The sequence below is a fragment of the Acanthopagrus latus genome, unplaced genomic scaffold (assembly GCF_904848185.1).
Source record: "Acanthopagrus latus isolate v.2019 unplaced genomic scaffold, fAcaLat1.1, whole genome shotgun sequence".
In the NCBI taxonomy this organism is placed as follows: Eukaryota; Metazoa; Chordata; class Actinopteri; order Spariformes; family Sparidae; genus Acanthopagrus; species Acanthopagrus latus.
In genome coordinates, this window is record NW_023504055.1 from 153,919 (window position 1) to 226,007 (window position 72,089).

Genomic DNA, 72,089 nt, shown 5'->3' on the forward strand with positions numbered 1-72,089 from the left:
TGTGCCAAGGAGAAAGTGTGATGTAACACTGACTGGGGACAAAGACTGGTCTGGACTAGTGTCTGTTGTATCTTTACAGAAAAACAGTTACACTGCCTGCGGAGATTCTGACATTGGAGAACAATATTTCCTTGTTAATTAAGGTCTTATGCCTGTATTGCAGCTGCCTTGTCGGATACAGATTGATTTTTCAGAGCTGCTTAGGAACTATCTTTTCATTTACAGGTTTTAAACTAAAATAAGTCTTTTCTGGAGGTTGATATTGGATGCTACTTTGACATGAAAAGAGGTCATTCTTGTACTCATTGCCCTAAATGACTTGGGGAGAATCCTTCCAAAGACCTTTGCTGTAAAATATATGTAGACTGAGGTCAACATGTACAGTGGTGGTGTAAATTAATACATCTGTAAATGTGTTGGTGTTCTTTAAAACAAAAATTGATGGCTGTTTTTAAATTTTGTTTTAGATCAATCCTTGAAAAAGAGGGACCAAGATCACTTTTCCGTGGCCTTGGGCCGAACCTCGTTGGCGTCGCCCCCTCAAGGTACAGTGAAAACAGTGCGCACATGTTTTAGTGGCTCAGTTGTGTCTATGTTGTCATTACCCAGAGCAGCTTTGCTTAATAAAGAGCTGGATCTATGTTGCAATCTCTGTGTTAATGATACCTTCCTGTTGGTGTACAGGTTATTGACAAAACACAAAGAAGTCTTTTTGTAGCCACAAACAACAGATGAACCAGTGGTCAGGAAGTAGGGAATGATAAGGTTGTTTTTTTTTTTTTTTTTAATGGCTGGTAAATGAGTCGGCATTATGAAATCAGTCAACCTTTATTTACACCTGAGTAATCCTACTATATAAATAAAATGTTTGGAAGTAGGATAAAAACAGTCATGGTAAAGCCGAAATAATGTGAATGGTAACACAGTACAGATATTTAGATAATAACAGCAACCAGCATTTGAATGTAACTAAATACATTTTTCATGTACTTGTACTGGAGTATTTTAATTTTCTGCTGCTTATATTTCCACTCCACTACATTTATTGGATACCTTTGGTTACTAGCTACTTTGCCATTTCAGATTACTGACTGTCGATAAGCAGGTAGATGGTGTTGTGGGCTGCTCTAAGAGATCGAAGGCAAAATATTTTCAAATGTATATTATTTGCAATCAGACAAAAAAATAAACCCTTCTGATTACCTTAGAAGATGCTAGATATTGATGCCTGTAATTGATCAGTCCATACTGAGACGGTCACAAAGTAAGGCAGACTGATGATTTCTCAGGCTACTAACCAAAGAGAACACAGGAGGAAGTTCTGTTTATATTTTTCATTGTAATGGTAGAAGGCATTTACTCACTGTATAAACAGGAAGCTGTTGTCATTGCAACAACTTCTGGGCAGACCTCCCTAGCTTTACAGAGTATTGTGTGTCTGCTTTTATGTTTGTGTAGACCACAACATCTGTCAGTGTTAGCAGGCCTCCATATTTGTATTTAATTGACTATTTTCATTACATGAGACAAATAAGGCACTGTGTTTTGGAGGAGGTTTGAGTTTCAACAGCTGGGAAATAATTGATCTGAACCTTAACACAAGTCATCATGAAAGGTCAGTTTTATTTGGATTTAATGTCGATGTCATCTTGTTCCATTCTTGGTGTCAATAAACGATCAGTACTTTGCCCTGTTCCCTCAGGCTTCATTGTGGTGGAAGTCAATGTAAGATGAACAATACTAATGGTTTTCCCACCAAATGTTGAGCAGATGTTGAGACTGAAAAAGGTCACCAATTGCGTATAATTCCCCATGGTTAATGAGTAGCTGCAGCATGATCCTCTGCTCAGTCATTCCATTGCCCCTCTGTTTCACTGGCCAACTTGGACCGGCTCACATTCAGAGCAGCTCTGTCGGCATCTGTGATGCTTATTCAGCCCATTCTGGTGCAGTGACAGTTTGTTCCAAAAGCCAAATGGAGAGAGCTGGCAGCGGGGAAACAGACCGCTGGATACACTGTCAAAGGGCAACACCAGTCCAGACGGAATGATTTACATAATTGCCCAGCTGCTATAAAACCGCAGCCAGATTTATGCACTTTGTGTCAAAATCTTTACACCTGCCTCTGTAGAGTCCTCACCAGTCTGTTCTATGTGTTTCAGAGCCATTTACTTCGCTGCATACTCGAAATCCAAAGAGACGTTCAATGAGATGTTTGTCCCCAACAGTGGTCTGGTGCACATGTCCTCTGCTGGTGTTGCAGGTGAGCAAAAACAATCGAGTGCCCTGAAAAAAGATGAATTCCTATAATGTTCTGTCTAACCTGTGGATGAAATAACACAATGCCAACATGATCCTCTGTATAGTCTAAAAAAATGAACATTAAATTTTTCAGATGCTGATCCTGCTGTAATTTCTTTCAGTGAATCTGAGTGGACAAGCACTTGAATCCAAATTCAGTATGCATTACATTGAGGGCATGAAATGGATCTTATGTCACTATAAAGTGTAAAACTGAATGTGCCTCCTCAGCTTTCATTACCAACTCTCTGATGAACCCCATCTGGATGGTGAAGACCAGGATGCAGCTGGAGAAAAAGTATGTGCACTCGTAATTTCACCTGCCCTCTGTGTACTTAGAGTTCGGTTGTAAAGGCAGACTTAATCAAAGTCAAAACTGGCCCCTCCTCCTTCCCTCAGCACTGATCCTTGCACCCTGTTATTGGCTCAGAGCTCCACACCCACTGCCAAAAGGTTGATGCTCAGACATGTCCAAAAAAACAGCGAATTATAACAAAGTTGTTATTTTTATAACGAAAAGGATTAGAAAATCCTACTCATTCTGCCTTTTAAGATCTGTATAAAACAAACTGACTTATTTTAGGGACTTGGCAGGTGAGAATGTCCACCACATACTGTGACCTTTTAGCTGATGCCCCCTTCACAGCACTGACCTTGGGTTATGCTGTCCGTGAGACTGAGCATGTAACCATGTAACCATAAATACACAGTGCTGACGCAGTGTCCTGTGTGCGGAGGAAGAGTCTATATTTACCTTAGCGAGTACAGGGCAGGAGTATCATGTGAGGTCACAGAAACAAGACTTTCCACCCCTGTGTTGGAAGAACACATCCTGCAGCAGCACAAAATGGTGGCTTTACAAATGAGCGCAACAAAAAGACTAGTTATTCATTCAAACCAATCAGGAAACTGCAGGATTTCATGTGGTTCTTTACAGGAATGACCGTTCACTATCGCTAGGACAATAAACAGAAAACAAACAGGTTCCAATTTTGGTCATTTAAAGAGGAAGCAGTGCTAGAAAAGTGCGGCTTTTCTCAAAAAATGTATATCAGATCAGGTGGGATTTTGTCACTAATGAGCCCAATTTGTTCGACCTTTCAGAGCCCGAGGAGAGAAGAAGATGAATGCACTGCAGTGTGCTCGCTATGTTTACAGAATGGAAGGGGTTCGAGGCTTCTATAGAGGCCTGACTGCAGCTTATGCTGGGATCTCGGAGACCATGATCTGCTTCCTCATGTACGAGACACTGAAGAAAAACCTCGCCAAGAACCAGTTCATCTCCCTGAATGGTGAAAGTGAGAAAAGACCTTCGGACTTCCTCATGATGTCTGATGTTGGCAGCTGCTGTTTCAAAGGGCTGTGCGTCCTGCATAGCCTACCCACACGGTGAACACTTGCCCATTTGTTAGTTTCTTGCAACAAAACAACCTTCTGTCAGGGAGAAGTATTTATTTAAATGAGTAATCCTTTCTTTCTCCTTTTCTTTTCTCCACAGAGGTCATTCGGACAAGGCTGCGTGAGGAGGGCAGCAAGTACAAGTATTTCTTCCAGACAGGGAAGTTAATAGCAGTGGAGGAAGGCTATGCAGCTTTTTATAGAGGACTCATTCCACAGCTAATTAGACAGATCCCTAACACAGCCATCGTCCTCTCCACGTATGAACTCATTGTCCACCTGCTGGGAGACTCCAAGTAGAGAAACGCTTCAAAGTCAGGATTTTCCTGACTAACGATGGACACCACAGAAAACCCATGACACACTGGGCAACAGACTTTTGAAAATGTAGCACATACATTGACTTAATGTGGTGCAACAGAGACTGCAGCATGGAACTGAAGCAGGTTTTACTGTCATCCAAAGAGCTAAACACATTATTTTATTCAAATCTTGTCGTTAGGAGTTTATCTCATTAATTTCATCTCATCTAATTTCATTTATCTTGTTTTTGTTATTTTATGACAGTGTTTGTTCTCTTTTATCAGTGGTAAATGTACCAACACACACAGATGACTGTGCAGGTTGCCTCATTTAGATAATGATGGGTTAGTGCTGTTCCTTGCAATGTAATGACCACACAGATCATTTTGAGATTTCTGTTTCACAATGTGCTGGTATTGAACATTTGAATTACAGAGAGGTTTATCATATTTTCATTAATACATATGATTACAGGCTTATCTGTTTGTTTCCTTTGTGAAAAAGAATGTCACCTTTTGCAATATAATGAGAACTCAGATGCTTATTTGACCAGTGGCTCAATAAAATGCATCAAGAAAAGACATCAGTGGGTGGTGGACATGAACACTAAAAGACGACTCTACTAAAAGAAGAATTAACCTTTACTGGTGTGTGAGCACCAGGTCATTGTGCTGGAAAGATGGCTCAGTAACTTAGAAATCAAAAGATATGAGGGATTTCTTGGCAAATATGTAATAATTTACTTTGTGATGACACCAAAATTTGGCTGAAAACACATTTGGAAACAACTCTTTTTCTTTTAAGAATTTTAAATCACTTTTACTTTTGTCTCTAATCTATATTTCTTCAGATGTAATTATCCAAATATTCCCTAGAATGTACTGTGAAGGTTATCCTTCTTCTTTGCAACTGAACACCAGGCTGTGTTTTCTTATTGTTTCCTTCTTGTAACCTGGTGCTGTAACTTTCTGAGAATGTCACTTTTTTCAGTAATACTTGCTTCACTTGGTCACACAAATCTAGAAATGGGTCTTCCACCTTTTTCTCCACAGATGCCTACAAAACACATTAAACACTTTTAGATGGAATCAGATAAGCACTCAGCCATGATCACCATAAAGTGAAAGGAGATGGGTACTTAAGACCACTCTTTTAGTCAGGGTTTAATTGTACAGGCACATTTGGTAGCAATACATTCTTGAGTCATTGTGTGTATAATAGGTTTGTAGCGTTTTCACATCTAGATGCTGAAATTGGTGCCTGTTCTTGTAAAACTGACCACAGTCGTGTGGACTGCGAGAGTCAACAGTTTTTTCAGTCTTATGACAAATTATGGATTGGACTGAGGTTTAAACTACAATTTGGCTATTTTCAAGCCCTCTAGCATGAATGGAAAATATAATCTTCTCAGTTTTTGAAGCAGGTCTTCAGGCTTTAGCTGTATTTTGCGGAATTAAGAAAAGGGATAAAATAAGTTCAGTTAGATAAATATAGAAACTTGGAGTGTACAAGTGTTAATAAAATAAGAGCAATTAGACACACAAGGCACAATTTCAGGCAACAGCAACACCCTTACTGCACTCTTCAACTAGAACTAACAGAACAGTATGGTCTCACACAAAATTCACAGACTACTTTTCGACTGCCCTGGCAGGTTTTAAAAGTTACTCATGTATGTCCATGATGACTCGTGGTTCATCAGATTTTTTTCATTTGAGTCAGTTGTTGCAATCTCTGTCAATCTCCAATTAAATTATCACAACAGATTTTTTTAGCAGTATTGTCACAAGTGTCAGATCCTATTATTACACATGATATTCATTCTGGAGTTGTACACATTTGATACAGATAGAGAGTTAGAATACATACAGTTTTGTGGCATAGTTATCAGATGTCAAAACAAATATGTTTTTGAGAAATTGTTTTATGTTGGATTATTCTTTAAGGTATTTCCTTTAGTTTTGGGATTGTTTGGAGCTTTTACCTCTTGTAAAGACTGCCACTGTGGTGGCAGTTAGAACATTGAACAAAGGCATTATTTCAGATGTCATGTCGTGTCATGTCATGTCATGTCATGTCATGTCATTGTCCATAACCGCTTATCCCTTTCCATGGGGTCACGGGGTGTTGCTGCTGGAGCCAATCCCAGCCTTGTCTCAGTGTGAGAGCAGGGTACTCCCTGGACAAGTTGCCAGCTCAGCTGCCACCCTCACTGATGAGCAATGTGGGGTTCAGTATCTGTTTGTTTTGTTTCAGTATCTCGCTCAAGGATACTTCAACATACAGCTCAGCGCTGCCCTGAGCCGGGATTTGAACCAGCGACCTTCCGATCACTAGTCAAACTGCAATGAGCTACAGCCGCCCCCTATTTCAGATGTGTTCATATAAAGTGTATTATTGCCACCTTCCACCTAATACCATTGTTTTGTATTGCTGGTGAATAAACAAAAACTTGTATACAAGTAGGGTAAGGGCTAATACAGTATAATACAATTATTGTAATTATCATTAACATTAACATTTTTTAAAACATTTGATTTGAACATGCTGACAGAGATGTAGAGAGAGGGAGAGAGAGATGTAGAGAGAGAGGGAGAGAGAGAGAGACAGAGAGAGAGAGAGAGACAGAGGGAGAGAGAGGAAGAGAGAGAGACAGGGAGAGAGAGAGAGGGAGAGAGAGAGAGAGAGGGAGAGAGAGAGATCTAGAGCGAGAGAGGGAGGGAGAGAGAAAGAGGGAGAGAGAGAGATGTAGAGAGGGAGAGAGAGAGGGAGAGGAAGAGAGAGAGAGATGTAGAGAGAGAGAGAGAGATGTAGAGAGAGAGAGAGGGAGAGAGAGAGAGATGTAGAGAGAGAGAGATGTAGAGAGAGAGAGAGAGATGTAGAGAGAGGGAGAGAGAGAGATGTAGAGAGAGAGAGAGAGGGAGAGAGAGAGATCTAGAGCGAGAGAGGGAGGGAGAGAGAAAGAGGGAGAGAGAGAGATGTAGAGAGGGAGAGAGAGAGGGAGAGGAAGAGAGAGAGATGTAGAGAGAGAGAGATGTAGAGAGAGAGAGAGAGATGTAGAGAGAGGGAGAGAGAGAGATGTAGAGAGAGAGAGAGAGATAACTCCAATTAACTCCATATTTGACAGCACAGCGTTTCTATCCAATCTGAAAAAATCTGAGTATCACAGTTCAAACTCAGCTAATGAAAAGTGGTTTGACTATGACTGCAGCTGTCTGAGAAAAACACAAAAATTATCCAATGAAAAACACTGACAACCTGACAATCATGAGCTCCGCCTCCAGTACTGGGAAACATTGAAATCATATAGAAAAACACTGAGAGCTAAAAAGGAGCAGCATGAACAGCATCAAGTTGAAGAGATTGAGGAGTCCACTGACTCAAACAATTTTTGGAAAAAATGGCATTCATTCAACAAATCAAACAAGGAAGAATTGGCTATTCAAAACGGGGAAATATGGAAGAAGCATTTTGAAAATCTATACAGTGCAATCACACTGGATTCAGACCAAAAGAATCTGCTCAACAAAATGTCAAAATTGGAAAAAAATTGGAACTGGGGAAACAGACTTCTTCCCCCAAAGTAGAGGAGTGAAGCAGGGCTGCAGTCTGAGCTCCACCCTGTTCAACATTTATATAGATGAACTGGCCAAATCCCTGGAAGAGTCAGAGATCCCTGGTCTCACCCTCTCTGACACAGAAGTCAAATGTTTACTGTTGGCAGATGATCTAATACTGCTCGCTCCGACAAAGGAGGCGCTACAAAAGCAACTAGATCACCTGTAAAAGTTCTGTCAGACCTGGGCCCTGACTGTAAACCTGGAAAAGACAAAAGTCGTGGTCTTCCAGAAACGACGAAAGAGTCAGAAAAATCCCCACAGGTTCCACCTGGACTCTACGGACTTAGAAAACACAGACAGCTACACATGTTTAGGACTAAATATCACATCGACGGGAAATTTCAATCTGGCCATTAAAGATCTCAGAGAAAAAGGCAGAAGAGCTTTCTGGACTATAAAGAAATCTTCAAACATAGACATACCTGTCAAAATTTGGATAAAAATATTTCAATCAATAATTGAACCAGTTGTATTGTATGGTAGCACTACAAAGCCCTACAGTGCCAAGAGGAGAGCAGAGAAGGGAGTCCAGCCAGCTGGTCCACAGGCTGAGCTCCAACAGCACCGGGCACCAAGACCGCCCTCACACCATCCAGCCCAACCAAATTATAGCAAAAGAAAAAGACAATTACATCAACTATTGGACATCAACAACCAAAACCCAAAGCAAACTCCAATGCTATTTGACCCTAAACAGACAATACTCCATGGCAGATCATCTGAGCTCTGCAACTGACCCGAGACTGAGGAAAACACTGACTCTGTACAGACTCAGCGACCACAGCCAGGCCTTAGAGAGCAGCAGACACAGATAGACCTGGCTGCCCAGAGAGGACCGGCTGTGTCGGTTCTGTCCACACAGACAGGTGGAGACAGAGCAGCACTTCCTGCTGCACTGTGACACAAACACAGACCTCAGAACCCACATATACACTAAAATCACATGTACAACCCCAGACTTCCCCAAACTATCAGACCAAGAAAAACTCCAGCATTTACTGGGAGAACAAACTGGCACTGCTGGAGATGCAGCGAGATACGTGAATGCTGCCACAGGAGAAGAGACGAGCTGCACAACACCTGACATGATCTGCTCCACATGAACCAGCTGATCCTGACTGGGTTCTTACCTGCACACTGATATACTGTTTATTATTGTTGTTTTTATTGCTTTTATTTTTATTATCATTATTATTATCATCATCATTATTATTGATATCATTATTATTGTCAAAATGTTTTGCTCTGTAATCCTGTCTGCCTTGGCAATATTGTGAACCACAGTCATGCCAATAAAGCTCGTAAGTATAATCTGATATCTGTCATGTGGAAAAAGGCAGTTATCTGATTATGAGAAATCTGATAAACAAACTTAGATGTTTGCCGTATAATTAGGTTATTCATTGCATGTGTACATGTTAATTTGATTTCAATCATTTTGTTTAAAATCTAGACTTGCAGGTGGACTCAGACAGTGCTAAGAAAGGTCTTCTGCCTGCCTGTTGGAGAGATAGACTAAAGCATCAAATTGCGGTAAAAGATGCTGTATAAAAGACAGGCTACAACTTTTATTCCTTGTCCCACCCTGGAATTATTCTCTAAAATGTTACTGTTTATTGTGTCCCCCAACTATGAAATGGGATTTTTGCACCTGGTCGCATCACTGCAGCACCTTGGTGTTGAACAGCTCCACTTACCGTTTCAAGGAGGGGGGAACTCCAGCTTTTGTTTGTGCATGGCACCAACCAGGCTATATAATACAACTACATAATAATTAAGTTACAAGTAAATTCACAAAGAAGCACAGCTGGAGACCATTAACAAAGTTAGATACAAGAGAGACAATTAAAGCAGCAAACCCCGCGAAATGATGCGCGGTCAATATGACCGCTTATGGCGAAACAGGTAAAACATATCTGATTTTGTGTAATTTATATAAAAACTATTCTAAGTTAAAACACAGACACTTTTAGGAAAAGTCATGTGACAGCAGTATTGCATTTTTTCATTCAGTGTTACAAGTGTTATCTTTTCTCTATAAGGGTTGATGTTTTTCTCCATTCTCAATATTGATTTCATATGCAGTTATAGTGCAACATTTGGATTTGGGGCATTGAGGTTAATGGGTCGTTGTTCTGTACTGTGAGGACTTGGTGTTCAATAGCTGAACAGTGTTAACTTCTCTCCTTACTTCAGGCAGGCTTTTCTATAAAATTTCCACTTCCTTTGTGTGGGTCCAGTGCAGTTGAACATATGAAATAAGTTGAAGTAGGCTTACTGTAAATTCCTGTGGTTGCAGGGAGATATTGATATAGATTTCTAACCACCTAACCTTCATTTTGAACCACTTTCTCTATTCAGACTTAGTTTCCTGTTATTTCTAGTAGATGTGGGGGGTTGGGTTGCAGCCTGATATAAGAGAAACTGTGGTAGTAAATGTATACAAAATGTATATCATGCAACCAAAACTCTAAGAAGAATTGACACAGAGACAGGGTTGCAAAAAGTGGGTTCCCCTTATTGCTGGGCTGACTGAGCATTTATACCTCAGCTGTTTACACAGTTTCTTAGTGGTGATCTGGACCACCACCAAAATGTCACGATGTTCTTTGTCTCATTGTTCCCTCTTTCCTCAAAATCATGTAACTTCCAATAATCGTTCCAATGTTCGTGTGTGTGTGTGTGTGTGTGTGTGTGTGTGTGTGTGTGTGTGTGTGTGTGCTTGTCTTATCCCTGCATGTATGTGTGTGTGCTGTTCTGTCTGCTGGGTGATTTGGTGTGTAGGTTTCCTGTTTTCTCATTGTTCTTAGAAAGTTCTGGCAACTATGTGGTTACGTGTGTGGGTGTTCATTGAGTATGATGTTATCGGTATTTTCCAGTCCCTGTTTGTCTCAGACTCCAGTACAGACTAACACATTATTATTTAAAGGTCAACCCCAGTCACATAGTCTGGTCAGATTTCTCAATAAAACATATATCAGAACCTCAGAGTAATGAGAAAGCCTAGAAATATTGTAAGTAAGACGCAGAGTGCATGAAATACACATGACAGATCTTTGTATTTGCCTCACCACACACACTACTAAAATAGACATATGAAAAAAGTACAGTGACAGTATTTATTGTCATTGTGCAGAGTATATGTACATAGGCAAAAATGCAGTTAGAATCTAACCAGAGGAGCAAAAAATGTGCAATGTGATGTATACAATATATACAGGTGGTGCAGTATAAACAAAATAAGACATATAGTGCAGTGTAGACAGTAGTATACAGTTAAGAATGTTGTATGGTTTACAATAAATACATTAAATATAAATGCAGTGTATTAGCAGTAAACGTATAAGAGCAATAAAATAGATATATGCAGTGTAATGATGGCAGGGTAGTGCAATTGTCCAAGAGGAAAGGGGTCCTAATATCCATGAGGCAGGGGGGAGCAGCTGCGGGTGCATTTCTTTGTCATAGTTGCAAATATTCAAACGAAAGCTTCTGGTTGGAGATGCAGATCAGACTGTGTGAAGGCAGCAGATCTTGTGGTAGAGACAAAACAAAAAAACACATGTAAGCAATGTGAGCAACCAATACAAATGACATTACTGTCTGGTAAAACTAACCCAAGTACTAAGTCTCTCAGAGACAAGAGTCCTGACATCAAGCATAATACACAGAACAATGGCATGTCAATATTCAAACTATATCATGACCTGCTCTGATTGGATGCTTGTTCCATATCGCTCAGCCATGAGAAACAGATGATTGGAGATTCAGATCAGAGAGGTTGTAGGCAGCAGGACATGTGGAACAGAGGGGGAAAAAAAACAACACATTTGAAACATCTGCAGCAGATGCAGAGAGTGAGGCAGGTAGAGAGAGCACCTGAGGCAGGTCGAGCAGCTCCTGGCCCAAGACATCATTGAGGACAGTTGCAGCCCCTGGTCTTCCTCTGTTGTTCTTGTGAGGAAAAAAGATGGCAGCTACAGATTTTGCATCGATTACCGAAACTGAATGCGGCCACCATCAAAGACTCATATCCCTTGCCACACCCTGCAGATACCCTTGATAGCCTATCAGGCTCATGCTGGTTCAGCACAATGGACTTACCGAGTGGGTACTGGCAGGTTGAACTTGAGCCACAGGACAGAGAGAAAACAGTGTTCAGCACCGGCAGTGCTCTCTACCAGTTCAAGGTAATGCCGATGCAATTGACCAATGCCCCACCAACATTTCAAAGATTTATGGAGCTGGTGCTCCATGGCCTGCACTGGAAAGAATGTTTGATTTACCTGGATGATGTCCTTGTGTTCAGCCGCTCTTTTTCAGACCACCTACAGAGCCTGGAACAAATCTTCAGCAGGTTTTGCTCAGCTGGTCTCAAGCTGAAAGCCAGAAAGTGCCAGCTAGCACGAACACAAGTAACCTTTATGGACATGTTGTCTCCAACCATGGACTCCAACCAGATGCAGGGAACCTTGAAAAGGTGCGTGGATGGCCTACACCCAGAACAACCACAGAGGTGAGAGCTTTCATTGGAATGTGCTCCTACTACCGTAGATTTGTCAAGAATTTTTTTGTTATAGCCACTCCACTACACGCTCTCAGACAAAAGGGAGCGACTTTCAAATGGACTGTTGAATGTGAAGATGCTTTTCAGTCACTGAAACACACTCTCACTCATCCACCGATCATGGCACACCCCATCTTCACACAGCCTTTCTTTGTTGTACACGGATGCTTTGGCTCTGTGCTAGCTCACCGCAAGGACAATAAAGAACATGTTATTGCCTATGCTAGCAACAAACTCAGACCCCCAGAGAGAAAATGGTCTACCTTTGACCGCAAACTTTGGGCAATTGTTTGGTCTGTGAGACATTTTAAGCACTTTCTCGCTGGCAGTTCATTCACTGTTATCACGTATCATAAGCCCCTCCTGAGTCTGAGGAAAGCTCCAGTGGATAATGACCCCACTGGCTGGATGTGTATGACTACAACCTGCTGCACTTTGAGGGTAAACGACATGCCAACGTGGATGCCATGTCCTGGCACCCCAACTATGAGACCCACAACAAAGCTGTTCAGTGTGTCTTCTCCACCTTCAGCTCCAGCCATGACGCCTTGACCTCAGGTATGCCTGACATCAGCCACGCACTGTCAGTGGACTTTGAGAGGTTGCAGGAAGAACAAAGGTGTAGGAACACAAACCCTTTGTCTCTGCATCTTAAAGTGGTCCTGTTCTGCCATGATTATCTTTGACCCAAATTGTCCCCTTCCTCCAGCATCATGATCCAGTCCCCCCTAAACTCCTAACCTGGCAGGTCTTCTCCTCTCCACAGAGAGGGAGGATGTTGTTTTTCTTGCTATAAACCGATCACCAGAGACCTTCTTTTAGTAATTTACAACAGCTAAGCACATCTGATTTTTCCACCCCATCCAAAGATGAACTTCTTTTTCTCAGGTCAAACGAGGTCAAGCTCGATAGGGTCTTCTCTCTCTACATCAGAAGAAAAGAGAACTGTTTTCTAACACAGATGTTGTGATTTAATGTGCCTTACCGGTCTAAAACTCTCTCCCTCTCAACATTCTCCAGTGGGGGAGGCTAGGTGGGGAAACCTAATCTGTGTGTTTGTCCACCTCACATGTCGAACTTTTATTTACGACTGTTTTTGTTCCTGGGTCTGACATTCCAATGCCACTGCAGTCTCTATCCTAATCCAAATTCCAGTACTTTCTGAATAACTTATAAACTACAATTTCCTGTTCTTGATTTTAACAGATTCCCAAATAGCCTAAGAAGGTCATACAATAGATCTTTCCCACGTTATTGTCAAGCCCAAATGAAGTTTATTACTTAATGAGTTTGAGGTTTGGGAGAAACCAGCCCCTCCCCTTGGTGTAATACTTGTGTTATTTACCAGTTAAATATCTGATATGTTTTGTTAAGATAGAACTAGAAGGAATATGTATAAGTCCTTGGTCCAACTGTGTATTGTATACTTGTTTGTTTTATTGTTGTATACGTCATTGTTTTATGTCTTAATCAGGTTATAATTCTTTTGAATGATAAGTGATCATAATCATGTGGCATCTTTTCGCAAAGACAAAAATTCAACTTGTAAGCATGGTGAAGTTTTGGAAAGGTTAAACATAATTTCAAAACATGAAAACAATAGTTTAGTTAGATTGAACTTTTATGAGCCTAAATTAAGGCACAGAAGGAGGGACCTCCGTTTTTTCAGTCTGCCTGCTGCAGGTCATAAAGGCAGAGAGAGATGCTCTGCTCCTCTCTCTTCTCGGACTCTCTCTCTTCTCTGACTTCTCTTCTGTCCACTTCTTCTGTCTACTTCTCTTCTCTTCTCTTTTCTTCTTTCTTTCTTTCCTTTTTATTTTTATTTTAAAGTAACTGTTACTTATTTTTGCAACAAGCTCTAAGAAAAGCCACCACTTCAAGTGCTTTACTTTTATCCGAGTTTAACAGAACAAGATTTTTTTTCTTTTTGATTCTTGATTTTAACATACTGCCTGATCCAGATCAGAATCAGAACTTACAAACCACCACCTGAAACAACACAGAAAAAGTCTTTTTCAAGACTATGATCATCTGATGAAGAACCCTGAAGTCATTATCTGCTTCAGAAGCCTTGCAAGGTGTCTCCAACAAAAGAGACTTTGTGTGCTCCCAGCCAAGACCGACTCTGCCCACAGTGCTCCCAAGGCAGAAACCCTGCTGGGCCTTCGGACCGAGAGTTCCTCAACAGAGTACAGGCCTTCCCTCCGGCCACCGTACCAACACGGCAAGTCCGCAGTTGAACCCAGAACACTTGAGGAAACCAAACTTCAGGACCTCCTGACTCCCAGAGAAAACAGGCTGAACGTCTTCATACAGCTGGATCCACACACGTGAGAATGAGTGATGTCTAAAGTTCTGATTTCTGTCTAAAGTTCTGGCTTTCTATCTTATGAACTTAAGAGAATTGAGATTATGGTCTTCATAATATTAAAAATGTGTCTCATTTTCTTTCCGCTTAATCCGTGAGGGTCGCGGGATGTTGCTGTTACTGGGGCCAAATCCAGTTCACACAATGGGCATAGGCCATATTAAAAATGACTCCCATAATATTTAAAGGGTGAAGTTAAAGGGTTGGGTTTTTATATATTAAATATATTAAAAATTACTCCCGTAATATTTAATATATAAAAACCCAACCCTTTAACTTCACCATCTGCCGACAGTCGCATAAATTCATTACTTGCCTAATTACAGTCTTTGCATTTTCTGTTATCTGTTGTTGTTCATCTAAAATTGTCATTTCATTTATTTTACACCGAATTATTTAGTCAATAAATATATATATATAATTGTTTGTCTGGAACTTAATTGTAACGTGGAGAACCGATGGATATGTGCAAAGAAGTCACTGCTTCAGAAAACTGAGACTGAATAAATTAATTTGAAATTAAACAAACTGCTCAAGTCAAACTCCGGACTATTCCAATAACTAAACAACGGAGGTGGTGCCCCATTCACGAGCGTATGATTAATTGCCGGTGATTAATTACCCTAACTATCAAGCAGCAGTGTCTCCTACAAAGGGAGGATGGATGTCTCAGTACAGTCAATGCATGGCTAGAGGACAGGGCTCCTAGACCACCAATAGGCCGACTCAAACATTCCTCCCCCATATTGAGAAAACTCTGGCATGAGTACCCCAAATTGATCATTCGACAGGGGATACTCTGTAGGAAAGTCAAACAAAGCTCTCACACACCTGCAAACTTTCAAGTTGTTCTGTCTGCAGCTCTCATTCCCACAGCTTTGTCAGGTTTGCATGGAAATCAGTTCAGTGGTCATTTGAGTGCAGAACGTGCGCTGCAAAGAGCAAGACGCATCTATTATTGGCCATACATGACTCGAGATATTCATAAATTTGGTGCTGAGTGCTTGCCATGTCAAACTTGGGGTTCCCCGACTCCACATGGCAGAGCACCACTACGGCCAATCCATGCAGAGAGGCTGTTCCAGAAGATTGCTGCAGCCATCACCGAACTACCTGTCACTACACAAGGTAACAGATATGTTCTGGTAGTGATGGACTATTTCACAGGTCATGTTAATCTGTTCTCAATGAAAGACCAGTGTGCTACTACTGTGGCAAAGTGCATTTTTGAAGACTATATCAGACAACACGGCGTGCCAGAACCCATTCACACCGATCAAGGCCGCCAATTTGAATCAGACCTCATCATCAGACCTTGTTCTCCTGGATGGCCACAGTACAAAGGATGAATAAACTCCCAGATGGAAGGGTCCATTTGTGGTCCAGAAAAGGATGAGAAGAGACGGACACCCTGGAGTCACCTACAAGATTACAGATCCTAGGAATGCATGCTCATGGATATGGATTGTTCACCAACAGATTAAAGACTTACAGAAGGACCCTGCCAGCCGCCTGAGTTGGCAGCCTATCACCCTCAGTGCCAGCTGAAAGGGGCACGTCAGTGACATCAGCTCCTCTCCCTCTTACTGCCCTTTCAGGGGCCCTGCCTTTTCACCCTCCCACACCCCCACATGTACCTGCCCCTGTCAATACTGCTCCTCTGCCCAGTGCTCCATCATCCCCTCATTCCCCTGGTCTGTCCCCCCCCCCCCCCCCCCCCACTCTTCAACCATGGGCCACACAGATGGACTTTGCCCACCTCCGCAGGAGCCCCTACTGATCACATCTCATTGTGGACGCCAGATTAGGCGAGCAAGTACAGAGACTTTGTTACGTAAAGTGTTTGGACTTTGACAGACCCTTATATGTTGTGTTTCATGTTATTTGGGAGCTGTGATTTTGTATTATCTGGTTGTTTACACCTGACTGTTATTTGAGTATGTATCAGGTTACTGCTTTATTTCTGCCTGCTCAATTGTAATTATTTTGTTTTGACTGAAGGTGAATTACTTGTGTTGAGTTTGCCGAGGCTAACAATGTGAGTGAGGGTATTAAGGTAATGGGATTGTTTGTGATTTTTGCCTTCATAATGTCATGTGTTTACATTACAAAGGTTGTTTGAAATGAGGACATTTCTACTTGGACCAAGGGAAGACTGTAACCGTAATTACAGTACACTTTATATTTTGGATCATTTTTATGTTATTATATTTTATATATGTTTATTATGTATATTATTTGTATTACTTAAGTTACTGCTAAATACATTATTATTATGTTACTGTTATATTATATATTTCATTGTCATTTTGTAGTGCTTTGGGTTAGGGTTAGGGTTAGGGTGGTGGTCAGCCTAGTGGATCGAGGTAGTTGTTGTATTGTGAACCCCGACATGTGAGCTCAGGGATATGGTACTGTTCTGCCGTTTTGGTGAGCATTAAAAGAAGACTGATGAAACGAGAACTGTAGCCCGCTATTTGTATCTGTAGCCAGCCAGAAATGACTGGAATACTCTACCAGACAAGAAAAGAGGGTTACATAACTTACACAGTCTAACTTGTGACAGTATGTTAGCCCAGAGTTGAAGGGCTGTGATTGTTGGTAGTTGTGGTTGATTTTGTTCACATATACCGAATTGTGGTATTATGGGTTTTTATTGTTCAGATGATTTAACTAAGCTAGCTCACAGATGCTAACGTCAGCGGTCTCTTGTTGCCATAGCAACAGTAAACATTCACGTGGACTGATGAGCTGTAAATAGAGAGATAGATAATAGATGCAAAATCAAGCTGAGAAACTTTGAGTTTTAGCACAAAATACAAGTAAACCTCTAGGAAATAATAAGTTTAATTATTATTTTTGTTTATTTTTTTACTGAGAATATAACTATTTAATATGTATAATTTGTGTGTAACTTTGATTTGAGTGTAAATGTGTTATTTTCACTGTAGTTCAAATGGCCGTGTACAGTGTTGTCTTGAGCATTTTCAGGTCACAAAGATCGGTGGAGCACGGAGCGAGTGGGGAGCGGAGCGTGCAAAATATAGTCAGAGCGCAGAGCAGGTTTTAATCCAAAGGCCAGAGCGATGGTTCCTTTTCGCTCCAGTTCCAAGACTGGCCACTAGATGGCAGTACAAGGCCATCCACTGGCTCAAACAGACAGAACACAGCAGCCCAAAACAATCTACTGTTCTTACAAACTGAAAAGGGTTTCAATCGACAGGCTCTCTCCAGCAACAGAGCCGCTGCATGTCAGTTTAGGCCACATCGGGCAGTGTGTCCCAGCCGTAATTCAGTGGAAAACGTCAGGAATTGCTCCCTCTTTTAAATTTGAGCGAGCGTGGAGTGATTTCACCGGAGCTGAATGAAATTTTAGGTGAGCAGAGAGCGCTCTTTGAGCGGAGCTGTCTGGTATAACTTTGAGCGATGGAGCGATGGAGCGATGGAGCGAAGCAGCGAACACCCACGAAAGCAGGGAGCAGAAATTCTCGCCGCTCAGCTCCGCTCACATGCTCTGGTGTGTGCCCGCTCATAGTGCAGCCTCCCCGGGCTTGGAAGACCAGAACCAGCTGGTCAAAATCATGGTTATCTGACATGTTCGGATTTCCAGCAGCAATCGTCTGGGTAAGGGTTAGTGGGTTGAGATCGTCCACTGATTGCTACAAGTAGAGATCTCTTGAAAGTAACTTGCTTTCTGTGCTAAAACTTATCCACAGACCTCGAAGGAGTGCAACCTAGTATAACACTGGTTACTGGTGGACTGGTGATCAGAAGGTTCAAATCCTGATTTACAGTTGGCACCTTGTGTTAATAATGAGCTTAATTGATGAATAACTTAACTGAATATTCACAAGACACCGAATTCTGCAGCAGACAGTACAACCTGGGGCCCGTTGCACAAAAGTAGGATTAAGACATTCAGGATAAGTGACTGAGCTGAGCTCAGTGAATCCAAAACAAGAGCGTCCAGGCTTAATTGGTTGCACAAAGATCGAGCCAGGATGAGCAGACACGGATTCATCAAGCCAGATGAAACCAATCCTGGATAAGTGCGCGTTCACAGCTCCCTCAAATAGACCTCGCCACCAATCACAGATTCACTGATTCACCATGGCAAGTAGAGTGGCTTACTTTTCCCCGCCAGAGTCAGAAATCCTTATGGAGGCAAACGAGGAGGTAAAATGCATAATTAAAAATAAGGCAACACCGCCACAGTGATAAAGCAAAGAGAGAAAGTGTGGCAAAGTATTGCAGACCGCCTGAATGCGTAAGTAGTGCACAATTACACACTCACCGCTCCACTGAAACATCACAATTACAGTCCACATAGTTAATTCACATCTCCAAAAACGCAGTTCTACTCTGATTATGAATCAGTTGAATTTTTAATTGAAATGGACTGCAGATATGAGTGAAGCTGACAGTGTGAATGTAATTCCATCAGACTATAACTCTTTGATAAATAGATGAGCTAATAATAATAACAACCACCTCCGGCACCAAATACAACTGGCAGATATAGACATGCAGTACCAGTTGCACTGGAGTCCGAAATAAAGAAGAGGACAATTAGAAAATTGGACCTTGAAATAGAAAAACTTGAGATTGAGGTGAAATTGATTTGGCCTCTTATGATGTTTGTGCTGTGTACTGCGTGTACATAAGCTTGCAGGGAGGATACTGCATCCATTCATTTGTCTGTTCATTTGATGTGTATGGATTTGTCCTGTATTTATTTTAGTGTGCAGACATGCAGGGTGTATTATATACAGACCTTTGAATGTGTATTTATCCTTGTGTTGTATAATATTCTTTGATTCTGTGCTTTCCATCTTAACTGAATATCCACAAGACACCAAATTCTGCAGCAGACAGTACACAGTGCAACCACATTAGAGCTGCTCCAGGCAAGTTTTCATATGGGGATTGTCAGCATCTGCGTTTACATTCGCAAAATGAGTGAATTGTGATGTATTTCATTAACCCTGTAGACTCTATGCTGGCCATTTGTGTCCACTTCTGCGCGCTTATCACCACTGACATCACCAAACTGGAAAAAGCGCTCCTTGACACCACCGTCAGTGGTGTAACGCAGGACACATGACATCTGAGTAGTGTTACTTATGTCAGTTGTCTCGTCTACCAAAACGGAGACAAAAGATGTGTTCCTCACCTCTTCCCTCATTGCTTCGGTCATTACATCTGCCACCGATTGATTCAGGTCATTCTGAATTTTGCTGGAGGTGCCAATGAAAACAGTGGCCGAATCCAGATGACAGCGCAGAGGGCTGTCATACCCTGCCAAAAAATCCAGAAACTCAAACTGCTCAACTAGCTGAAGATCAACTCTTGTGTCAAGTCGTCAAATTTTCAAACTGACCGTCATTTGCAGGTGTGCCGCACAATCTTGATATCGGTGGGCTGACTTTGTCAGATTTGTAAGGCTGACAAATCCACCGCTGACCCAGGTTGATGACTTGTCAGTTGTAAACGGTAAACAACTCCAGCGGTACAGCCTGTTTGTTTTCTTAAAGCCCATCATCCATGGATATCATTGATAATTTTTGGTCTTGAATTGCCTTTGCACTTTCTTAACCTTTTCTTTTAATTCCAGTTCTGGAGTTGGTCTTCCGTTTTCCTATTTAAAGTTTTTCTGTGAAAGGCCGCCTTGAAAAAGGCCATGCTATCAAACTAGCCACAACGTCACTCTCGTCTTCCCCCATTTAACTCTGTCTCTTAGCCGCTCTCACCACTCTGCAGAGATTCGATGTTCGGACATCATGAAGGCCTACGAACTTTTGTTTTATTCCCGCCCACTTGAAATCACGTGGCCAACGTCGCTGCCATCCAGGAGGTGGCAGCTCAGCCCCGTGAACTGATACAAGTGAATGTAGTGAACTTTATAAAGCTCCTTCTACAAAGCGTTATAAGTTAATGTCTCATTTACACATTCACACACGCACAGATATATTCAGGAAACTGAAAGGAACCAAAAACACTGTTAACTACTCCTTATATGTTCAGTATACAGGTCAGCACCAAACCACAGGGTGTGTTTTATAATGTTTTTATGTATTTACAGCTGCTAATTACTGTTATGTACAGTCCAGTGCTCAGTGAGGCGTCTGTGTGTATGTTTTTCATGAGGGCAACTCAAGTGTAACGGCACGCAGTGAACAGACACAAAAAACAATGGAGGGTGGAGAGAGATGCATGTTTTCTAGCTGGAAATACACTTATTAGTTTGAGTTTGTGTCAGCTAAAGTTAAGAATATTAAGGTTCGTTATACACTCTGTGCTGGTGACAAGGTACTAGCAAGCTTCAAAAAACACAGATTTGAAGAAACCTTTGGATGTTGTTTCTTCGCCTCCTTGGTGACACGTCTAGCCTTAGCATTGATCCTCTTACAGGGATTTTAACTCTTAGTCTATTATACCCAATAGCATAGCTCTTTATTTGATGTTTTCTTAATCTTCTATAGGCCCTGTTTCTAGTTTGGACTACAAAGTTACATTCTTCGGTCCACCGTGGAACTATTGATCCTTTTACAGGGATTTTAGCTCTTAGGAATATTCTGGACTGCAGCTGACCTCAATACCATGGTTAAAGAACTATTCCACTCATCTACCCCTTTCTCACTATCTATTATTGATAAACCCATATTCACATCATCCTCAAACTTGATCCAATTAGCTCTTTCATAATTAAGCCTCAAGCCCAGATTGACTGGTTCTTCAATTAAACATCTGCCAAATTTACAAATGATCGGGACATGATCACTTTCCACCAGAGCATGTGAGCGGAGCTGAGCGGCGAGAATTTCTGCTCCCTGCTTTCGTGGGTTATACCAGACAGCTCCGCTCAAAGAGCGCTCTCCGCTCACCTAAAATGTCATTCAGCTATGGTGAAATCGCTCCACGCTCGCTCAAATTTAAAAGAGGGAGCAATTGCTGACGTTTTCCACTGAATTACGGCTGGGACACACTGCCCGATGTGGCCTAAACTGACATGCAGCGGCTCTGTTGCTGGACAGAGCCTGTCGATTGAAACCCTTTTCAGTTTGTAAAGAACAGTAGATTGTTTTGGGCTGTCACCTCGTCCTCTTTCTGTGTTCTGTCTGTTTGAGCCAGTGGATGGCCTTGTACTGCCATCTAGTGGCCAGTCTTGGAACTGGCACGAAAAGGAACCATCGCTCTGGCCTTTGGATTAAAACCCGCTCTGCGCTCCGACTATATTTCACACACTCCGCTCATATGCCCTGCTTCCCACTGTATACAGATCTATTGTCTCCCACCTAGTAACTGATGCAACTCTGCTGATGCAGTTGTATCAATGGAGGAACAGACTGCCCGACTTGTTCTAAACCATGTGGAACAACCATCATTTAACACAACTAGCTGGTTTTTGTCAATAAAATCTTATACAATTTTCCCATTTCTATTTCTCTTCTTAATTCCCCACAGCTCATTGTAAGCATTAAAATCCCTAACCCACACCACTGGTATACTTATCTTATCCACAATTTCCTGAAAACAACTATCCTCTATACCAGGGGTACTTAAAGGGCCACAAAGATTTCAGAGGTCGGTCAGGCCAGCTATTGTGTTTATTTTCATGTTGGACTAATTGTACAAACAGATGAAATGTCATGACACACATCTTCTATGGCTTCAGTGTGATAAGAATAAGGATGGTAATATGAATTGAATAATAAATAAATAATCAATGAATTAATTCCTTAAATGCTCAATTAAGTAATTAACTAATCGTTTAAATAATTCATCAATCAATTAACAGACTGGCTGATTGATTGTATTTGTGTGAAATTGCAGACTGCCTTCATAAGTGTCTGCTTTTATTTTGAAATCTGTTCTGGCACGGCATTACCGTAATATCGCCTATATACAGGCACTGCAAATTAAGTGGCGGCTAGCTTGACCGGGGATTTCGGAGTGGTGGGTGGCTTGACCGCAGTGAACCCCGGCTGGCGGCCATCGGTCCCTTTCTTAGTGCCAGACTTCGCTCTGTGTCTTGAGTTATCGTTGAGCCACCAGCAGCATCTTTTTAACAATGCCAGGCGGGGGGGGATTGAGGAAGAGACGTCGCCTGCGTCTGCGCAGTGCGACCTGATGCAGCACCCGAAATGAGACTCAGGACTCAGAAATATTGCAAAATAATAATAAGGGACGAAATAACGTTAATACATTTCATCTCGTCTCGTTTTGGTCAACGAAAATAAAAAGATACTTTAGTAGAGGTTTTTTTTGTAAACCACATTTAGTCCCGTTTTTATTCATCAACAATATTGCATTATATATTTGATTATAGTTTTCGTCACATGACCACCATTTATGTTGCGTCTCGTCTCGTTTCCTTCGCGTGATAAAGGTTCGTTGACGACGATATTTAGTCATACTTTTCGCTGATAAAACAGCACTAGAAGGGAAACTGACCTCTTTGCTCGATGGATTAATACACGGTAATACAATATTATATTGTACTGCAGACTATGCAAATGTCAAATTCATTAGGTGTTTTATTTTGCTACTTAATGACCAAATCCCAGATATGCCATTCTATGTATTGATACCTATAAAATTGTCTTCCTACAGATTGCTTGGGGGAACTGGCCCTGAGCCAGCTACCAATGCTACTTCCACCAACAGTGTACAAAGCTGACACCATCAAGGAGTCCAAATTGGCATTTATCGACCATAAGCCTGTAAGTCCCTCTGCATATCTAATGGGAAATGTTATTCATCTAATCACTTGAACCCAGCATCCATATTATAAGACATTTTGTGTAGATGGAAAACAGTGATCCAAGTACACAGCCAACCCAGGTCTAGTTTAATTGGTTAAGACTGTGTTGTTTCTTTTTCCCACAACCAAACCCTACCCCTTTCCTCAGCCTCAACCACTCGGGGAATGGGCCTAAACCCAGCCATCTCACACTTTGGCAGCTGTCACCCAAAAGTTGGTTAGTTACTCAGGTATGTATAGACTCCAAATAACCTGAAACACGCTCCTAAAAACTTTCTGGAACAAGTTTTTTGGCTCTGACAGTGACATTTCACCAAATTTCACAAAAAATTCTACTTTTTTTTTTTATTTTTATAGGTACTAGTGCATTGCCCGTATGAAGCATGTATTCATATAGAAAAGTGGGAGGTTAAGTAGCTTTTTCATGGACGGCCGAATGAGGTTGTGTTTGAAGGTGGGACATCAGGGATATAATTGGCTGTTTTTGACTACTTTTGATTTTACCATTATATTTCACCTTAAAAACTATTTACCTTGCCTTGTTTGGTGTCAGTATTTTCAGCATAACCTCACATGTGTGACTGTACAGTTATTTTTTTCATTTTGACAAACTGTATTAACACTATGGACCTACAATCACAAAATAACATAAAATCAGAGTGGGAAAAACTTAGATTTTTTACTGTGAAAACCACAAATATGTTTAATGAACCAATTGCATTTGTTATAATGCAAATATAAATTGCTGTTTGCTAAATTTGTGCATAAGTTTTTGAAATTTACAAAGTTATATGTAACTATTTACATTTAAATGCAGGCAATGCCTCAGGCTCAGGGTTCCTCAGCTCATTCTCCACATTCAGCAGTCTCCTCCTTGTTTTGACTCACAACACAAAAAAACGACTACACTACACACTAAACAAACTACACTAAACACACGCTATATGTCACAAATCTCTCAGCTCTCAAAACTTGCTATCTCTGTCGACGTCTGTATCACCGCCGGCGTCCCTCAAACACTTCCCCTGTTCCTCAGCAACCAAACTTGCTGCTTTTACCATTTCTTCCTGCACCAGACACAAAGCAAACGTGACAGCAATGTTCGCAAAAAAGCGTGGCAGACATCATTTACCCTAAGTCTGGTTTTGGACATGCCGGTGCATCCAGTCCGTCGACTCGGGAGGTAGGCTGTGGGGTGGGGCTAGCTGCTAGCTACACACGAATATCCACAGATTCCAATTCCACGTTGTTGTCCTTGCATACCTGGATCTCCTCAGACCGGAACAGACTCGGTCCAGACTCGTTTGGTCTCATTAATCCACAACAGTCAGTTTAGATGCACAGAACGGGACCGAACCAGCGGCAAAATCACGGTCCAGCTCATGCTGCTGAAGGTCTAAATCCGCTTGTTTCTTAAGGTATGTCATGGAAGTGAGCTCTACAGTGATTGGCTCTGGCTCTGGTGCACACATGGATATGGTGGCTATGATTAGCAATGCTAGCAGAATTCTCAGGTCAGTCTGATCCTGATCCGCAGAGATGTTTGAGGCAAACGCAGACAGACAGAGATTCCTTGCTTTTTATAGGGAGCTGTATAGACTCCAAATGACCTGAAACATGCTCCTGAACACTTTCTGGAAGAAGTTTTTTAGCTATGACACTTTCACCAAATCCATCACCCATTCATTTCTTATAGAAAATGCGATTTCTCTGAAATCTCCGGAACTGTACGTTGTAGAGACTCAGGGGTGGTGGGCGTGTCTCCACACCAGTCTTGGTCCTGAGTCTCTACGGCCTTCTGTTCCCGAGATGCACACAATTCATGCACAGGAAGTGATGTAGCTCGGTAACGGAATGTCATAGAGACTCAGCAATGGCATTGTTGGAAAGCCCATACATGAAAACCTTCCTAAAAACTCCTAAAAAAAACTTTCTTCCCTCTAAGACATTCCGTTTCACGGCAATATCACAATAACTTTAAACAAGACAATTTATATCCACAAAGTTAAAAAACCCTTAGCATAGCTACCCGATCCTAACCGTAACACCCCCCCCCCCCCCCACACACCCCCGTCATTGCTGGGGTGGACTTTGGGGCTGGGATGGAGCTGGCTCTCTGGTCCTGCCTGCTAAACAACAGCTACATTGGGTGACTTTTAAGGTGTGCCACAGGACATTCTGGGTGAGTAACAATGAAACATTGCTGGTTGCCTTTGGGAGCCCCCCCAAATCAATGCTATAAAAATCTCAACGGTCTAAAAATGGGCACTATAAAATATCTCTACAAATTCACCTCTCTAAAAACAAAAGCCTTGTGTGGCCAGTGTAGAGCAGCATAGGAGGGACACACACCAAAGACCGTACATCTTTGGCTGGAGCTTCCTTGGGTGAGAGTGTCTTGTGGTAATGGGTCGAAACACTCAATGATCCTAAGGCACACAACTGAGGATGTGTCCCAGTGAGCACAGACTTTGCACGTCATCAGTCAAAAGACCCAACTGGTTTTTCGCATCTGGGGCATCGCGGGCCGACGTACTGGCCCACGTTCCCTTAAATCCAGACAACAGGTGCAGATGTCTGTCATGGTGTTATGGGAACATTCCTGCTCCCTCCAGCTTTCATCGAGCTCTTCCTTGCACCCCACCACATTCCCTCCTGGGGCTCTGCATGCCGGACGCACGCAGCCACATCCCCCGATGTGGCCATGTGTTCTCCCAGTGTCTTTGCCGATGGGGGGGAATTACGGTTTAACAGGGGTGCCTGGTTGACTCGTGGGAGCTTGTTGCGGATGACTTGCAATGGTCTCCTGCGCTGTTCTCTACTGAGTACTCTACTTGTGCCCTACAGGCTCCTCCAACTGCTTTCGCTCTCCACTGGTGCAGACCACATGGAGGGGACTGCTGTGGTGTTGGGACGATGACACCTCTGGCACTGTCCCAACTCACTTAGCAAGCAACAATTTTTAAATAGGCCTTAGTCTTATTCTACAAACTCTTAATATCTCCAATACTTTCCCAGTGAGCACAGACTTTGCGCGTCATCAATCGAAAGACCTAACTGTTTTTTTGCTCTTGGGGCATTGCGGGCCGACATATTGGCCCAGCTTCCCTTAAATTCAGACAGTGGGTGGACACAACTGCCATGATGTCTGAGGGCTATTCCTGTTCCCTTCAGGGTGACGGGCAGTGGTCCTCGGCATTGTTCAGAGTAATCCACTTGTGCCGTATCCTGACACGATGACACCTCCGGCACTGTCCCAACTCACTTAGCGAGCAACAATCTCTAATTACTTTTATTTAGCAAACTCAAAATGTCTCCAATGCTGTCTTTGTCTTTGACCTTTCTGTGATTTCTTTCTGTGTTTTGCCGGTCTTCTTGGTCTTAAATATGGCCACACCAGTCAGTTATCCTAACCTCAACCACTCCCCCCTTCACGTCTAACCCCAACCCCTCCTACCTATTCTGACCTGACGTTGGAACTATGGAACTATTTTTTTTTTTTAGCCACTGGACACGCTACTGTGTTTTGGATTTGTCCTGCCATTATGCATGGAGGTTCGCTTAAGGCGTTTCCCCTCTCAACATACTCTTCCTCCATCTATTCTCCTCTCCTCTGTCATGGTTCATGCTGGCAAGTGGGAGGTGAGATGGGGACTAACTTGCGGCAGCCAGCGCCCTGCCTCTGTCTCTCTACCCAAACTATGTTGTCGTTGGTCAGCATAGGGAGAGACACCTAACCCTACTGCACCCTACATTCATGTTTTTTTTTCCTACTGACAGCACTCTGTCACCTCGATCAACAGGGATATGAGTTAAACACGGCCAATGTCACTCCTTTAAGATGACATATTTTATATATTTGTAAATAGTTGAATTGTATATAGTTAGGTAGTTATATTTAGATGTAGTTAAGTTGTAAATAGTTCATTAGGGTTATTTTAGATGGGGTTATAGTTAGATAGGATTAGTTAGATGTCGTTATATTTAGATTTAGTTTGTTGTACAAATTTGTAGTTAGGTTCCTCCAAAGGACTCTGCCTTGCCACACAGGATTTAACTTTGCTTGGTACAGCCGTTCTGGAGAATCCCTGGGATGACGGGGGCCAGACTAAAGAGTCCTACATTTTGCAGTTTGAAAAGCACTTAACAGTTTCACTAACTGTTGACACTTGGACATGACAGCCAGAATGGTAATTTGTCAGCGTTGGCTTCCTTTTCGAGACAACTCTTAAGGCAAACTTCAGAGTTTCCATTTGTAGCTTGCCAAATGGAAGGGGCATTTATGTATGTTAGTGCAGTCACCAAGATGAAGTTTGAGGTTTTTACATTAACCTGATCCCTCACCGTCATCTTCCCTATCACCAAAAAACTGCACCCATCATGCACATCACTTGTTTCGTTAAAGTGCCACACACTTATACCCCTTCCCTTCCTTTACCTTTCCCTAACCCTACCTCCTTCCCCTGGGGCATCCCACCTCAGGTAGTTTAATGAATAATCAGCCAAGCAGGGGGAGTCTTTTGTGTATTTCTAAATATACTTCTTGCTGCCATTACTTTATTCAGACAGGCAGCGTAGAGGTGGAGGTGAACGAGGTGAAGCAGGCACAAAATTTCAATGAAGTAGTGATTGGTTGATGGAGAACGTTGGCCGCTTTTTACTCCTTATCTCTCTCACCTCGATCAACAGGGATATGAGTTAAACACGGCTGACGTTCTCCTTTAAGGTGACATGTCATCATCTTTTGTATATTTGTAAATAGTCAAGTTGTATGTAGTTACATTTAGATGTAGTTATAGTTAGATACAGTTGGTTAGATGTAGTCATAGTTCCATTTAGTTAGTTGTATATAGTTGTAGTTAGGTTCCTCCACATGGACTCTGCCTTGACGTGGCGTGGAAGCTTGAGTGCAGCGGTGATGCTAGGTAATGTCCAGTTGCCTAGCATCACCGATGCCAGACTAAAGAGTCCAACAGATGTGTGACAAAAGGCTTTCTTGCCTTGCACGTGACTTGTATTGACATTGCACTTACAGCCTGACCTGGCCATGTTTACAAACGACACAGTTTTTTTTGTTTTGTTTTTTTCAGGTTGTACATGGTCAGGCTGTCCCATACAAGTGAAGTGAGAAAATGGCGGCCCCTTGTTCAGGTAGCTGGCATAAAATAGGAGGCAATAGCCAGCGTGAGGGTGGGAGTATTCAAATCACTCTAGAGACACTTTTCCTGACTTTTACAAAAAGTTGACTTAGTAGTTGAAAATCACTCTTAGGGGGTGGGGAGACACTCACTTATTAATGCTACCATGTTCATAATTATTGTATGAAAGGAAAGGTTTAGGGTAAGGTTCTGCTATGAGCTTCTGTTCCCTAGCTACGTATGAAAATTTGCTTTCTGTGAAATTGAAACTATCAATTCCAAAATTACTATACGTGCACCCAAGTGTGTGAAAATGTCAAAACTTCTGATGGGCGGTGCCTATCGATCTAACTTAACCCTAACCTACTCAACTTGATAGTGAGGTAACTAATTCACATATCTATTGATAAATTTATTTAGGTCAGTACTGTGAGTGATAAATAGTAGTTTGTGAGGAATATCTGAATTGTTTAATCAGTTTTATTTTGTTGCTGTTGACTATGAATGAGGTGTGTTGTGTGGTTTGAAAAAAATGATTTACCAGTGGAGTTTGCTTACTTTGAGGAGCGCGATTTAAAAGGGATAGTGTGTTTTTTGACGTGGGGTCATATAAAGTACATATCTATAGTCGATCTGTTCTCTACCGTAATCAGCGATCAGCACAGCCTCAGTTTGGAGAAGTAGAGAGCCGCTCCAGCCCAGACGCTCAGCTTTGTACTGCAGTGAACGAGGTCCAGAGAAAAAGAGAAATAAGCCACCTCAAACAAGGCTCAAAGGCTTAAAAAATCTATAGCAATTCAAGTGTACGCTGTATAGAGAAAATTCACACCGCTTTACATCACTGTCAAGACCACCCTTTCTTTTGGAACTACATTTTCTCAACCGTAGAACCTCCGTATCCCTGCGTATTCCTTTTATGGAAAACCACGTGTAGAGCCAGAATGTTTTCATATGTAATTGAATTGTTGAATCAGAGTTTTTTCCCCAACTCAACCAGAGTTGCTAATTGTTGGACCAGAAAAGACTAACATCATGGTTTTGGTGAGATTTGTTTGGTTTCATGTGTTTCATGATGATCTGCATGGTTAGAACTGTTTTTCCATGCAAGTTTGCTGCCTTTGAAGAGCACAATGTAGGCAGGAAAGCCGCATAGAGCCTGCTGCTTGGTGAAATCACTGTTTTCAGTGTACATGAACTAGTTCAAAGTTAAGTTCACAAATTTTAAAATGAACTTGCCACTGCCCACAGGGAACCACAGACAGCAATTATTTTATCAGACCCATATATTAAGTGCATTTGAATTTCAACAAGGTCCAAAATAGTCTATGTAAATATGACAAGAGAGAAAGAGAGAGAGAGAGAGCTCTTGAAAAAGACCATGCCTTTGATTCCTTCCCAAAACATGAAACCACAACAATTTTCATTTTTAAAACAAGAGCATTTATTTGATATTTTTGTTGTTGTTCTTGCAAAGTGTGCTTTAGATCTTGCAGTTTTGTCACTAGAAGCTAGTCTAGCCTTCAGTGATTAAGCTAGCTGCTAGGAGCTGTTTACAAAGTTTGGGTTTTTATAAGTTGGCACAGAGGCTGGAAGAATGCATCGGGTATTGAGTAGGGATCACACCCTAACGATGAGGTGCGAAATGTTGTCTTTCGTAGCCATTCACTGTATCTGTACGAATCATAGTCATTAAAAGATACAAATCCGTAAATCGTAGCAAGCTAGCTAATGCTTAGGTGCCTATGGTACTCGGTAGGTACTCAAGATGACGGCAGTAAGCTAGAAAAAGAGCTTCCTCCTGTAGGTGTCTTGACAGGCCCTCAGCATATCCCTGAGTTCATGCTGCACTCTCCTCACTTCTTCTCTGTCTCCAGACCTGAACATCCTCTTCTTCTTGTTAAGAAGAGCTTTCAGGTCACTGGTAATCCACAGCTTTTTGTTAGGGAAGCAGCGTACAGTCCGGGTTGGCATGGTGGTGTGTTCACAGAACCTGATGTATTCTGTGATGCAGTCAGTCATGCTGAAGCAGGAACATACACACCGATAATTATGGCAGACGTGAATTTCCAGGGCAAATAATAGGGTTGCATCCCCACAGTCAGCAGCTCAATGTCCGGGCTACAGAGACGTTCCTTCACATGTACACGTCCGGGATTACACCACCTCTCCCTTCTTCTTTCCGCTGCTTATCACGTCCCTGTCCACCCGAACAGTGCTGAAGCCAGATACCACCACCCTATGGTCCGGGATGTGTGAGTGGAGCCATGTCTCCGTGAAACACAACACACTGCACATATGATATTCAGTCTGAGTCTTTATCAGCGCAGCGAGCTCGTCAATCTTATTCCCCACCTCACGTTCCCCAGAATGATCGCTGGTACAACCGGTCTATATCTCCTTCTTCGCCATCTGTTTCGCTCCGGCTCTGCAGCCCTGGCGTCTCTTCCACAGCTCCTGCGGGACCTCAGGCCTCGCTCCGGGCAGCACTGCAGGTTTACATGGCACAATCAGCTGGTCGCGGGTGTAAACAGTGCCCTCGCTGCTGTGCTCCTGACCCTCCAATTGCCAGGAATAACAGGAACGGCATAAAAAAAGTGCTGCAAAAGTTTTAAAAAAGAAAGCGTCCATCTTCTCTTAGTCATGAGAAGAGTTGCTAAAATACACAATGAAAATAAGAATAGAAAAACAAAGAAAAAAACACGAAAAGCTTTGACACACCGAAGCTGCTGCAACAGGCTGCCACCTTGTACAGTGCCATTTTGCAGCTATATTTGTTTAGAATCAGAATCAGATTAATTACCAAGAAGAATTTTACACCAACAAGGAATTTGTCTTGGTGAATACGGTGCATGTATTGAAGTCTATGTATTTCTGTCTGTCTGACTGTCTGTCTGTCTTTTTGTCAGTTTGTCCAACTGTCTGGCTGTCTGTTGGTCTGTACTGGTCTTGCTGGAGAGTGTGGCTCCTCCTTGATTTTCTGCTGCAGGAGTCAGAAGAAGACATCCACAAAGAACATATTTCATCATGTCTGGGTTATTCTGGAAGAATTTATACTATTTGGAATTGGTTAGAAAGTGTTGGAGGAAAAGTGGAAGGGTTAGTTATTTAGTTTAAATATGCACAATCATAATTTGGACTCTGAAAGTTTTCTTTTGAAATTAACTTGTGAATTTTCTGGGCTCAACCAAAGGGTTCTTTCTTTCTTTCTTTCTTTCTTTCTTTCTTTCTTTCTTTCTTTCTTTCTTTCTTTCAATAACAGAATGACTGAAGGTCTTCAAGGTTAAGGAGTGATTTTCAGAGGGTCACATGTTCTCAATCAGAAGACAAATATTTGTCTCATGTGACCTTTATTTCTTAACAGGAAGAAGGAATGGAAGTTGATGCTCCTCCAGATCCACCTCCACCTCTGCCTGGACATGGTAAGAATTATGCATGAGACTGTGGTTTCCTCTGAGGCCCTGTCTATATGGGTCTTTTTTCCCTCCATTTTCCTCGGCATCGTTTCAAGAATATTTGCATACAGACCGATCCGCTGAAAACGACTGAAAACGCTGTAGTTCATATTCCAGGCCTATGGGTGGCAATTGAAATTCACCAAAAACTTGGAAGAAGCATGCGCAAAAAGCCTGCAGGCTGTATACAAACAACCGACAATGAGGTTAAACTGCTGCTCCAACTCACACACGACTACAAGGCGTGTTGAGCCACATTTTGTAATAACGGTGCATTTTGTAATAAACGTCCAAAATGTAATAACTTTTTCATTTCATTTTGTAATAAAGCCGCATTTTGTAATGAACTGCTGCGTTTTGTAATAAACTGCCCCAATGCATTTTGTAATAAATTTTGCCGCATTATGTAATAAGTTATTACATTTTGAGAAGATTATTACAAAATGCACTTGCAACTTTTTTATTTTCTAGGAAATGTAATAACATGGTGCATTATGTAATAATACCTATTATTGTTGTTTGTTAAACAATGAATTTATACAAGAGTGACTTTTGTTGTTTTTTATGCAATTTCCCTTAGAGCTATGTAGCCCAATAAATCTATGTATGACAGAATACTCCAAATATAACTTTAGTTGCCTATTTGAAGTGTACATAAACTTTGCAGATCTTAATTAATTTGGATAACAAATAACTTGCTGTTTTGCGCTAAAATGGTTTAAGATGAATGCCAAACTTTACAGTTCCAAGCTGTTTCAAAGCTTGCCTCTCTGTTCACCCCTCTCATGTGTTATTCCGTGGGTAGATCTTCATTGTGAACAACAGCTTTGATAGTTGTGCTTCACCCTTCACTGTAAGTCTAATTACGTAGTTTAACTTACTAATTCACTTCTTCCTAGTTTAGCCATATGGAGAATGTTGGATAAGAGAGCATTACCTTCCCTGTGTGAAGTCACTGAAAACCATTGGCTGAATGAGTGAAGCTGAATACCTAACATTCCATGCTATGAATTAACACAGTCATAAATAGTAAGCATCGAAATAGCTATTAAAAGGCTAAAAATGTTACAACAGGTGTGAAAACAATAAATTTGTTAAAACCTTGTTTTTCAGTATTCCTACAAAAGCAGTGACCTCTTTAATGATAGCACCCTTTATTGAGACAAATCTAGGGCTATAACATAAGATCAACATTCATAAAACAATTTGAATTATGGTACTGTGATGCTGCAGGTGGTGGTGGGTTATCAAAATTGTAATAATTAAAATGCCTTCTTAAATATTAATTCAAGATAAAATATTTTAGTACTTGAAATGAAATTCCACAAATAAAATAAAAGTGCAAAAAAAGGGCACAAAATGCAGTTTAGTTTTGGGAGTTTAGGTCTGCTAATTATAACCCTGACCTGCACCCTGCTGGGGCTCATTGTAGGCCATGGACAAAAGCAAGCAATGACCGAGGAAATGTACAATGTCATAGATCACAAGTTGAGAGGAGAGTTTCATGTTCCAGTTGCTGAACACACAAGAATTCAACAAAATGCCTTGGTGCGTCTCTGGAGAAATCAAGGGGTCTATTCTCTCAGTGAGGATGGGCAGACACTGCTGTGTGCCGGCAAGCCAGTCATGCTACAGTCTAATGTTGATTGTGTTGTTAAAAAGGGTCTAGATGATACTAAGGGTTCTGGAGCAAGAAAGTTGAGCAAACGACTGAAAATGCATCATAGTGGCATAAGTGAAAGAAAGGTGCAGGAAATCTTGAACAAAACTGAGTGGTACCAACTTCAAAATGCAAAGTTTCTGAATAAGCCCCCTTTGATGACCATTCAAGCCAAAGAAGTGCAAGATCGACACCAAATTGACCTATTGGACATGGGAAAAATGAAAATTAGTTATGGTCAGGCTTTATACCGTTACATTCTCACAGTGATGGATGTGTTCAGTCGTTACATGTGGCTGAAACCATTGAAAAGAAAAAGTAGTGTTGAAATTGCCAAACACCTTACCAAGATTTATCGTGAACATGGACCACCCAAAGTATTACAACATGACAAAGGGACTGAGTTTAAAGGGGCGGTGAAAATTCTAATGACATCTCTGCAAGTGAAAATAATTGAAAGTTCAGCATATCATCCACAAAGCCAAGGAAAGGTTGAGAGGACACATAGGAGGCTAAGAAAGAAGATCATGTATGATCTGGTGAAATTTCAAGGGAACGGAGTTAACTGGGTCAAGCACCTACCTGTATATTCAAGAGTGCTAAATGAGGATCTTAAAGAAGTTTTAGGCTGGAGGTCTCCATTTGAAGTATACTATGGAAGAAAAAGCAACAGCATAAGGCATCCTTTATGCGGTTCTCCATCTTCTGTTCGTAAGGAATCTGTGAGGAATCAACATTCAACTTTACCATCCTTGAGACATCGAGAAAAATTTGATACTAAACGAAAAAGGGTGAGAAGAATGGCACGGAAGGCCTCTGAGCACTGTGCTAAACTAATGATCAAGCGTGCATTCAAACAAAACCTATCACAACACTACAATGTTAAGGACGCTGTTTTGGTCAGTATGAGGGATGGTGCCCATCGAGTCTCCAAAAAGTATCACGTAAGGCGTGGTACAATTGTGAAAAAAAAATCGAAAGCTCTCAAAATACAAAGTGAGTTTTAGGGACCCAAAGACCCTCCGACAAACACAAAAATGGTTCTTCGTGTCGGATATAACTAGTGCGACCCAGCTGCGAAAAAGACACACTCTAAAAAACCCAAGACAGCACCATCAAAGAGAGGCCTAAACCCACTTTTGTTTCAGTACACACACACAGACAGACTAGAGGCATTTATGTCCATGGAGTTAAGCATTCGCTATGACCCTGACCCAGATGGAAATTGTCAGTTTGCAGCCATGGCTGACCAGCTATCCACCCTTGGAATATTTAGATCACCAGAAAGCTTAAGAGATGAAATTGTCCAAGACCTCAGGAATTATCCATACAATGGAAATGGAACACTCTTGTTCAACTTTGTCAAGGGCAATGACTGGGATGGATACTTGGAAAGAATGGCCCAAACTGGAACCTATGGTGACCACATTACATTGCAAAGAGCATCTGAAATTTTCCAGGTCCAGTTTCTTGTAATTTCCTCTCTTGGAATCAATGCCTCAACTATTGTTTCAGAGTCAAACATATATTGTCACAACAATCCAGTGCTAGTACTTGGTCATGTGGCAGAGGGGCATGGAGAACATTATCTGAGTTTGGAGGGACCAGTGACACCATTTACAGAGCATGTTTTGGATGCTCAAGCAGGACAGTTATATGACAACAACACACTTTCACCTCTGCAGCCTGCCTCACCAGATGAGTCTGACCCACCTATCCAGCCTGCCTCACCAGATGAGTCTGACCCACCTATCCAGCCTGCCTCACCAGATGAGTCTGACTCACCTATCCAGCCTGCCTCACCAGATGAGTCTGACCCACCTATCCAGCCTGCCTCACCAGATGAGTCTGACCCACCTATCCAGCCTGCCTCACCAGATGAGTCTGACCCACCTATCCAGCCTGCCTCACCAGATGAGTCTGACTCACCTATCCAGCCTGGTGGTGTGGCATTAAAACTCAAGGAGCTGTTTGGGAAACATTCCAAGTGGTTTATGGCTTGGCTGGTAATTAGACATATTAGACATGGACAATTTGAAATTACGCATATATTTTGGAAATAGAAATGTTGTTGTTTGTTTAGCCTTTTGAGGCAATTTCATATTTGTTTAAAATTGATCTTAGTGGAGAAATTTGCTGGTCACAGCAGCTCTCTAAACAAGCAGAAGACACTTACGTTGTTTAAGGTAGAACTTATATTCATTGGTTCATTATTATTTTAAATTGACCGCAAGCCTGCATGTGTTGGTTGCATTTATTGTTGTTGAAAGGCTCTATAAATGCATAAATGAAGCTGTTCTTTACCTATTCATCAGCGTTTCTATTTTGTATGTGCATATGTTAATGTTTACAAATGGATTAAATTTTGATACCCAGAGTTTTGTTCTGTATTACAAGAAGCATAATAAGGTTTGTTGGATGTTTATAACTATTCTTGATGCGGTTTTGGTATCCAATAAAAAAAATCTGGAATTTACAGAATATTCTCTGTTAATGCAACCTTTGAATAGTGTACTGATAGTAATTGCTAAGTACTGCTACTAGGCTAATACAGTGATACTAATAATAGGCCTAGCTTTTACAAATACTTTAAAGTAAAATAAAATACAATTAACAAACTAATAAACTATGCTTTAGAATTGTTATCACGTAATGCACCATGTTATTACATTTTCTAGAGAATAGAAAAGTTGCAAGTGCATTTTTTAATAATCTTCTCAAAATGTAATAACTTATTACATAATGCGGCAAAATTTATTACAAAATGCGTTGGGGCAGTTTATTACAAAATGCGGCAGTTTATAACAAAATGCGGCTTTATTACAAAATGAAATGAAAAAGTTATTACATTTTGGATGTTTATTACAAAATGCACCGTTATTACAAAATGTGGCTCAACAAGGCGCGTAAGTTGCAAGAAAGACGAACACAAGCAGTAGTCTGCCATTGTTGTTGTTATGAGGCGTCGCGGGCTTCAGAGGTCAGAGGTTGAGAGGTGGGGCGATGACAAAATAATGGAAAACGTGAGTTTACACAAAAGAGCATTTTCATATGGACAGGGTGTGAGTGAGGGCTTAGCTCCATGCCCTGAAGATCACCTCTGTATTCCTATACAAAACGTCCACATGACAAATTGTTTAAGTGTTGACTTGAGCAACAAAAAACAAATCTGATACTGAAGAATAATCCTTTTCCATATTTAACCAAAAGGGAAAAAAAAGGAAGAAGCAGAAGAAGAAGGAAAAAGTGGAGGGGTCGTATGACATTCCCCATGCCCATAATGTGGAAGGAGGAGGGATCTTCTGATGGGACCATGATCATGGAGAGAGAAGAAGAAATCAAAGAGATGGAACAAGAAATTTAAATAATAAATTACATTAAATGTTCAACCACGTTGCTGTTGTCATCTGCATTTTTGTTGAATATTAAAAGATGCTTGTTAACGTCAGATATGAAACCTACACATCTAATAGGTACGGTGGCCAGGAGGTGCAAACCAAAATTACAAAATGTGAAACACTTTTACCAAGCTTGAGACAAATGTACATTTCAGAAAATACATTTACTCTTGTCGGGAGCGACAGATGAAGTCATTCATTGTAGATTTCAAAATGGACTCTGAATTGAACTCAGTGTCCCAGAATTCCCCATTCTTCACACCTAGGTGCAAAATGCAGGTTTGAGCTGCTATTGGTCAGGGTGACAGGTAGTCAAAACCCCAGAGCATACATTGTTCTCTCTCTCTCTCACTCGACGCCCTCCACTTCTTCAACTTCGGATCTTCAAGCTCTCCTCTCCACCTCCCCCCACAGGGCTGCCTGCCCTCAAGCTCTCTTCTTCTGGGCCCAACAAGCTGTAGAGAGCTGCAAGCTGCACTGGCAACACGCCCAAAGAACTTCTCCTCACTGCAGCGACACGAGGTCCTGCCAATTTGAGGATCTGAGGAACACCCAGCAGGTTAGCACTGAGCTGCTATCCTTGAATTTAGACTTTAGACTTTAGACATGTATTTATCCCACACTGGGGAAATTTACTCATCACAATAGCAGGTGAACGAACATACAGACATACAATGAGTACAGGACTCATACCGTGCACAGCAAGAACAGCTTTCTTCCCAATCTTCTCCTGCAACCACCAGCACCTTCTCTTCAAAGACTTAGGAGTAGTGTGTTCATTACTTGCCTCACTTTACTAATTTAGTAAATTTAAGTCAAAATCCAACCAAGCATGACAACACAGCACATGTCCACCCACAATATATATTTACCAGATGTTCCTGCCCCTACCCGTGCATCACTATTTATGCAGCCCAGGTGGGCAGTTTGGCTGAAAAATGTATCACAATATAATAAGTGTTTCATATCAGTCGACATCAATAATTATTGATTTTATTTTTACCTATTTTAAATAAGAAAAAAGGGTGACCACAGGGGAGATTTTTGGAAAAATTGAATTTCACGATCAGCTTCAGGTCCTCCTGCTCCTGCTGTCAAAGCCTCTTCAGACGCTCACGCTCAGCTCTCTCACTCTCTCGCTTTGCCCCTCCGACTGCTGAGCCTCGTTCCCAAATCAACTGAAGTTTAGGACTTTAGGATTTTAATTGATGCTGAGGATGGAGCAAAAGGGTTTTTGCCACCGAATGGGTCTCCTGGGCCCTTTTTACTCTGAAACAGGTCGATAGTGTCACCGCCGAAGGGTTGGAAGGGGTCACATGGTTTGGAAGGCTGTGTCAGCTGTGCCAGACATGCTCACTGGTGTATTCTTACCACTGGGTGGTAGAGCTGGCGTGTCATTCTTTCTGCTGAATGGGTCATCCACAAACACTGACTTTTGGTAGTCTGGCAGCCAGCTGGCCCTGCCTTCAAAGGGGTCTCTGGGCTTTAACATGTGGCTGAAGTCTGCAAATCCAGCAGAGCTGTTACTGCTGCTACTGAACGAACTGCTGCCAAACGAGTCCAAAGTGCCAAACAGGTCTTGTTAAATAATAGCTGATGCTCCAGTGTGTTGAATTTCGTGGCAACTAGTGGTGAGGTTGCAGACAGCAAACAACTAAACAGCCTGTCTCGCTCTTCCCCTTGATGACCACTGGTCCTTTTGGTTTAGGGTTGCTTGAAGAGAAAAGGTCACTGCTTGTCAAGTGACTGGTTTGCTTAGAGGGTAATGTGGTACTTTTACTGAAGGGGTCTGGTGTGGACAAGGGATCAATCTTCGTGGTCTTGAAGAAACCCTCTGATGAAGCCTTGAATGGATCTGTCTCTTTGAATGGGGCTCCTCCAAAAGGATCTGTGGCTGCTGATGGCTGCTTTGTAAAATGGTCACCTTGGAAAAGGTCTGTTTTGAAGAGGTCTTAAGAGTGGAAAGGGTCAGGGGGAAGCTCCTGAGGCTGGCTGTTAATCACCAAGGCTTCACTTTGAACGGATCCTCCATGGCTGGAAAACGTCCATTCTCTCTGTCACTGAAGCCCTCGCTCATGTCAGCCAGGTTGGTCATACTGCCGCCATGTGTTCCATTCAAGGTACTGTTGTACTGCTCAATGCTGGCTGTCCTGAATCTGGGACAGTTTACTACGATCCTGGTTGATCTCATTCTGCGTGGCCTTCAGAGACCTGATGATGGTCTCCAGTTGGATCCTGCCAGCAGCCAGGCTCTGCTCCAGCTGGTTCTCCTCCTGCTGCAGTCGGCCCAGGTCACATCTCTCTCTCTCTCTCTCTCTCTCTCTCTCTCTCTCTCTCTCTCTCTCTCTCTCTACACATCCATCTGTCTCTCTCTCTCTCTCTCTACACATCCATCTGTCTCTCTCTGTCTCTCTCTCTCTCTCTCTACACATCCATCTGTCTCTCTCTCTCTACACACATCCATCTCTCTCTCTCTCTCTCTCTACACACATCCATCTCTCTCTCTCTCTCTCTCTCTCTCTCTCTCTCTCTCTCTCTCTCTCTCTCTCTGTCTCTCTCTACACACACATCCATCTGTCTCTCTCTCTCTCTCTCTACACATCCATCTGTCTCTCTCTCTCTCAGGTGACACTGCAGGAGCTCCACACTGCCACCATGAGCCTGCAGAGTGGCAGAGCTCCAGGCATGGACGACCTTCCTGCTGACTTTTATAAGTCTTTCTACTCCACAATAGGACCAGATCTGCTAGAGGTGATAAATGAAAGCCTGGAGCCTGGCAAACTGCCTCTGAGCTGCAGGAGGGCTGCAGTGACCCTGCTACCTTAAAAGGGAGACCTGCAAGAACTTAAAAACTGGAGGCCGGTCTCATTGCTGTGCACAGATGATAAGATCCTGTCCAAAGCTCTGGCCCTTAGACTGAGAGAGGTGATGGTGTCCATCATCCACCCTGACCAGACCTACTGTGTGCCCGGCAGGCTCATCAGTGACTACGTCACTTTAATTCGTAATAGTGACATTGCGAGGGTTCTGAAAATGAATGGCGGGCTGAGCACACCATTTGAGATCCAGAGAGGGGTAAGGCAGGGCTGCTCTCTCTCTGGGATGTTATATTCGGTAGCCATCGAGCCTCTGCTCCACTAACTAAGAGCTAAACTTACAGGTGTGTGTTTCCCCCGGCGTCCCGTGTCTTTTAAACTGTCTGTGTACGCGGATGATCTCATTGTTTCGGTTAATTCACAACAAGATATTGACATTTTAACTGACACTGTGAGAAATTTTGGTTTTATTTCATCTGCTAGAGTGACACACAAACACACATGCAGTGTAGAGGAGATGGGTGAAGGGGCTGCCACTCATGCTACGGTGCCCAGAGAGCAGTGTTGGTCTGTGCCTTGCTCAAGGGCACCTTAACAACACCCAGAATGTGAACTAGCGCTCTCCAACTGCCACATCATACTTTTTGTGGTCCAAGTGGGACTTGAACCAGCAACCGCCCCCAAGCCAAGCCCTTACGTCCTGAGCTGTTGCCGCCCCAGTTAGAGTATAAGAAAATAAGAAAGCTGGTAGTCTCATAGTTGACAAAACATTTCTGCAGCTTCACAGCAAGCATTGTCCTGAACAACTGACCTGTTTTACAGTTTTTGTCTAATGCTGAAACACTAAAAGTGGCTGTTAAGTATCACAACCTCTAACTTTGGTGACCATGCCCTAAACAAAAGCGCCAACTTATGCTTTGCACATATGCACATATGCTTTGCACTGTGTTTGAAATTCTCCAACACACTTGTTGCAAAACACAATGAACTGTTTTTTACATGACACATTGTTCAAAAGGGAAATCTCATGCAATCATTGGGAAAACACATCGATTTAAAATACAAAACACAACTAAAATTGGAAAAGCACACAGACTCACACACAAAAACATTTCAAATCTAATTGCAGACCAATCAGTCTACGCCATAGCACTACAAATACACCTGATGTGAGCTCAGCTCCTTTGTGCCAACTTTGGAAACATGGAGGCAGAAAATGGAAGAGGGAGAGTAAGAGCAGCAGCAGGACGACGAAGAGGACGAAGAAGAGGAGCAGGCAACAGTGACACTGCATCACCACTCCATCCTCAGTCCCTGCAACACAGCAATCATTATTCACTTTGTGTGTCCATGTGTCGATCCACTGAAGAAGGGTTAACACATTTGCAAGTGCTGCCTTGTGCTCTGCTGAGACAGTGATGATGAAAACCGAGTGGAACCCAGTTTGTTTAAGCAGGTTAAAGCGATCAAGAAAAACGGTAAAAAAATAAAAAAATGAAAATAAAAACAAAAGCAAAACAAGACTTTTGGCTGTGTGAAGCTATACTGAAGCAGCTAGCTAGCTGCTAATGTCAGCATACTAACATGCTCACACTGCAAAAAGCTAAAATGTTGGTGCTTCAGGTTACCCACCTCAGTTTAGCATCTTAGCAATCTAACATTTGCTAAATAGGGCTTAAACAAAGGTATAGCTGAGGCGGATGTTAATAGGAACCATTTGTGTTGTCATGTGAAGAAAACACCAAGCATTATATTGTCGCAGCATTCAAGACCCTCACCCTGAGTGTGATGATGGAGGACAGGGTCAGTTTTTGTTCTGTTTTGCTTCATTGTTTTTGTACCTTGAGAATGGAGGTCTGGTGGCCATGTTTTTGGGGAATTAGTTTGGCAAATTTGGTTACAGTTTATTTCTTTTTTAGGGAAGGGAGTCTGGGGCCTACGGCTCATTGCACGGCTGGCCTGGACTCTCTTCATTCTTATGTTTCTGTTTTTCCAGACCTCTCTGGTAGTGTTAATTATTGGTTGGTTTAATTTTCGTTAATAAAATCTTGGGTCTTGCATATAAATTCGGGTTGTGAATCTTTAATATATTTATGGCCACAGAATGAGCCGGCTTTATGTTGTGACTGTAACATATTTGGGGGCTCATCAAACAATTGTGATTATGTTGAAATAGTTTGTTGCTACTGTCGGGTGCCGTGCCTCAGACTTAGTTCTTGATCGGGTTCATGTGGGGGTACTGCCCGAGTTGTGATTTTGATTTGGTCACTATGGAGTTTGACCTGGAGAAGTTTTTGGGAAATCCAACTTGTGAGAAGTTGGAAACTTCTCAAATATCTCAAATTGATTGCTGAAAAGCTTGAAATTTCTGTTAGTAAGCAGGACAGAAAGCAAGTCATTAAAGATCAGCTGTTGTCCGTTTTGGTCGAGCGGGGAGTGCTGTCAGCTGATGAGGGCGCACGTGTCGTTAAGTCTGAGGCAGGTGGGGCTGATCAGGTGAAACTGAAGGAACTTGAGGTGGAATTGTGGAGATTAGATCTCCGGGAGAAGGAAATGCAGTGCATCCTTGAGGTAAAGAGATTAGAGGAAGAAACTAAACGTGTCTTACATTCAAAAGAATTAGGACTTAGTGTGGTGGGATCTCCGGTTCCACAAAAGTCATCGCAGCAGTTAGTGGGCATTGATGTGAGGGGTAATATTCGTCTGGTTCCAGTGTTTCGTGAGAAGGATGTGGATACATATTTTATCCTATTCAGCGGGTTGCCACAACATTAAAATGGCCTAAAAATGTGTGGACACCCCTGTTGCAGTGCGCACTGATCGGGAGAGCTCAGGAGGTTTACACAGATTTGTCTCCTGATAATAGCCTTGATTATGAGAAAGTTAAAGCTTGTATTTTGAGAGCATATGAGCTGGTGCCAGAGGCTTATCGCCAGAAGTTTTGCAGGCTTAAGAAATTAGAGTCGCACATATACGCTGAGTTTTCCCGTGAGAAAGAGATGTTGTTTGATAAGTGGTGTTCAGCACAAGGGGTTAAAACTTTGGAAGATCTTAAAGGCTTAGTGCTTATGGAGGAGTTTAACAACTGCTTGCCTGAGAGAGTTGCTACTTATTTGAGTGAGCAGAAGGCTGTGAAGCTTTCTGATGCGGCTATTCTTGCGGATGATTTTGTGCTTACTCATAAGTCTGTGTTCTGTGAGACGTCTGTGCCAGTGAACATTAATGATAACCGGTTGATGGAAGATTCAAGCGTTTATGGCATGCCTTTTAAGTCCAGTGGGTCCAGCAGTGCAGAAGGGAGGCTTATAGTTGACCAGAGTACTCGGGAGAGCCCAGTATGTTTTTATTGTAAGAAGCGTGGACACATTGTGGCATATTGTTACGCTTTGCATGAGGACAAGAGGCCTGTGAAAACTGTTGCTCTTATCAGAACAGACAGTCCTGTCTGTGAGGTAACCCCAGTGTCTGGTCAGTCTGAGCTTAAAGTTTTTGCTCCGTTCCTTATGGATGGTGTTGTGTCCTTAACTGAGGAGAGTGACAAGATACCAATAACGATACTGAGGGACACTGCTGCATCACAGTCCTTTTTTTTTGAGCAGCATGTTGCCTTCTTCTCCTGAAACTGCTGTGGATTCTGATGTTGTTTTCCGGGGTTTTGAAATGTGGTATTTGGATGCACCTGTACACGTTATTTACCTTGAGTCAGGTCTGGTTAAAGGTCCAGTAGCGGTGGGCGTTCGCCCATCCTTTCCAACTGAGGGTGTGGACTTTATTTTGGGGAATGATTTGGCAGGGGGTAAAATACTGGTGAAGCCTGAGGTGACAGTAGTTCCTGTGGCAGCAAAGAATCCAGATAAACTAGCTCGGGAATATCCCGAAGTGTTCTCGGCCTGTACTGTAACCTGTGCCATGTCCAAACGTGGGCTGGTGAGCAAAGATGTCATAGATTTGTCTGACAGGTGAATGATGAATGATGAGTTGAGCTAGTCTGATGAGTAGTGTCCGTCTAGTAGTTTCCCAGTAGATGATGGTGACGTGGTGGCATTAAATCTTGGTGGTATGTCTATGGCACATGAACAGCTGGTGCTTGAGCAGAAAGCGGATGCTGAGCTGTCACCACTGTTTGACAGTACTGTGGGAGCTGAAGAGAAAGTGCCCATTTCTCTCTTTCTTTAATCAAGTGAATGATTTTTTTAATTGTAAACAACATTTTAGAGAAGTATCAGTCTGGCTTTAGGACGAACCACAGTACTGAGACAGCCCTTTTAAAGATTTTAAACGACATCAGGTGCAACTTAGATAACCATAAACTCACAGTCTTGGTACTGCTGGATCTAACCGCTGCCTTCGATACAGTAGACCATCACATTTTATTAAATAGACTGAAGAACCTGGTCGGCCTCTCTGGTACTGTTCTTGACTGGTTCGTTTCTTACCTCACAGACCGACACTTCTTTGTAAGTATGGATACATGTTCCTCAGAAACCCACAAAATAAAGTGTGGGGTTCCCCAAGGGTCAATTTTAGGTCCAACTCTTTTTAATCTGTACATGCTTCCCCTTGGGGACGTCATCAGGAGGCATCAGCTTTCATAGTTATGCTGATGATACGCAACTGTACATCGCTGTGTCTCCTGATGACACAGGGCCTATTGATGTCCTTTTTAACTGCATTTTAGATATCAAGACATGGATGGCAGCACATTTCCTACAGCTTAACCAGGACAAAACAGAGGTTTTACTCATTGGTCCTGAAGGCCTGAAAGAGAAACTTTTACCAAAGTTAAAGGATTTTAAACCATCACAATCTGTAAAAAATCTGGGTGTGATTTTTGACTCTGAGCTCAGTTTTATTCTACACATCAAAAATATAACAAAGATAGGTTTTTACCATCTTAAGAATATAGCCAGAGTCGTTTAGACTACTGTAATGCTCTGTTCTCTGGCCTTCCCAAAAAGAGCATTTCGAACTACAGTTAATACAAAACTCAGCTGCACGAGTGCTGACGAGGACCAGAGGGCGGGAGCACATTACACCGGTTTTAAAGTCACTTCACTGGCTCCCCGTGTGTTTCAGGATTGATTTTAAGGTTCTTTTACTAGTTTTTAAATGTCTTAACGGTCTCGGGCCTTCTTATTTATCTGACCTGCTTTTACTCTATCAGCCCCGCGGACCCTGAGGTCCTCCGGCACCGGCCCTTTAACCACCACAGGTTAGTTCAACAAAGCACGGGGAGGCGACTTTCTGTTGTTATGGCTTTTAATTGATTTATGAATTATTTTTAATTCCTTTTATGCTGTTTTAGCCTCTATGCTTTTATGCTTCAGTCCCTCACATTGAAATCTTCCTCCTGCAGCCTGGATATTTTACCAGCAGGGTTCTTCAAAAAAGTTTCAGACTGCATGATTCCAGATCTGCTACAGATTGTTAACATGTCTCTTCTCTCAGGTGTCTTCCCCCAAGCCATGAAGACTGCAGTCATTAAACCACTCCTGAAGAAAAGAAATCCAGTAATGAATGACTATAGGCCCATTTCAAACCTCCCAATTTTAAGTAAAATAATTGAAAAAGCTCTTTCTCAACAGCTGAACAATTACTTAATAATAAATGGCTGTTTTGATGTTTTTCAATAGGATTGCGACCACATCACAGCACTGAGACAGCTCTTGTCAATGTCCTCAACGACATTCATTCAAACACAGACAGCGGTCTTATTATTACTGGATCTCAGTGCTGCGTTTGACACAGTCGACCATAATATACCACTGGACCGACTGGAAAACTGGGTTGGACTCTCTGGTACAACACAATATTGGTTTAAATCTTATTTGAATAAGAGAGATTACTTTGTGTCTATTGGTGATTACACATCTGAATGGATGAAAATGACAAGCGGAGTACCCCAGGGCTCCATTCTGGGGCCTCTACTATTCAACACTTACATGCTTCCTCTAGCTCAGATAATGGAAAACAATGAAATTTGCTACCGTAGTTATGCAGATGACACACAAATTTATATAACCATAACACCAGGGGACTATAATCCCATACATACCCTGAGTAGATGCATTGAACAAATCAATGATTGGATGTGTCAGAGTTTTCTCCAGTCAAACAAAGATGAGACTGAAATAATTGTTTTTGGATCTGAGGAAGAACGACTTAAAGTCTCTGCTCTCTCGAGTTTTTAGCCTTTATGCTTTTATGTTTTAGTCTCTCGAGTTTTTAGCCTTTATGCTTTTATGTTTTAGTCTCTTGCCTTTTTAGCCTTTATGCTTTTATGTTTTAGTCTCTCGAGTTTTTAGCCTTTATGCTTTTATGTTTTAGTCTCTCGAGTTTTTAGCCTTTATGCTTTTATGTTTTAGTCTCTCGAGTTTTTAGCTTTTATGCTTTTATGTTTTAGTCTCTTGCCTTTTTAGCCTTTATGCTTTTATGTTTTAGTCTCTCGAGTTTTTAGCCTTTATGCTTATATGTTTTAGTCTCTTGCCTTTTTAGCCTTTATGCTTTTATGTTTTAGTCTCTCGAGTTTTTAGCCTTTATGCTTTTATGTTTTAGTCTCTCGAGTTTTTAGCCTTTATGCTTTTATGTTTTAGTCTCTCGAGTTTTTAGCCTTTATGCTTTTATGTTTTAGTCTCTCGAGTTTTTAGCCTTTATGCTTTTATGTTTTAGTCTCTCGAGTTTTTAGCCTTTATGCTTTTATGTTTTCGTCTCTTGCCTTTTTAGCCTTTATGCTTTTATGTTTTAGTCTCTCGAGTTTTTAGCCTTTATGCTTATATGTTTTTGTCTCTTGCCTTTTTAGCCTTTATGCTTTTATGTTTTAGTCTCTCGAGTTTTTAGCCTTTATGCTTTTATGTTTTAGTCTCTCGAGTTTTTAGCCTTTATGCTTTTATGTTTTAGTCTCTTGCCTTTTTAGCCTTTATGCTTTTATGTTTTAGTCTCTCGAGTTTTTAGCCTTTATGCTTATATGTTTTAGTCTCTTGCCTTTTTAGCCTTTATGCTTTTATGTTTTAGTCTCTCGAGTTTTTAGCCTTTATGCTTTTATGTTTTAGTCTCTCGAGTTTTTAGCCTTTATGCTTTTATGTTTTAGTCTCTTGCCTTTTTAGCCTTTATGCTTTTATGTTTTAGTCTCTCGAGTTCTTAGCCTTTATGCTTTTATGTTTTAGTCTCTCGAGTTTTTAGCCTTTATGCTTTTATGTTTTCGTCTCTTGCCTTTTTAGCCTTTATGCTTTTATGTTTTAGTCTCTCGAGTTTTTAGCCTTTATGCTTATATGTTTTAGTCTCTTGCCTTTTTAGCCTTTATGCTTTTATGTTTTAGTCTCTCGAGTTTTTAGCCTTTATGCTTTTATGTTTTAGTCTCTCGAGTTTTTAGCCTTTATGCTTTTATGTTTTAGTCTCTTGCCTTTTTAGCCTTCATGCTTTTATGTTTTAGTCTCTCGAGTTCTTAGCCTTTATGCTTTTATGTTTTAGTCTCTCGAGTTTTTAGCCTTTATGCTTTTATGTTTTCGTCTCTTGCCTTTTTAGCCTTTATGCTTTTATGTTTTAGTCTCTCGAGTTTTTAGCCTTTATGCTTTTATGTTTTAGTCTCTTGCCTTTTTAGCCTTTATGCTTTTATGTTTTAGTCTCTCGAGTTTTTAGCCTTTATGCTTTTATGTTTTAGTCTCTTGCCTTTTTAGCCTTTATGCTTTTATGTTTTAGTCTCTCGAGTTTTTAGCCTTTATGCTTTTATGTTTTAGTCTCTTGCCTTTTTAGCCTTTATGCTTTTATGGTTTTTTTTTTTGTTTTTTTTTTACATTTTATTTATTCCACATATGTAAAACATGCATGAAGATGTACAAAAATCACACCCATCTCAGTTTACAATTCATTCAATCCATGTCATATGACCTCCACTCATAACTACATAAGTCAAAGTCATACATATTATACACAGATAACAACAACATTCTCGAATTCTGATTTCTACTATTCCATAAGTGTATTTGCAAAACCAGAATAGGTGTTACTAAGAATACAAACATAAAAACAAAAACATGACAAAAACAAGTAATTAAGCAACCAAAAAGCAACATGTGTAAATAAAGATACATTAATTACTGAAAAAAAAGGGTAATTAGAGCTCTTGTATCACTTGAATTATTGGTTTCCATCTTCTCTCAAATTTTTCTAGATTCAGTTGTAATCTTGCTGTAGTTTTTTCCATAATAACAACCTTTTGTACTTTGTCTGTCCATTGTATTATATTGGGGGAATGTGGCTTCAGCCAATTGATTGTGATCATTTTCTTTGCTATCATGAGTAGGACTTTCAATAAGAAGCTACAATCCCTGTCTATCAGATCGTCAGGTAATATTCCAAGTATGTACAGGGTTGGGTCAAGATGTAGGTCAATACCCAGAATTCTTTTTATTTCTATTTTCACACATTTCCAAAAATCTATGATCTTTGGGCAATCCCAAAATATGTGAGTGAAGTCACCCACCATGCCACATTTCCTCCAACAGAAATCTGATGTTTTACTATATTTTGCGGTGACAGATGGGGTATTAAAGTAATGCATCTTTACTTTCCAATCAAACTCCCTCCATATTGGACTATTAGTTAATTTGTGGCCAGATCTGAATGTTTCTTCCCAGTCCTCATTTGTTATTATTACATTTGCTTCCAGTTCCCATTTCTCTTTAACATCCATATTATTGTCATTGGATTCATATTGTAGTGCTTGATATATTTTTGAAATCAGCCTTTTTTTTTACTCTTCTTCTGTAAAGGACATGAGCAGCTCTTCAACCTTGGTTGGTTCTTTGCTTATTCTTTTCCAATCACTGTGTTTCTGGAGGTAGTGTCTCAGTTGTAAATATTTGTAAAAATCATTATTTGGTATATTAAATTCCTGTTTGAGTTGTTCAAATGATTTCAAAATTTGCCCTGTAAAAATTTGTGCTATATATATTAACCCTTTATTAGTCCATTTCTCAAATCCTGCATCCATAGTACATGGGACAAAGTCTGGATTTTTAGCTATTTTTGTAGCTTTACTTACAGAGCTTGGTATACTTAATTTCTTTTGTATTGTCGCCCATATTTTCATTGTTTCTATGATCAAGTCATTCTTAATTTTAAGCTTCTTTTGCATTGACCTGGTTACAAATGGTAGTGACTCCAAAGACATGGTTGGGCAGGCCCTTTGTTCCATCTCCACCCATATTACATCTTTGTCTTTAGTTATCCATAGTATAAGAGCTTTAACTTGAGCAGCCCAGTAGTAGTTCCTTAGATTTGGTAGATTAAGCCCTCCTTTATTCTGGGGGGCTAAGAGTGTCTTATATTTAATTCTAGCTTTTTTGTTTTGCCATAAAAATCTTGATATACTTTTGTCCAGCATTTTAAAGGTGGAGCTTGAAACCATAACAGGAAGTGATTGAAAGAGAAACAATAGCCTTGGCAAAATATTCATTCTAATTGTTTCTACCCTCCCAATGAGCGTCAGGGGTAAAACTGTCCATCTATCTAAGTCTTTTTTAATTTCCTTTATCAATTTTCCATAATTTGCATCAAATAACTGTGAAACATTAGGAGTAAAAATAACACCCAGATATCTAAACCCTTTGTTGGTCCATTTAAACCCAACCGTTTCTTTTAACTCTGTTGGACATTTACCTGAGATCATCATAGCAATTGATTTGCTTTCATTAGTCAAGTACCCTGAAATTTTCCCGTATTCATCAAGATTCTCTAACAGGGCTGGTATCGATAGGGCTGGGTCCTTCAAAAGTATCAGCAGATCATCTGCAAATAGTGATATTTTATGTTCCACGCCCCCTTCATCCCTAATTCCCAATATTTTATTATTTTGTCTTATTGATTCGGCCAGTGGTTCGATACTTACAGCGAACAACAGTGGACTCAAACAATCACCTTGTCTGACTCCTCTTTTGAGGCAGAAGAAATCTGAGCAACAGCCGTTAACTCTGATTTGTGATTTGGGGTCTTTGTATATTATTTTTACCCACTCTATATACTTCTGGGAGAATCCAAAAGCTGATAATGTCTGGTACAAGAAGCTCCATTCCACTCTGTCAAAAGCCTTCTGGGCATCAAGACTAAGCATCATAGAAGCCTGTGATTTGTATTTTGTACTTGAAATAATATTTAATATTCTCCTAATGTTGTTTGCCCCCTGCCTACCGGGAATAAATCCGGTTTGATCAACGTTGATTAATTTAGTTATGTATTTTTGCATTCGTTTGGCCAGTATGCTTGTAAGAATCTTTAAATCATTGCAGAGTAGACTCACAGGTCTATATCCTTCACATAAAGTTGGATCTTTTCCTTCTTTATGCAAGACTGATATGATGGCCTCTGACCATGATTTGGGTGGGTCCCCGGATGTCAGAGCATAATTGAATACTTTGTATAACACAGGTGTTATCTCCTCTCTAAAACTTTTGTAGAACTCTCCCGGGAACCCATCAGTCCCAGGCGATTTGTTATTTTTCAGAGTTTTTATAGTATCCAATATTTCTTGCATAGAGACTGGCCGGGTCATTTCGGATGCCTCTTCTCTTGATAGGGTTGGTAAATTAATTTTTTTAAGAAAGGCTTGTGTGTCACTATCCGCGTAGTCCGAATCAGAGTTGTCATATAAGCCTTTATAATACTCCGCAAAGGCCTCTGCAATTTCTTTGGGTTTTGACATAATTTGTTCAGATATGGGATGTTTTATTTTTGATATTATTCTATTTGTTTGGGCCTTTCTAAGTTGGAATGCTAATAAGCGACTAGCTCTATTACCCATTTCGTAGTATCTCTGGCTTGTAAAACGTAGGGATCCTTCTGCTTTAAATGTTAGGAGTTTGTCTAATTTGCCTCTGACTGTTTTTAATTCACAAAAAATTTATTCATCTGATGTTCTTTTATGTTCTGCCTCCAGTTCTTTAATCTTGTCTTCTAGTTCTCTTTGTTTTTTTAGTCGAGCTTTCTTCAGTCGAGATGATATTTCTATTATCTTTCCTCTTATCACTACTTTCCCTCCATCCCATAGTACTGACGGTGTTACCTCGCCATTATCATTTATTTGGAGGTATTCCTTTAGATTCTGCTTTATTTCGCTTTTATGTTTTAGTCTCTCGAGTTTTTAGCCTTTATGCTTTTATGTTTTAGTCTCTTGCCTTTTTAGCCTTTATGCTTTTATGTTTTAGTCTCTCATGTTTTTAGCCTTTATGCTTTTATGTTTTAGTCTCTCGAGTTTTTAGCCTTTATGCTTTTATGTTTTAGTCTCTCGAGTTTTTAGCCTTTATGCTTTTATGTTTTAGTCTCTTGCCTTTTTAGCCTTTATGCTTTTATGTTTTAGTCTCTTGCCTTTTTAGCCTTTATGCTTTTATGTTTTAGTCTCTTGCCTTTTTAGCCTTTATGCTTTTATGTTTTAGTCTCTTGCCTTTTTAGCCTTTATGCTTTTATGTTTTAGTCTCTTGCCTTTTTAGCCTTTATGCTTTTATGTTTTAATCCCTCATGTTTTTAGTCTCAATGCTTTATGCTTTATTCGACTGTTTTAGTCTGTCAGTTTTTAATCTCCAGTGTTTCCTCATGGGGGCCTGCCAGACTGGGAGTTGTCTCTGGTCTGGCTGCTGGGGGTGCTGTCCCATGGATGGTTTGGGCCCGGGTGACCAGAGGGCTCTGCACCTTGGTGTGGGGCCTCCTGTCTGCCCGGGTTGGGATGGTCTCTGTATCTGTGCTCCCTGTGGCCCTGGACAGTGATCTCTCTCAGTGTGGTTGGCCCCCCAAAGGTAGCTTCCTCCACGTCTCAGGTCTCGCTGCCCAGCCATGTCTCTGTAGTGACAGCTAGTGTATGTGTGGGTGTGAGTGTGTGTGTTTGTGTGTCTGCATGCATATGGGCGAGTGTGTGTAGGAGTGTGTATGTATTTGTGTATGTCTCTGTGCATGGCTGTAGGGGTGGGAGTGTTGGGTTCTTTCAATTTTCTTCTCGTGATTTTATCTTCTGTTTCTCCTGTTGTTTGTTTTTTTGTTTTTTGTTTTTTTTTTAATCTGTGTAAGGCACTTTGAACTGCATTCTTTGTATGAAAAGCACCATATAAATAAAGATTGATTTGATTTGAGTGATGCTCATTCGAGCGCTTATTATCCTGAATCGCAGGGGGCTCTTGAGCGGTTCCATCAATGCTCAAGTTGATGTTACGGACATACTGCATGGAATTTGAAAAAGACTGGGATGAGGGAGTCCCTTTGATAATGTTTGCAGTGAGGGAAGTTGTACAGAAGTCTGTAGGTTTTAGTCCCTCTCAATTGGTCTTTGCTCATTCTGTGCGTGGTCCATTAAAGCTGCTGAAGGAGAGATGGCTGGGTTAAATTGAACCCCAGAATTTGCTGGATTTTGTGTGTGCATTTTGTTTGAAGCTACATTGTGCTTGTGAGTTAGCAAGGGATAATCTGGTGTCTGCTCAGCAGAGGATGAAGAGCTGGAATGACCGTAAAGCTGTGAGCAGAGCTTTCGCCTCCGGTGACAGTGTTGGTTTTATTACTGATCCCCAGTTGCAGTCTGAAAGCTCGCTTCAGTATCTTGTCCAGAAAAAAAATTGGACACCCTGATTATCTCATTGCTACTCCGGAGTGGAGGCGTAGGAGTAGGCTGTGCCATGTCAATATGCAGAAACCTTGTCATGAGCGTGAAACGAGGCTTGGGCTGGTCTGTGTGTCAGCTAGTGCTGATCCTGTCAAACCTATCACTCACTCTGCGGAGCTGTCCGGTGCTGATCCTGTCAAACCCATCACTCACTCTGCGGAGCTGTCCGGTGCTGATCCTGTCAAACCTATCACTCACTCTGCGGAGCTGTCCGGTGCTGATCCTGTCAAACCCATCACTCACTCTGCGGAGCTGTCCGGTGCTGATCCTGTCAAACCCATCACTCACTCTGCGGAGCTGTCCGGTGCTGATCCTGTCAAACCTATCACTCACTCTGCGGAGCTGTCCGGTGCTGATCCTGTCAAACCTATCACTCACTCTGCGGAGCTGTCCGGTGCTGATCCTGTCAAACCTATCACTCACTCTGCGGAGCTGTCCGGTGCTGATCCTGTCAAACCTATCACTCACTCTGCGGAGCTGTCCGGTGCTGATCCTGACAAATCTATCACTCACTCTGACTGATTGAATCTAGTGTGGGTTCTGTAACCTCTGTGGGAAAGAGAAGGATGTTGTGTCTTTCTCTGCTGTGGTGATGCGGGGGAGGTTACAGAACTCAAAGATACTAAAGAAACTTGAGTCTCATTTTGCTCACCTGCCTGAAGCTCAGCGTGACGATATTGTCGAGGTGATTATGTCACATAAGCCACTGTTTTCTGATGTACCTTCACGCACATCAGTTTTACAACATGATATTGACGTAGGTGACTGTTTACCAGTAAAGACGCCTACTGTGTGAATCCTGATAAGTGGCACCGCACGATTTTTTGCAATACACAGTGATGGCCTTTGGGATGTGTAATGCTCCCACTACTTTTTAGAGGTTGGTTAACATCATGCTGTCTGGTCTTTCTGGGTGCGAAGCTTATTTGGATGACCTGGTGATTTATTCACATTCCTGGCAGAGTCATGTGTGTGGCATGAAAGCAATATAGACCCCAATTGGAGAGCTGGGACTCTTACAATATAAAACAACTTTTTTTCTGTTTTGTTCTTTGGTTTGGTGGGAGCAACACAGCAGATTTACCCAGACAACAGTTTGAGTATAAAAAATATATATATATTTATTACAATATCTTGTTTAATTTAAAAAAGGTGTACACCCTTCACACACTTATTCACACATTCAACTTAAATAGTGGCCTCTTCAAGCACACACATTAAGGAGTCCAATAGATCGGCATACTCCACAGTCCACAAGGGGTTCCCCTAACACAAGTCCGTCTGGCGCCTGGCAGTGACTTCAACGCAGCCGGCGACCTGTCTATCACTCGCACACACCAACACAACACTCACACAAACAAAGAGAAAGCTGCCAGTATCTCCACAGTGGATAAAGAAACAAAACACAGCAACACAGCAATGAACACAGCAAAAAACAAACACAGCAATGCAGCTCTAAAAGAGCAATCATGCAATTCTCAAAATCACTGCAAAGCATGAATTATATTTATAGACAGGTTATGGTTAGTAGACAGCCTGGGGCAGCTTGTGAGTATCAATTGGCATCACAATGATCCACACCTGTTATGCTCCAATCAGTTGGGCACGCAGCAGTGACAAAGAAGGGCCATTGCCCCGCGTTCCCAAATCATGACCATGACATCCCCCTACTCTTCTACATTGGCAGTCCCTGACAAAGAAATATCATAAAGGACTTAAATGTCTCTATATCTCCCTGGTGGCTGTCACCTATTGGCACGGTTTGACCTCCTGGGGTCACATCATTACCTTGGTCATCTGGGGCAGGAGGGGCTACCCATGGCACATATATCACAGGTGGGGGTTCCCAAACAGGGGATACTGGCAGATCAGGATGTGCTGCAGGGGCACCTTGGGGTGGATTAATGCAAGGTTTAAGAGAATTTCTGTGCAGAACCCTCTTTTTCCTTGTGTGCTCGGATTTAACCCGATAGGTTAAACCCCCTTTATCCAACTGTTCCACCACCACATAGGGCTCTGGATCCCACTTGCCACAAAGCTTGCCCCTTCTCCCATCCCGCCTATTCCTACACCATACCCGTTCCCCAGGAACTGAAGGCAGTGCATTGGCCAACAGCGCCAGCTTATCTCTGTTGTCCAGGAGCAGCTTCTCTGTGTGCCTGTAAGCACGGGCTATCAGCAACTTAGCCTTGTGGTTGTTGTTCTGACACTCGCAGCACCCAAGCCTCCAATGACCTCTACAATCTCAGAGCCAGCCATAGCTAGAAAGGGCACCTGGGCCTCAGTGGCGACAGCCTTAGCCAGCAGGGTCTTCCCGCAGCCTGGAGGCCCGGGCAGCAATGCACCCTTGGGAACCTTGGCTCCCAGCTGGAGGTATCGTTCTGGATTTTTGAGGTAGTCAACAAATTCCTTTACTTCCATCTTCACCTCGTGCATGCCCGCTACATCCTTTAAACTCAATAAATACGGGGGGGGGGGGCGCATTGGAGACCCATCCAAGATGGCGGCCACACTGATACGTCAGCTCCAATAGGCAGCATCAGTCTATGAGGCGTCTACGTATATTATGTCTATGGCTACGGTGAGGAGACCCGACCAAGATGGCGGCGACGCGGGATTGCGTTCTAGCACACTATGAGGCGTCTATGTATTTTATGTCTATGGCTACGGTGAGGAGACCCAACCAAGATGGCGGCGACGTGGGATTGCGTTCTAGCACGCTATGAGGCGTCTACGTATATTATGTCTATGGCTACGGTGACTACAGACACATTCGGCTGCTGGTCGCCAGTTAACATGGACCCGTGCTGATCCGAAACACCGGGTCTTTTCTGTTCGGGTTCCTGTTTGATTAAACGTGTTTCTCCCTGAGGGAGAGTTGCTCTTCCTGTGAACGTGTATCTCTAATAAACCTTTATTAAAAACACCTGCTTGTCTCTTCTCCCTGTTTGAGGAAACATGCATCACATAAAGGAACTATGGAACCCTTTTAAACACAAATAAGATTTTCCAAAAGAATATGTTCTTTCTCAGTTAAAACCATCTATATTGAAGTAAAATGAAATAACATGCCTGAATGATGGAAAATAACTGGGTCTATCTTAGATTTTGAGCAGATAAAGAGGAGGACAATTTTCATAAATGTTGGTATTGTCCAGTTGTTGCATCTTTTGGGCAGCAAGCATGAATTGATTCAATTTTTGGTGTATAGAGACCATGGTCACAAGTTGTCCTGGCCACCTTCTGTGTCCAACAGGTGTCTGTGCTGAGAGGCTATGCTGTCAGTCAAACAAGGGTTTGTCTGGTGTAGTGGATTGGTTATCATTCGACAGGCTGCTTTTTCCATCGATTAGTCTTAGTTCGAGTCCTACGTTTTATTTCATTTTTTCAGTTTCGTTTAAAAGGGTTCCATAGTTCAATGTGAAGAATGTTTACTCAAATTGACAGCAAAGACAAGTGCGTTTCCTAAAGGTTTTGTTTGTTTGTGTTATAAACTGTCACAGTACAGACACAGTGAACAGACACCGCAGTCACAAGTTGATCTGGCCTCCTACTGTGTCCAAGAGGTGGCTGTGTGTCTGCTGTGACTCAGGTGTTATCTGTTGAATTAAACTTAGTCTGACTGACATTTCAGCAGTGAGCTGTCTGTCTCTCTCTCAGTGGATGGTGGGTGCTGACTGTCAGGCAGTGTGGGAGGAGGACGGGCAGCTGTATCCGGCGAAGGTGGTGTCTCTGAATGGAGGGCGCTGCAGAGTCAGGTTCCATGGCCTCGGCGTGGAGGAGGAAGTGGAACTGAGCGCGCTCCAAAGTCCAGATGCTGCTGTGCAACCACAGAGACAAAACTCTCAGGTAGGTAACGTCACCTTTAAACTCACAAATACATCACGTGTTTGTCGTGCACACGGCTGTACGGGAGAAGACCAGGAGTCAAAAGCTCAGTCTGAAGAAATATTGAGAATGAATCTGTATCATTTACCTTTAAAAGATATTAAAATTCTGTCACTGTTTCTTTCTTTTGTCCCTTTTATGTAAAAGCAAAACAGAAAATCATGTGAGAAGTAACTCAAGCTCTTCAGGGTGTCAGATATTTTGCCTTTGTTCTGTTTAAAGGTTGGAAATAATTATATTCTGTTTAAATTAACTCAACGTCCGAACTGTTGAGAATCAGAGTTCTGTTCATGATGCAACCTGTGATCTTTGTTGTACAACTGAAGGTGAATGTACAAAACCTGTAGATGTTTTTAAAGTGACAGCAGTAAAGTCTGATCCGGTCTCTTGTGGTCTGTGTGTAGCAGAACTGGAGAGCTGGTTCTCGGTGTCAGGCCATTTCTTCAGGGAGCGGTCTGGTGTATCCGGCCGTGGTTCTGTGGGTCAGAGGTCAGCGCTGCTGCGTTCGCTGCAACAACTGTAACTGTGAGGAACTGGACGTCTGCAGCCTGCTGAGACGCCGCAAATCCCCTCGGGCCAAGGTAAAGACCTTCTCCTCTACTGACTCACTGACTCATGTGACCTCATCAGAACCTGAATCAGACACATTGTTGACCAGCTGATTCACAGAAACTGAAGAGAACTAGAGAAGGCACGTTCTGAACAACTTGTGGTTGTGAATGCTCCATGTTGACCAGCTGAAGCCAAATGCAGATTGCTGACTGTGAAAACTTACTGTAATGTCCAGAATATCTAAACACTGTGAAATAATGTAGGATTTCAAACCTGTCATTAATGTGTTTGAGGATCTTGTTGGAGACCTTCTCCCAGATCAGCAGCAAATAATGGATGTCATCATCAACTGTAGCTTGACGACAAGCTCGACTGGGAGAGCTGCCGCTAGTATCACTAGCATTAGCATTAGGTGAAGCAGGCGACCCAATGGTTTTAGGCTTCTTTTTCGGCCTTTTGTCACGAGAAATCAACTAACCAGATCCTACTGTGTTAGCAATGTTCCCCAGGCAGGTGAAATTAAGTATGAGACTATTACGTCTACTCAATGTGATGCTCACTAACACCTCCCACTGATGACCTCATTTTAACCACCAACCTCTTCTTCATGTGTTGAATTGAACAGCGCGCCAGCAGACGGAGGCCGACTGTCATCAGAGAGGAGGGAGGAGAACCAGGAGGAAGCAGGAGCAGAGAAGAGGGAGGAGAACCAGGAGGAAGGAGGAGCAGAGAGGAAGGAGGAGAAGGCACGTTCTGAACTACTTGCGGTTGTGAATGCTCCCTGTTGACCAGCTGAAGCCAAATGCAGATTGCTGCCTGTGAAAACTTACTGTAATGTCCAGAATATCTAAACACTGTGAAATAATGTAGGATTTCAAACCTGTTGTTAATGTGTTTGAGGATCTTGGTGGAGACCTTCTCCCAGATCAGCAGCAAATAATGGATGTCGTCATCAGCTGTAGCTTGACGACAAGCTCGACTGGGAGAGCTGCCGCTAGCATCACTAGCATTAGCATTAGGTGAAGCAGGCGACCCAATGGTTTTAGGCTTCTTTTTCGGCGTTTTGTCACGAGAAATCAACTCACCAGATCCTACTGTGTTAGCAATGTTCCCCAGGCAGGTGAAATTAAGTATGAGACTAGTACGTCTACTCAATGTGATGCTCACTAACACCTCCCACTGATGACCTCATTTTAACCACCAACCTTTTCTTCATGTGTTGAATTGAACAGCGCGTCAGCAGACGGAGGCCGACCGTCATCAGCAACTCTGACTTGAAGAGGAAGAGGAGGAGGAGGAAGGAGAACCAGGAGGAAGGAGGAGCAGAGAGGAAGGAGGAGAACCAGGAGGAAGGAGGAGCAGAGAGGAGGGAGGAGAACCAGGAGGAAGGAGGAGCAGAGAGGAGGGAGGGGCAGCGCTGCTCTTCATATGAGGTGAGTCTTCATCATCAAGGTCAGTGAAGAGGAAGTAGCTGCATGTTTCACCACGCCTGTAGACACACCTGAAGGTGAATTTACAAAACCTGTAGATGTTTTTAAAGTGACAGCAGTAAAGTCTGATCTTGTGGTCTGTGTGTACCAGAACTGGAGAGCTGGTTCTCGGTGTGTGGCCATTTCTTCAGAGAGTGGTCCGGTGTATCCGGCCGTGGTTCTGTGGGTCGATGGTCAGCAGGAGGAAGGAGGAGCAGAGAGGAGGGAGGAGAACCAGGAGGAAGAAGGAGCAGTGAGGAAGGAGGAGAACCAGGAGGAAGGAGGAGCAGAGAGGAGGGAGGAAAACCAGGAGGAAGGAGGAGCAGAGAGGAGGGAGGAGAACCAGGAGGAAGGAGGAGCAGAGAGGAGGGAGGAGAACCAGGAGGAAGGAGGAGCAAAGAGGAAGGAGGAGAACCAAGAGGAAGGAGGAGCAGAGAGGAGGGAGGAGAACCAGGAGGAAGGAGGAGCAGAGAGGAGGGAGGAGAACCAGGAGGAAGGAGGAGCAGAGAGGAGGGAGGAGAACCAGGAGGAAGCAGGAGCAGAGAGGAGGGAGGAGAACCAGGGGGAAGCAGGAGCAGAGAGGAGGGAGAAGAACCAGGAGGAAGGAGGAGCAGAGAGGAGGGAGGAGAACCAGGAGGAAGGAGGAGCAGAGAGGAAGGAGGAGAACCAGGAGGAAGGAGGAGCAGAGAGGAAGGAGGAGTGGAATGAGGATCTGAAAGGCTTTCATAGATGAAGTTTCCTGTTCACTTGTTTCTTTGAAATTAAAGTTGGGACAGAAGTTATTACAGCAGTGGAACGTCTTGTTTGAAGTGAAATTCTTTGACAGTCTGAAAACTTAGTAACTTGTTTGTCTTTCAGTTTTTTTCCTTGGGAGCCAGAGAGAATTATGGGAAGAGACTAAGCTGTAACGTCCTTCATCCAAAGTAGCATTTGTACATTTTTTGTATCTGTAAAGACATTTATTTGTTGTTGGATGTTTCAGCAGTCTGTGTGTAGAAACACTGTTTACTTTGTGTTGACGCTGCTGACAAAAACAGCATCAACCAGCACCGAAACACAACATATGCTGGTCTTTCTAGTGACTGTTCACCACCAAGACCAGCATATGTTGTGTTTTGGTGCTGGTTTTAGAGCTGATCTCTGCAAGTGTTTTCAGCAGGGGAGAGTTTCAGGGTAGTTCTGTAAATCTGAACTTTCCTATTAGAAATGAAACAAACAAGTGTTTTATTAAATGGAAAGATGGATCCTAAAATCTGTTGTCCAACTTGTAAATAATTAAAGAATGAAGAAGTTTTCTCTCCTGGTTTTGTTTTTACTTCCTGTCAGTCGGAGGCCTCGTCCACTCAACACACCTGAGAATACAGATCACACACTGGGCATCTGCCTGTTGGTGTGAATAGGAAGCAGATTGTTCACTCTGGTCTGTTGCTTGATTAGAGAAAATCCTCTGAATGGGGCAGAAACATGTTGGACAAGAGACAAACGATCCACCATTGTTTCATAAATGTGTGTGTCTGTAGACATTGCAGACTGTGAGTGTTTCTCACTGCAGTTAGACGAGCCTAGAGACACTAGCGATACAGCCCAGTTGTGCTTTTTTGTTTGGATAGTGTTTACAGATATGACTGCAAAAGAGGAGCTGTTAACACTAGAGAAGGCAATTACTGAAGAACTTGTGGTTGTGAATGCTCCCTGTTGACCAGCTGAAGCCAAATGCAGATTGCTCGCTCTGAAAACTTTGAATAATCCATCCATCCATCCATCCATCCATCCATCCATCTTCTTCCGCTTATCCAGAACCGGGTCGCGGGGGCAGCTGTCTGAGCAGGGACACCCAGACTTCCCTCACTTCCTCCAGCTCTTCTGGGAGGATCCCAAGGCGTTCGCAGGCCAGCTGGGCGACATGGTAGCTCCAGCGTGTCCTGGGTCTTCCCCGGGGTCTCCTCCCAGCGGGACATGCCAGGAACACCTCCCGAGGAAGGCGTCCGAGCCACCTCAACTGGCTCCTCTCGATGTGGAGGAGCAGCGGCTCTACTCCGAGCTCCTCCCGGGTGACAGAGCTCCTCACCCTATCTCTAAGGGAGCGCCCTGCCACCCTGCGGAGGAAACTCATTTCAGCCGCTTGTATCCAGGATCTTATTCTTTCGGTCATGACCCAAAGTTCATGACCATAGGTGAGGGTAGGAACGTAGATTGACCGGTAAATCAAGAGCTCACAGAGGGCCTCCGTCCCTGTACTCCCTGTGCACCTCCCACAGAATGCCACGAGGGACACAGTCGAATGCTTTCTCCACGTCCACAAAACACATGTGGACTGGTTGGGAAAACTCCCATGACCCTCGAGCACCCTGCGGAGGGTATGGAGCTGGTCCAGTGTTCCGCGGCCCGGACGAAAACCGCATTGTTCCTCCTGGATCCGAGGTTCGACTTTTGGCCGAATTCTCTTCTCCAGTACCCTGGAATAGACTTTCCCAGGGAGGCTGAGGAGTGTGATCCCCCGATAGTTGGAACACCCTCCGGTCCCCCTTTTTAAATAGGGGGACCACCACCCGGTCTGCCAGTCCAGAGGCACTGTCCCCGACTGCCATGCAATGTTGCAGAGACGTGTCAACCAAGACAGCCCTACAACATCCAGAGACTTGAGGTACTCAGGGCGGACCTCATCCACCCCCGGTGCTTTGCCATCGAGGAGCTTCCCGACTACCTCAGTGACTTCGGCTTGGGTGATGAATGAGTCAACCTCCGAGTCCCCAGCCTCTGCTTCCACTATGGAAGACATGTCAGTGGGATTGAGGAGATCCTCGAAGTATTCCTTCCACCGCCTGACAATGTCCCCAGTCGAGGTCAACAGCTCCCCACCTCCACTGTAAACAGTGTTGGTGGAGGACTGCTTCCCCCTCCTGAGGCGCCGGATGGTTTGCCAGAATTTCCTCAAGGCTGACCGATAGTCCTCCTCCATGGCCTCTCCGAACTTTTCCCAGACCAGAGTTTTTGTTTCCACGACTGCCCGTGCTGCCGCTCGCCTGGCCTGCCGGTACCCGTCAGCTGCTTCAGGAGTCCCCTGGGCCAACCAGGTTCGGTAGGACTCCTTCTTCAGCTTGACAGCATCCCTTACTTCCGGAGTCCACAACCGGGTTCGGGGATTGCCACCACGACAGGCACCGGAGACCTTACGGCCACCGCTCTGGACAGCCGCGTCAACAATAGAAGTGGAGAACATGGAGCGTTGAAGTCCCCCCGAGGAGCTATAAGCAAGCCCACACCAGCTCGCCGCCTCTCACCGCGGGCAACTCCAGAAAAGAAGAGAGTCCAGCCTCTCTCAAGGAGTTTGGTTCCAGAGCCCAGACTGTGTGTAGAGGAGAGCCCGACTATCTCTAGCCGGTACCGCTCAACCTCTCGCATCAGCTCAGTCTCTCCCCCCCCCAGTGAGGTGACATTCCATGTCCCCATGGCTAGAGTCACCGTCCGGCGATTGGGTCGCCGGGGCCACTGCCCATGACCCCACCCAAATCACACCGCACCCGCCCCTTCTGAACCCTCCTGCGAGTGGTGAGCTCACTGGAGGGCAGGCCCACGTCGCTCCTTCGGGCTGCGCCCGGCCGGGTCCCGTGGGCAAAGACCCGGCCACCAGGCGCTCGCCTGCGAGCCCCAACCCCAGGCCTGGCTCCAGGGTGGGGCCCCGGTAACGCCAATCCGGGCAACGTAAGCGTCCTTGATTGATTGTCTGTCATTAGGGGCTATTGAACCGATCTTAGTCTGACCTGTCACCTAGGACCTGTTTGCCTTCAGAGACCCTACCAGGGGCATTAAGCCCCGGACAACATAGCTCCTAGGATCATTCAGGTGCTCAAACTCCTCCACCACGATAAGGTGCCGGTTCAAGGACGAGACTTTGAATAATGTCCACAAGAGAATGAGTCCTTCCGGTTCCGGGTTAGAGAGGATGGCAGCTTAGAGAAAGAGCTCTCGACAATAGCTTAATAAAACTGCCCCGAAGCGAATTATTACCTTACGAAGTGCACGAAAATAAAGGATAAGGGGCACAGATGACGTCCAAGAGGAACAAAAAAGGTAGAAAGTTAACTGCCGAAGATGACGAAACGCAGCTAACAGGTGAAGCTAATGCTAGCTCTCCCGGGGCTAGCCGGGACGCCCCCCCCGCCCCCAGCTATGACGGCGCTGGGACAGAGAACGAGGACGAGTCGGTAAACTTGATGTTGATTCTGAACGAGCTAAGAGCCGTCGGGAAAGAGGTGAAAGAGTTCCGTAAAGACACGAAAATACAATTACAAGATATCAGAGGGGAACTGGATAAAACAAACGCGAGGATCAACGATGTGGAAACCAGGGTCGCCGAGCATGAAGATAAGCTTCAATGCACAGATGAGATATTAGCCGACATGCTAACAATGCAGGAAAAACTTCAGGCTAAGCTGACAACACTGGAGGCGTACTCGAGGAGGGAGTCCATTAGGATATACGGGATCCCAGAGGGAGCGGAGGTTGGATCACAATCCATGGCTAATTTTGTGGAGAAGCTACTTCGGGAAAATCTAAACATCCCCTCGTCAATAGCACTCCAAATCCAGAGGGCACACAGAGCGTCTCCCTCCCTTCCTCCCGGCGGTTCCCAGCCTAGATCGATCCTGGTAAAGTTTTTGTGTTTCACTACTAAAGAAGAAGTTCTTAGGCTGGCATGGCAGAAGAAAGGCTTTATGTGGAACAACAGTAAGATAAACCTCGACCACGACTATCCCCCGGAGATCATGGCTATGAGGAAGGAGTACGCGGAGGCGCGGAGGGTCCTGAAGGACAAGAACCTACGATTCCGAACCCTCTACCCAGCCCGCCTTAAAGTGTTTTATGAGGACGGTGCAAGAGTCTACAACACGGTGGAGGAAGTGACGGCGGACCTCGCGAGCCGGGGGTTGCCGGTGAAAGTGATTAAACCGTCGACAACCCCTAGAGAGAAAATACAGAGATGGTCGGCGTGGCGGGACGCCGGGGGACGGCGCTCGCGACAGAACCGGGGAGTGGCAGGATACAAGGAGAGGCTGCAAGTATATAGACGGGAAGACAACTAATATTATAAGGTGCTTGTGACATGGACGACAGGGTAATGTACAACTAAGGTCGAGTCAAAATGGGTTGGGATTTTCTTTCCAGAGGGCGCCATCACATTGGAAGGCCCCCTAACTCAGGGAGTAAACAGGGGTATTCCTTCAAAGACTAAGGGAAGCAGTAGAAGAGATTCACTGCTGGAAGCTTGGTTTGACGCATTTGTGTTTCAGTTAAACACCATACATATCTGTTTGTTTCTGGTTTGTTTCATGGGGGGGTGGGTTGCCCGCTGCTGTTGGGGTACGCGGTTTGGTTATTTAATACACTTACATGCAAACTGAGCCAGTGAAAATTGTTTCCTTTAATGTAAATGGCGTTCTGAATGTAATTAAGATGAACAAGATATTATCTAAACTAAAGAAAGAAAGAGCCCAAATTGCCTTACTTCAGGAGACTCACATGAACCAAGCAGATCATCTGAGGCTGAGGAGAATGGGCGTTAAACATGTATTTTCCTCTTCGGATAAATCAAAACATAAAAGGGGTGTGGCTATACTAATTTCTGGCACTCTTAACTATGAACACATTTCAGAAATAAGGGAGGAGGAGGGCAGATTTGTCAGGGTGACAGGAAGAATAGAGGGATCTGAAATTACTATTCTAAATGTGTACGCTCCCCCCGGGAGCGATTGGGTATTTTACAGGAAAATTTTTGATTTAATGGTGGACTCACAGGGCACGGTCGTCTGCGGTGGGGATTTCAACTTCAGACTCGATCCCACACTAGACTCCTCCAACCCAACTAAACAAGCTAACACACTCACTAGGAAAGTTAAGTCTTATAGAGGAAGGGGCCCGCTCCAAACTGTTCCCACAAGGTTGGGAGCATGGAATTGTCCAAAATGTTTTGGTATCCTGAAGCATTCAATGTTCCTTTCACTGGAACTAAGGGGCCAAGCCCAGCTCCTGAAAAACAACCCCATACCATAATTCCTCCTCCACCAAATTTCACAGTTGGCACAATGCAATCTGAAATGTACCGTTCTCCTGGCAACCTCCAAACCCAGACTCGTCCATCAGATTGCCAGATGGAAAAGCGTGATTCATCACTCCAGAGAACGCGTCTCCACTGCTCTAGAGGCCAGTGATGGCGTGCTTTACACCATTGCATCCGACGCCTTGCATTGCACTTGGTGATGTGTGGCTTGGCTGCAGCTGCTCGGCCATGGAAACCCATTCCATGAAGCTCTCTGCGTACTGTACTTGGGCTAATCTGAAGGTCACATGAAGTTTGTAGCTCTCTAGCAATTGACTGTGCAGAAAGTCGGCGACCTCTTTGCACTATGATAGAAATGGGAATCATGGATGTGTGGAGAGAGCTCTACCCATCTAGCCGAGACTACACACACTACTCTGGTTCATTCAAAGTCTATGCTAGGCTAGATTACTTCTTTATGTTTAATGTGGACAGATTCATGATTAGAGACTGTGAAATACTAACAAGGGATTTATCTGATCATAGCCCTATTTATATGTCTCTGCAGATGGCTAGGAATAAACGAAATACCCTGTGGAAATTTAACTCAAATATACTCAACGATCCTACCATCGTCTCTAAAATAAAAGAAGACATTAAAGAATTTTTAGAAATTAATGACACAGGAGAGGTGTCTGCAATTATTCTATGGGACGCGTTGAAAGCAGTAATGAGAGGCAAATTAATTTCCATCACTTCTTACCTGAAAAAAACTAAAGGTCAAAAGCTAAGAATTTTACTTTCAAGGCTAAAGACAAAACAACAGGAAGATATTGACCAACCTAACCCCACTGCAAAGCAGGAAATCAGGAAACTACAAGGAGAAATCAATGATATTTACACACAGGAGGCTCAGAGGAATCTAACTTTCCTAAGGCAGAAATATTATGAGATCGGAGGGAAATCAACTAAGTATTTGGCATACAAGTTACGGAAAGCAACAGGAGGAAAGCACTATCCATAAAATTAAGAACCCTAAAACTAATGCAATAGAATCCAAATTGGAGAGGATCCAGGAATGCTTTGAGGTCTTCTACAGGGATCTATATTCACAACCTGATGCTTCTGAGGAGCATTGCATTGATACCTTTCTCAACAGTCTGGACTTACCTTTAATATCAGAATCTGAAAATGAGCATTTGATAAAGCCAATTTCAACACAGGAAATTAATGCAGCCATCTCCAGACTAAAATCAGGAAAGGCAGTTGGGCCGGATGGATATAATTCCCAATGGTATCGTATCCTAAGGGCGGAACTAGTCCCTATATTGCTTAAGACATTCAATCACATCTTGTTGAAGGGAGGAATTCCGCCCTCTTGGAGGGAGGCTACTATCTCAGTTATCCCAAAAGAAGGGAAAGATAGACAGGAATGTGGGAATTATCGACCAATTAGCGTCTTAAATTTAGATTATAAACTATTCACTTCTATTCTTGCCCGCAGATTGGAGAAGCTGCTGCCCAACCTCATTAATCTAGACCAGAGTGGTTTTATTCATCACAGACAAACAACCGATAACATCAGAAGAATACTACATATCCTAGGACAAATACAAAACGACAAAATTCAAGCAATTGTCGGAAGCCTGGATGCTGAGAAGGCTTTCGACTCAGTCAGATGGGCTTTCCTGTACAAGGTGATGGGGAAGTTTGGATTTCATGACAAGTTTATCAGAACAATTCAGGCCTTATATGATAGACCCTCAGCCCGTATCAAGATCAATGGCGATCTTTCTGGGGTCTTTACCCTGAAACGAGGCTGTAGACAGGGATGTGCAGTTTCACCTCTCCTCTTCAACTTATTTATAGAGGCTCTAGGTCAATTAATAAGACAAAATAAAAATATCAAGGGTATTGCTATCTCAGGAGTTGAACACAAGGTAGCGATGTTTGCTGATGACGTACTGGTGTGCCTGGGGGAGCCAGAGAGATCTTTCAGGGAACTGATGTCGTCTCTGAGTGATTTTGGTAAGCTTTCGGGCTATAAAGTCAACATCTCAAAAACCCAGGTGATGACATTTAATTATACAGCCCCTGGGGCACTCAGTGACAAATTTAAGCTAAATTGGGAAAACGAGAAAATCAAATATCTAGGGATAATTCTGACCAGGGACCTCGCGGGGCTCTTCCGGGCAAACTATGAGCCAATATCCTCTGTTGTAAAGAACGATTTACACAGATGGAGCCTGATCCCTTTCCTGGGCCTTAGTGCTAGAATTAGTGCAATCAAAATGAATGTGTTACCACGCCTACTTTATCTTTTTAGGAATTTGCCTGTTGAAGTGAGTGAAAACCAATTCAGGGAGTGGGATAAATGGATCTCCAGATTTATCTGGCTGGGTCGGAAACCAAGAATTAAATTTGCCACTCTTCAACTTCCCAAGGAAAGGGGAGGGCTGGGCCTCCCCTGCCTAAGGAACTACTACTATGCTGCACAAATTGCTCCCCTTCTTTTGTGGAGTAATGCAACATATACAGCCAAATGGAAGGAGCTAGAGTCCAAATTAATGATACAGTTCCCAATTCAAGCAGTTATAGCGGATAAGGGCCTAATAGACAGGGTGGATAAGTTGGGCAACCCTTGGTTGACCCATACGCTGCAGGTTTGGCAGAGGGTGATCAATATCAGCGGGATAGATAAAATGTTGAGGATATTCAGATGGTTTGCTTATGACTCAGATTGTGTGCAGCTTTGATACTCTGAGAGTCAAACATGGCTTGGCACGGAACGAATTCCATAGATACCTGCAACTACGCTCTTATATCGATCATGAATGTAAACTAACTGACCTCTCAGATGTTGAATTAGCTTTCTTCCACATTCTGAAAAATGGCATGACTATGTTCCCCTCTAAATCTATTTCAAAATTGTATAAAGCTCTTTCCTACTCCAGTAATAATAACACCCTATACATTAAAGATAAATGGGAGGGGGAATCAGGGATCAAGCTCTCCGAGGAGGCCTGGAGTAATATCTGGTCCTTCCAGTGGTCAACATCTAGCTCTATGGACTGGAGAGAGCATTGCTGGAAGAATATCATAAGATATTTCAAGACACCGCTTCAGGAGAGGTATAAAGGTGCAACTATGCCATGCTGGAGGAATTGTGGCTCGACTGATGTCAACCACTACCATATTTTCTGGGACTGTCCCAAGTTAGTAGTCTTCTGGAGGGATATCCAGTCTACATTAAGCACTGTCTTTAACACCCAAATACCCCTGAGCTTTGATGCACTGTACTTGGGTTATGTTCCTTTTTTGAAAAGTAAGAGAGAGATAAAGCTGCTGCAGATACTCCTGGTGGCAAGTAAAAAGACAATTACGAGGAGTTGGTTAAGTCCGACTTCGCCCACCTCAGACAACTGGATTGGAATTACTTTGGAGATATTTAGAATGGAAAAATTGACCTATCAAATAAGAATCCAAAAGAACGAATTTTACCAAATTTGGAACAAATGGATCTCCTTCATTACCCCTATGAGAGCAGACTTTATTTGATCTCGCTGGCAATATTATGTTGTACCCTAATCATTTGATCTGCCTGATAAGAAATGTATATTTTTATGTCGGCTGCGGCGGGGACCCCCCCACCAATTGCTTCTGGATATAGTTCTGTACTAACTGTTTACCAAAACTGTTAAAAAAAAATAAAATTAAAAAAAAAGAATAATGTCCACAATATATAAAAACTGTTAAATAATGTACAATTTGTTGAAAAACTAAGGCCAAAGTGAATTGGTTGCTTTAATGCATTTGAAGTCACGTCTGAAGAGAATGAATGAAATGTTAAAAATACATAGAGTTTGAAGAGACGGTACAGTGAGAATGAGTCAAAGACTCTGAATCAGACTGAGAAATGCGTTGCAAGTAATACATTATTTCCATAAGCTTTAGCACTTCTGCCCTTTCCATTCCTGAGGCACCTTCACGTGAAAAGAGCTCCATCAGCTGTTGTCACTTATTTTCCAGAAAGTCTTTTGTCTCCTCAGGTGGAAGCTCAGGCTGCCATAGCATGCAGCCATAAGTGTCTGCAGGTCCTCGTTGTGGTTTCACCTGATTTACAGCCTTTGTTGTTCTGTGACGCGCGAAGGTGTTGTTTCTGTTCAGATGTTCTATGCGTGTCTTTATTAGACACAGAAGAGATTCATACCCTGTCCCTACGGTTGTTGTTCCATCGTCCATTGTATCCATGAATGACTGGGGATATTGTTGTGCTATGTCCCTTGCAATGATAAGACACTGGGTTCTGCTTGGATTCACTTCAGTCTTCCGCATGTCATCAACAGCTATCTGCGGGTGAAGGCTTCTTTCCGTTCTGGATGGCTGTGTATATACCGGGAGGCACCTTGTCCCAGTTTACTTTAAAAGTGTTGGGCCAGTTTGCTCTTGCGGGGGAGGGTGATGCTAGAGGAGAGGACATGGGACTGCTCGAACATGAAGAGCTTTGGGCACAGGCTGTGGAATAGGGAAAATATTAAACACAACATACATTGCGACCTTTAACTACAGGATATTGGTACCCCACCAGGCCAGTGTATACGATAGCTTTTATCAAGTACACAGGGGGAAAGGCAATACAATCAACAAAGGTCTAGATTCGGATCAACTTCATTGGTCTTTCAGTTTTACTCTGTTTTCCTCTGGGTTTTTTCAGAGTCAGGTTATAACCACTCAGGGAGAAGAGAACAGGAGCCCGATGCCTGATGCACTCTATAGTGATGCAGCAGTACAGTAGGACACAAGCCTTTTACCACCAGTCACCAAACATGGAAAAAGGTTTAACATCAAACTTTGTTAGTGTGCCCTCTTCCAAGGTTGTGTCAATTTATTTCATGGTGCTGCATTGTGATAGAGAGTGAGCACACAGAGCTCAACCCGGAGGGACGATCAAATGTTGAATGACAGCAACAAACTCTTTTCTCATTGAGAAAAGAACCATAATGAGGATATATGACATCAAATTTGAAATGTCCCTTATTTGCCCCTTGCATTGTTAATGGTTTTCAATCTACTTTGGACAGGAATTTCACATTTTGATCCATCTTTGTGTTCACTGAGAAATTCTTAATGCCTGTTACTAACCCAACATCTTCCCTTTCCCATCATTTTATACTTTCTCTCCCCCCTTACTCTCTGTAGGTATTTGGAGCTGTAGCTTCTGGACCTGTACAAACCACCCTCTGCCACATGATCCTGCTCAGCACCCTCTGTAATATTGTCATTATTGTTGTCATTTCATTAGTATCTTTGATATTGTCATTGTTTGTTATTTCCTTCATCTTGCATCTGGGAGAATTTGCTTTGCTACTCTCTCTCCCTTTATCTGGTGGGTCATGAGAAGATTAATGGGAGAGGGGAGAAGAAAATCTGTTCTTTAATCTTTGCTTTTTTAAAATTAATTATTCATTCTTGTACCTCTTCGGACCTTGACCTGTTATTTAATGGAAAGCATGTGAAAAGATACGAGAGGAAATCCTTCTTAAGTGGAGCTGCTAACGACTCATAGACAGACAGGGTTTTACATTGCAAAGATTAAGATCAACCACTTTAATCAAATAATCTGTAGTAATTTCTAAGCATATCAAATGTTATGTAAAATGTTAAAGTTTCATTTGAAAAGCACTCAAGTAGAGATAAAGGAGTGAAAAGTACAATATTTCTCTCTGAAGGCGGGTGGAGTAAAAGTATAAAGTAGCATTTAAATGTAAATACTTACATGAAGTTCAAAGAAGGTCAATAAAATGAAGAAAAGTTTTGACATTGTGCCAAAGACATCTATGCTTCCCCACCGCTCAGCCATCACAAACTCCTTCTCTAGTGGTGCAGCCTGAACACCACCAACAGCTCTCTGAGCTTGCAGTCCAGGTAGAGAATATATTCTACAGAACCACTGATAATGAAGCTAACTAGCCCATGGCGAGGATTGAGTGGGATGAGAAACTTGTTCTTTTTGACCAGTGCTTTTATTGTCTTTTGATTACAGTACAAAAACACAAAACAGAACAAGGCACATCAATAAGTACAAAAATGCAGATACTAGTGGCATATTTTGCTGGTTCAGTAACTGACTGTTTCTCATCATGGCATATAAGGAAAAGAGAAGAATAACATAAAGGAGTGACAATTGTGTGCATGCACAGATGGACACAGATTGTACCCCACAAACAGAATGCTCCCGTATTTCATAATCATATTGATTTTAATAAGGAAAAAGACTAAATGAAATTAAGAGTATAAAAAAATATATTAATAAGAATAAAAGCAGTAGACTACAAAGCTGTAATGAAATCGGCCCCTTCCAGAAATTCCAGAAATGAGCCCCAAATCTTAAGTGTTATATTTCCCTTTGATAACACATGTAAGTCACTGTAGGGCAAGGCACTGCAGCAGCCCCTCAACCCAGACTCGCTTGCTTGGTCTGTGAGCACACTTCCATCACAGTGCAATTTTATGTTTAGCTTCAAGAAGACAAATTCTTCCTACTGCTATTGCTAAATGTACAGCTTGCTGGGATAAAGATGGATATAATTATAATAATCTCTTTCCAAAATTCTTGGATGTGGGTGCATTCCCAGAGACAGTGAAACATGCTACCTTTATGGAAAGCTGGATTTGACACAGTATCTGGGGTAGAAGGGTAAATGCGATGCAATAATTCTAGAGTGAAGTGTGTTCTCATCAGCCATTTGTACTGGAGGAGTTTAAACCTTGTATTTATTGTTTGTGCTTGGCATTGAAAACATATGTCCTGCCACTCTTCTACAGTGATTTCCTCATCAAGGTCTGAGCAACATGCTAATCTTTTATCCTCTGAAGATTCTTTTCCTGCAGCCATGATGATCTGATAAAACTTTGAACTTTGAACTGTTTTTTCTGAAGAATTCTGACAGGGAAGAATTATAGAGTTCTGTGTCTTTGTTATGAAGCTTCTTATCTGAAGACACTTGAAGAAATGTTCAGAGTCAATGCTAAGCGTTTGCTTGATCTCATTGAAACTTAAAAGATTATCATTCTCATACAGATCTAAAATGTTACTGATCCATCTGTGTTCCCAGAACTTAAAACCAAGGTCATTAGTGCCTGGCGTGAAGTTTCTATTGTCCCAAATAGGTGAGAATTGGGACAGGGGAGCATTTTCCCCAAGATACTTTACTTGTGTTTCTAACAAAGTGGTTTGCAGTGTGCTTCTTCAAAATGGCTACATTTACAGAATAAAGGTAGAGGTGTAAGGGGATTTTTGAAGTTGTAATTTCCTGCATCCTTATCCACTGCAGTGGTGACTGATGTTCAAACCAATATGAGGCTGCTCTTCGTTGGGCAGCCCAGTAATATCCCTGGAGGAAAGGGAGCTTTAACCTACCTCTGTTATACGGTAAGTGTAACAGGGTCATGCACAGTCTTGAGCGCCTACTGCTCCAAATGTAATTACAGAACATTTTTTTCATTGTAACAAAGAGCTTATAAGGGGGAGCAAGTGGGATTGTTTGAAACAGGTACAGGAAGCTTGGAAGAATATTCATCTTCAAGACATTAATAGATTTCCATCTATTAAGAGATTCCACTGCTGACTCGATCACAGGGTTATAGTTAGTTGGTATCATGGATTCTATTGTAGCTGTGATTTTAACTCCAAGATATGGAAAGCTGTCCTTAATATTCCT

General features: G+C 42.6%; 1 long non-coding RNA gene and 2 pseudogenes across 1 annotated transcript; 2 read left to right on the forward strand and 1 right to left on the reverse strand.

Moving 5' to 3' along the window:
* Window positions 1–4,585, forward strand: part of LOC119015901 — an 8,745-nt pseudogene extending 4,160 nt beyond the window's left edge.
* An 18,279-nt stretch (window positions 4,586–22,864) lies between these two features.
* On the forward strand, window positions 22,865–36,917 carry LOC119015897. Its single transcript, XR_005073623.1, has 5 exons — window positions 22,865–23,037; window positions 23,171–23,280; window positions 23,470–23,551; window positions 31,821–31,878; window positions 36,782–36,917. It is a non-coding gene; the product is annotated as an uncharacterized LOC119015897 (long non-coding RNA).
* A 422-nt stretch (window positions 36,918–37,339) lies between these two features.
* On the reverse strand, window positions 37,340–39,266 carry LOC119015882 (annotated as a pseudogene).
* Between the last annotated feature and the right edge of the window lie 32,823 nt (window positions 39,267–72,089).